This window comes from Lissotriton vulgaris, chromosome 2_1, assembly GCF_964263255.1.
Source record: "Lissotriton vulgaris chromosome 2_1, aLisVul1.2, whole genome shotgun sequence".
NCBI classification, from domain to species: Eukaryota; Metazoa; Chordata; class Amphibia; order Caudata; family Salamandridae; genus Lissotriton; species Lissotriton vulgaris.
In genome coordinates this window covers 684,627,799-684,699,887 of record NC_141687.1, presented here as the reverse complement: position 1 = coordinate 684,699,887, position 72,089 = coordinate 684,627,799, and the positions used below count along the sequence as shown (strand labels likewise).

Sequence of the window (72,089 nt, the reverse complement as noted above, 5' to 3'; positions counted from 1 at the left end):
CAGGCCAAGAACAACTATGTCTGCTGGCTCAGCGCCCACTACTGTCCTTGGCAGGAGGGCACGTGATGGTGGGGAGGGCCAGGATGGTGAGAGCGTGTTCTGTGGGCTGGAGGGCACGATGGTGAAGGTCCAACGGCAGCAGGCCAAATCGCTGCAAGCCATGCAGCGCCAGGTGCGCGGTTTGAGCGCAACAATGTCCAACATGGACAAGGGCATTACCCAAATGGCTAGTAGCATGGACCTGATTGCACAGGGGATCTCAGACATTTCAACCTACATGGGGGTCCTCTCGGACAAGCTTGATAGGGAACATCTCCAGCATGCAAGGGAACGGCAGTACATGCGCGACCAGACCAAGGCCATGAACAGGTTCGCTGCCAACACAGCTCTCCTCTGCAGACGCTCCATTTCAATGCAGGAGGCAATTGAGCACTGCTGCACTAAGTTAACCCGGGGCAGGGGCAGAGTTATTATTATTATATTCTTATATAGCGCCAGATTCGACCCCCGAAGGGGTATCTACGCGCTTGCCTTGGGAACCCGTCCTGGCTTTTCCCTGTGAGCTAGCCCCTACAGGGCATCCCCAAGGTGAAAGCCAGGCATCCCGCCGCGAGGGGGCCGTTGTGGAGATTAAGCAAGCTTAATGCCCAGAGTTGCAGAGTGTGAACCCATGATTAGGTCAGGCACCGAAGCGAGAATTATCGAGTCCATGGACATTTGAGCTCAAGACCCTGCCGCGTCGGGAATTGAACCCTGGTCCCGGGTCTGACCTCTGCTTCAGTGTCTGCCTGCTCTAACCAGTGAGCCACACTTCTCCACCTCTGCAATGGAGCAGATGTTGACCTCAAACCTAGGTCATGCTGGTGACACAGGTGTGGAGGAGACTGAGGGGTCAACCAGCAGGAGTGGCTCCAGTACACCTGTCCAGGAGGTGCGCAGGAGCGGCAGGCACAGCCATGGTGAGTCTGGCACCATCAGGGAACCTGAAGGACAGGCACCTAAGTCCCGCAATGTGGTGCGAGGGCGCAAGAACTGAACTATGCAGGGAACTGACTCTAATGCACACAGTGACAGCAACTGAGTATGTGCAGCCAGTGACATTCACGTACAGTCATGTGACCATCATGGAGTAGTGAAGAATAAACTACTCATGTCCTCAAGTATACCTGTGTGTGTGTCATACTTTACCTAGAAATAGCGTTGTGTAATTTCACTCCGTCTCATTCTCCCATCTACTGCGGCTGGCCCTGTTGCCTGGGGATCAGCATGTTCTTGGTCCTCATCTATGTTCTCACAATGTGTCAACTCCACCTCTGTGCCTTCCTTGGTCGCAAGATTGTGCAATATGGCGCAGGTCACTATTATTTTGCAACACAGGAGGGGGGTGTACTGTCGCGCACCTCCACTTTTGTGGAGGCAACGGAACCTGCTCTTCAGGAGTCCAAAGGTTCTCTCCACAACATTGCGGGCGGACCTGTGAGCAACATTGTATCGCCTTTCTGGTCTGTTGGTTGGGTTCAGGTACGGTGTCAGCACAAAGGAACGCAGGGCATATGCACTATCACCTGGGAGAGAACAAGAGGTACATGGGTGTCATACACATTCCACATGGAGCAGAAATACATTTCAGGGTGTGTGCTACATATTTATATAGCAGATAACCATCTCCAAAATCGCCATTCTGCAGCCGTGTATATATTCCACTGTTCTGGAATATGTAGGAGTCGTGCGTGCTCCCTGGAAATTTCGCTACTATGTCAGTGATGATGTTCCCTGCATTGCATATCACCTGCACGTTGATGGAGTGCGTAGACTTACGGTTTCTGTATATGTGTTCCGTGGCTGCAGGTGGGCATAGGGGAATGTGGGTGCCATCAATGCAGCCTATCACATGTGGGAAGTGAGCCAGTCCATAGAAGTCTGTTTTAGTATTGACAAGTTCCGCAGGTGTGTCAGGGAACTGTATGTAGTCTCCCATTCTCTGAGTCATGACATCCAGGAACTTCCTGAAGAAACGGGACAGACAGCTCTGGGATACTCCTCCTACTGCAGCTATCACACTCTGGTAGCTCCCAGAGGCAAGCAGGTGTATGCTGCACAGCACCTGGACATGGGGAGGTTTGGCGTGGGCCCTCGGTGTTGGATGATCCAGGTATGGGTGGAGGTCCCTTATTAAGTCCATGATGGTATTGGGGTGCAGCCTGTACCTCTGGAGTATCTCAGGCTCAGTCAATTGGAACAGAGTGATCCTCTGCCTGTACACCTGCTCCTCCCTTTGCCATACCCTCAGTCCTGCAGCCTGTAGCCTTCGCCTCCTCGCTATCACATAGAGTGCAGCCATGTTGACTGGAGGGTTGCATTTTGGGAGCCTTTTTATAGCATCCACATGGTTACCACCACCTTTCAGTCCATGGTAAAATCCGACTCAGAAATACCGAATTTGGATGAATTCGGTATTTTTTCCCTTTCCTACATCTCGATGGTCATGTTTTCCGATTCCTTATTTCCCGAATCGGTGTATACCGAGTCGGTATTTATCCGATCGGTGAATTCCGAATCGGTAAATATCGAATCGGTTATTTCCGAGTCGGAATTTTACCGCTTGATATTTACCGATTCGTTTTTTTTTTGGCACCTACATCTCATTCTCGCAATACCGCTCGGTAATGGCCGATTTTACCCATTTTGGGCCGTTACCGACTGGTATTGGGCGACCTACATCTGGCCCCAAGTGTTCACTCTGTTTGCAGCACTGTCACCATTCCAGTTACTAGTGGTATTCTTGTAAAATGATCTAGGCACCAGCACAAGTACACATAAAATAGTCTGTGCATAATCCCTACAAATCTCTAAGCAGATACATACTATTGGTCCACTCCATTAAATACTGAAGTAGTACCCATGCAGCGTAGGATACCTCCTGTCAGTCTCATGCAATTCTTCAATCATCCATCAAGCACTATGTTCTTATTGTATCAGTCTGCCAATACCTAAGCACTTATGGGGCAGATTTACAAGCACCCTGCACCAACAGTATGTCACTTTTTGTAACGTAGTGATGGCGCCAGGCACTCCTTCATATTTACAAGAAGAGGAAAAGCCAACCTGCATGATTTTTCCTCTGCTTGTAAATACGACCCCTTCATACACATAATTTTTCGCTGAAGGGGCGTTCCATAGGTGTTGCTGTGGGTGTTCTTACGCAACACCCATAGAAAAAGACACATATCCAGATTTAGGAGAAATCGAAAATCTGGAGATGTATGTGAATGCTGCGCCATCCTAGAGTTGGTGTAGCAAGGAGTAGCAAGGAGAATTGTTTTAATTTCTCCTCATTTTTTCCTCTTTCAATGCATGCTGCATTCCACAGCATATAGTGAAAGAGGAAAATTCCTTTACTGATTTTTTTGGTGCAGGAAGGTGAACCTTCCTGCACAAAAACAATCTCTGCATGACACAGACATCCTTGCAACATGGTGCAAGGGTGCCTATGTCACCGCATGGCTGCAGTTTGTGCAGCAGTGTAAAGGGAAGCACAGAGTTGCAACATATTTATGTACATATGTCACATACCTGTGCTTCGGAAGTGCCACAGTGCAGTGCAGCTAAAGAGCTTGCAGTGTCACGCTGCAGTATTACCTCGTAAATCATCACTTATAAATTCACCATACACTTCTAATGCATTCTTTCAGTCAATCATGCTGTATACATATATTCAACGAAACTTTCACACAGTACCTTGTAATTATTGTTTTTTCTTTAACCAGATAAGGTAGTTCTGATTTGTTTTGTATTTTCTTTTGAACAATTTTGTATTTTTTTGGTGTTTTTTCAAAAAATGAACAAAAAAAGAACGAATAAAACAGGAAACTTTTGGAATTACTTAAAAAAAAAGAATAACGATTGTTGCTGCATCCACCGACTGCTCACTGAAGCATATCATTTTTTACACTTCACACAGTGTTGCTCGAGAAATGAGACTTCTGGCCTAATGTCCATTGCAGGTGTTGCTGAGGATGCTCCAGACGTACTTGCCACAGCAGGTGAGGGGTTCAAAGCAATTGGCCTCAAATCCTCCCAAGCAGGATTGAGAAGATGTGTGATTCGGAGATGCTTGTACATAGAAGCAGTGCCACAAGAGTATTTTTTTTCACTGCCTCTTGACAGGACTCAGTCACACATTTTGCACGTCACCTTTCTTGCATTTACTTTCTTCTCTCCTGGTGGAAAAGTGAAGAATTTCCACACAACAGATTCCGGCCTCTGTGGACGTGGTGCCTCCTGCAAGAATTCTTCTTCAGAAGATATTTCCTCCTGCTGCTGTCCAGATGCCATTTTGTTTGATATTTTTTGAAAAACACCAAAAAAACATGCAAAAAGTGTTCTTGTAGGAAAAGAGATGTCTCTCTAAAGATGCTCCAACAAGAATGATTAAAATGGGTGGGGCCCTTCAATAGTTACAGTGGGAAATGTTATGAACCAATGAAATCTTTTTTTTTTTTAGGTCACATGGTGTCCATGCACTCTGCACTCACGAAGCACGCCCCCGACGGGGCTTCGTGAAAATATATTTAAAAATAGTATAAATTTATTATAAGTACAAATATATTATTTTTATGAATATCTTAAATAATCTCTTGCCCTAATATGTATATTAAAGACACATACATATAATTTTAGAACATACATTTTTGTTGCGGGAGTCGTGCACCCAGCGCGCATCAGCACGTATATGATATCACGTGGGACCCGACACCGCACAAGTGTTGTGTACCGTAATGCGCATGTGTCGTGAATGCGTGGAGGCAGGAGGCGCAGACTGGTCGCATACCAATCGCGCAAACATCACGTAATATTAAATGTATATGATGTAACTCTAAAATACGCAGTTGTCGCACACCGTACGTGGATCCTACATGACTTTTCTAAAATGGCTAGAATCCGCGCACCCACCGTGATGCATAAGTTTTGGTTGTGCGACTCCGAAAACAAATTGGGAAAAAATAAAATATTATAAATATAATAAAATAAAATTTAAAAAATTATCAACAATATTTCAGTTTGAATTTAAGAAAAAACAATTTGTGCAATTTTTAGAAAAATGTATAATGGCATTTAATTAATAAAATATTCATAAATAGTTTAAAAAAAAACCTGTAGAAAATCAGTACAAAAAATAGGTATGACTACTATTACACTTAAAAATTAGCATTTAAAAAACTTTGCAATTCACTGAAAAAAACCATAGGTTTCAGAGATGTTATAGTTAGAAATTAGCATTTAAAAATGCTTTCAAATTCACTGAAAAAACCATAGGTTTCAGAGACGTTATAGTTAGAAATTAGCATTTAAAAAACCTTAGAAATTCTCAGAAAAACCATAGGTTTCAGAGGTGTTATAGTTAGCTGGACATTTCTCTCGTACAAAACCATAGAAATTCCTCCGTTATAGTTAGTTCTTCTAACTATAACTCATGCACATGCAATGCACTGCTGATGATGTCACATATTACATCATTCATGACATGGTCAGTGACATCACTGATGACATCACTTATGACATCTCAAATGATGATGTATGCTGGTGGCATACACAGGGAGGGAGGAGAAGCAGTGAAAGATGGTTTCTTTGGCCAATGCTCGTATTTCAAAACTTCCCTCTAGTTGCCAATAGCGCCGGTTGCTGCGTTTTCAGTCTGTTCATCTGCAAGGACAAAGAGGCACAACGTGTGAGGGAGACAGTTCTCCCACCACAGGAGTAAGTCTTAGAGGTGGGTGCTAAAAACAAACACCCCAATGAAGGAGGGAGCAGTGACTCAGACCAGGTGCCTCTCATGTCTCCCCATATCTCTTTATGTGTGCTGTTCGGGAGTAGCTTGTGCTTATTTTGTACCTGCTTCAATATCTTGTAATGTTGTTTACCCCTTTGTGGCTGGTCAGTTTTTGTTTATTTCTAAGTGGCTACAACGGGTATGAACTTCACTGTTCGACTTGGGTTCTGTGACATTGATCACAAAGTGAATATTTTAGATCCATTTATTGATGAATCCTGACTTTGAGACAGGGCATAAGTAGGCCTCTGCGGGGCAGAGGAGGAACTTCCTTTAGGGTTTCCCCTTTCTGTCTAATACCTAACGATAGTGATGCGATGTCGAAAGGGGGCCCTCATCACTTTCTGTTGTGGGCATGATTGCACGTTATGGCACTGCTTTGAGAATTTTATAATGCGAGATGGGAGACTGCGCTTAAGCTCTCATATGTGCTTACAATTAGGTATGCCAATGTTTTCTTAGTTAATTTGGTCTCCGCATTTTATTATGTGTTGCGCCTGATCAGCGCTCTGTCCATGATTATTTATGTGTTTTAGCCATATTGTATAGTGTCGTACGCGTCTTTTTTGCAATCATCCGAGGCCATCACAGCCCATCACAAATAGTATCCATTGCTGCATACTGCAAAGAGGACAGGGCTGCAGCATTCTGCTGCATGCAGAACTCAGCGGAATTTCACAAAGTTTTTAAATAACTTCGTGGAATTTCGCGGAATAGATATCTGCGAATTCCACACACCTCTACCTCTGACGCAATGGAGCAAGATTGATGGCTGCACTGCGTTGCATAAAATATTTGTAAACCTACCCCAGAGTAATATATTTCACTTGTCATGTACTTGGTTAGCTAGCAGCCATAATCCCAATAGAATGTCAGTTAAGCTTTACGAGCTCTTTACATTAACGTCCAGTGGGTCATGAAGTAGAATCTGATTGTAATGTATATCATGTGATAGACCCCAGATGAAAATGCAAAGAGGAGGTGTAATTAATTGCTTATATGTAATATTGAAAAAGGTTCTTGTAGATATGTATTTTTGGCTACCAACTGATCTGTCCTTGGTGGGCTAGAAGGTCCTGCAAACTGTTAGTATCTCCTGAAACTTCTCTATGAATGTCAATGCATAAAAATCTCCCTTGGGCGATGGCATTAACATGATCTTGATTGAATGTAAGTATCACATTGTTTTTTAATTAATGAATTCTTTATTACTTGATTAACAAAAATCGTTGCTATTAAAACATTAAAAACTTGAATAAGAGAAAAACACTATTCCAAGTTTCTTTAAACAATGTGCTCCTGTACAAGAAGAATGTTATATGGCTACATGCCATACTAGAACATTGATACCACATATAAACATCTTTTATCACAAACGCACTGTAATCATAAAACTCTAGACATTATATTACCTTGTGCAAATATGCTATAAAGTGCCAATGTGCACAAACAGTAACAATATGGACAATTGTGCAAATAAGCAAAAAGGTATCTCTGTATGATTTGAGGCCTACTATCTGAAATTGCCTGAGGTCTAAAACTTTAGGCAATGAATTCCATTGTGCAAACGAGCAATGGAAGTGCATCAGTGATTTCATGTATTCTTTAGGGGCTAATTACCATAGTAGCTTAGAAACAAGATCAGTTAAGATGTCAGCAACCTAAAGACAACTACTATAATTTCAAATTTATTAAGAAAATCCATAGGTTGCAGAAACCAATAATTTTTCAGCATTAGCTAATTGATATTGCAATGTAATTAACCAGCCCAACATACATAAAATAAGGGCCCGATGGGCTGATGTTACCCCAGCCTCAAGGAATAGAACGTTTAAAAGTGTGCAGTGTATTTTAAGAAATTTAGGGCACACACATACTATCTGCAATAAGGTTTCATATGGCCACCCACACAATCTACGTTTAGTAGTTGGCCATTGTTGAATCCAAGATGGCGCACCCTCCTTGGTTGAATTTATGCCCAATCTTACTTTTAAGAATGTTTTTTTCATTTAGGCCGAGAAAGGTGCATTCAGATAAGGCTGGATTTGCAGAGACTGGTGTGAATCACAAAGCATGCATTGGTTTTTGCAGCTAAGGCTATTTTATCTTCATTAAATGAGTTGGTTTTGGTTTGCTTTTTTAGGATTTGTTTAAAACTTGACATTGTCAGTCCAGAGACCCCTATCTGCAGATCAAAACTCTGGAGGCATATTGAAATATGAGATCGGCAGGTATTTGTGTAGGAAGACCTAATTATTTCATACCAATAGATGTTAGCTAAAGAGTCAGGGTCCGATGAAGACAAAGAGTACATACATTTCAGAAATGTCCCTTGCAATACCATGGACTGTCTTTGGAGGCCAAACTCCAATCTTGTTTCTGCTGGGCCAATTGACCTAAGGATCCTAAAAATGTATTTAATAGGCCTTAATTATTGATAGGTCCAAATGTTTTGTATCTTTGCCCCTGGTAATATGAGGGCCATATGTAATAGTTGGCTGTAAATGTGCTCCCAAGAATTTGAGTAGATGTTTGTATGATGGGCATCCAATGATTTATGTAAGCATTTAAAAGCATAACTTAGGGTTGCAGTTTGTGCCCTTAGGTCTTTAAAATGACTTTTAAATAGGACTATATTGTCAAATAAAATACCCAGATATGTGTATGTCTTTACCAGTTCAATTGGCCCTCCTCTAGCCTTACATAAATCAGTCTTGAATTTCGTCAGACCGATTTTTATGATTTTCGGTTTTTTTAACATTCAGTTCCAGGCCATTCACTAGGGTATAATCATCAAATGCGTTAATCAATATTTTTAGGCATATTGGATTTTGGCTCAGCAAAATGGTATCGACTGCAAATTGTAAATAACTAAGATGCACTTCACCAATGTTTGAAGGATGGGATGGGCGTTAACAGGCTCAAGGTGCTGGAGTAAATCTGACAAAAATAGATTAAAAAGGCAGGGTGCTAGGACTCAGCCTTGCTTAAGACCATTATAGGTTTTAATTTTTTGGGATAGAGAACCACCTTCACCTAACTTGACCTGGACCCAAGTGTTGGTATAGAGAATTATAGCATCCAGCAATTTTCGTGGAATAGCCCACCCTACCAGTCTTTTTCCATAGTGAAGCTTGAGGGACTGAATCAAAAGCAGCTTTTAGGTCAATAAAAGAGATATATAGATTTTGCTTTTTTTAAACTGCCTGTTCAGCTAGTAAAGTGAGGACCAACAGATTGGTAATAGTAGATTGGCTCTTTCAAAAGCCTGTTTGGTTAATTGGGATTATATTTTGCTGAGCTGCCCAGTTTTCCAAATCGATCAATAGACGGCAGGTAAAAACCTTAGCATCCACATCCGTTAGGGCAATTAGCCGATAATAATCAGGGTTGTCAACTGGGCCACTTTTGACAATGGGCTGCCAATGCTACCCTGCCAGGATACAGGGGCAATATTTAATGCCAATACCTTATTGAACACTGGAGGTAGCACTTCAGCCCACATGTCAGAATTGGCATGGAATTAGGCATTGGAAAGCCTATTTGGGCCAGGAGCCCCATTTGATCAAAAACTGCATAGTAGAATGGCTATTTCAGTATTGCTTATACAATCCAAGTCATTTGCTGAATTATGGATGCTCACTTGCTCTATGTTTAGCTAACTAGATTTTAAAGTGCTGTTTGTGGAATCCTGGTCATTCGCTGGGTTGGATCCGCTCAGAATCTCTATATTTGGCATGCTGATTTTGTCACAATTGCAACACATGTCATCCTTATTCACATCTAAATCGCACACACCATACAAGGTGGTAATAAATTTCACCCATTCATCCTGTATTATAAGCATTATTGCCTCCCCTTTTGAGGTTGTTAATGATCTCCCAAAATGTTTTTACATTACTTAATTTAGAGGCATGGCAAGATGGCCGTCGAGCTGGAGCTCGCCAAAGATGCTCCGGGGCTAGGGATCACTATCTTGTGAATATCCCTGGAATATGCCCCCCATCCACCCTGCTACTCGACATACCCACATTGGGTAATTCGTATGTAACGTAACGATTAGTCTTATACCCCACATAGAAGAATACTTGACCAGATACATACCTGAATACCTTCACAGACGATGATGCTCCTCGATGCCTGTCTCCAACTCTAAGTTGATGCGGAGGTCAGGAGTGGCTGCTGGCCTGTTGGTCTTATCCATCCTGTGGCATTGTGTTGTCCCATTACACGGTGAGAGTGGAGTGCCCAGACACTGGGGATGCTGCTGTGAAAGCCCTGTTGCTACTGATGGAGACACTGCCTGTTACCGCCCTGGGAGTGAAGGCCCGTGCTGTAGTAGCTTGGCTACAGATGGTGAGACTGCCTTGTCACCACAATGGGACGGAACACCCGGGACTCATGAGGTCCTGGGCTCCGATCCTCACAAGGCCTGTCCCATTGGAGAAGACCTGTCAGGACGGGGATCAATAGGGGATTTACTGCGGTGCCTCCTTGCTAGCCGGCAAGAGGATCTAAGGCTTGTGACTCCTGTGGTGCTGCGGTTTGAATCTCCCGCGGCAGGTAAAGCCCGGGATCTTGAGGTTGGCCAGCGGATTCACCACGGTGCAACACTGCATGCCGCTCGAGCATGAGGAAGCTGCCAAATATTGTGTTTTTCCCTCCCCTATCGGGAGGTACGATGAGAATACAGCCTCCATAGCAGAGGTTCAAAAAGCATTGGCTCTAGAGCAGGTAATGGCAGGGCGGGCGATAGCTGCAGGGATATGAAAGGGGCGCATGGTGACATATTGAGCGGCTCATTCAGGTGATAGAGGCATCTGAGAGCACCGGAGGAGGGTCTCCTATGTATCTCCATGCCTGACCTAAACATTGCAGCTGCACTCGGTCCTTGAAACGAGCTCATACACACCGAAACCTAAAGACCAATACTTTTTTCTTTGAATAGATGTTGGGTATCCATTTTGTCATCCTACTGAGGATACTGAGGAGGGCCGCCCCCATTTGACCTCTCTGCCCTTTTAATCCACGGAATGAGTAATGAGCAGGCTCCACACTCTGCAGTCCTGGGAAGAGAAAAAATCCTGCCACACCCTTAACTTATGATGGCCATCTTGAATTGGGGATCTACTGCATGGTGACCAGCATAGATGTTATACTGCTAAGGCATTTCCCTCCCAATGAGGCTACTACATCATTGTATATTGTCCACTGGAAGATAGTGCATATACTGCCGGCCTGAACTAACTAGCACGTTGCTAGCAAGTGTGGCTCTACTTCACTTCCCATCTTATCCCCCAATAAACTCTCCGCCTAACATCTCACTGACCTAATTATGACCCTTACTGCCCTTCCTACACCCCCCTGGTTCGCAGACAAAACCTGTGTTGCAATGGATCCTGTCCCTCCGTACCGCATCTCTCCCAACCTGGAGCCTGCTGGCCAAAATACTTTCTGAATCTTATCGAAAAATGCTGCAAAAGACTTCAAATACAGATTTTTCAAAGCCCAACCAGAAACACTCATCTCGGGCCCCTTCTTCTCCATCAGAAGGGGTGATTCTATATGTGATCACATTTTTTACACTAAACGCCATTCTCAATTAGGGAAGGCCATATACTGCCTACTCAAGATCTCCACTTCTCTGAAAACTCCACATGGTCTTAGATTGATGGTTGCTCCCTCCCCGGCCTACAGAGTTAAAGCTACCATCTCCCTCTACAATAATGGAACCATCCTTATCCAAGCCACGGAACGCAATTTAGTGTTATTTGATAACATCTTCCCTACCATCATGAATACAGTGGATAACTTTAATTCCGTCCCCATTGATGGGCCTGGCCATGGCCCCCAAGTGAACACCCAGTTTTCGCAAAATCCAGCTCCTTCCTCTCCACCACCATCCTCTGACCCTATAGCTGCTAGAAAGGGCCCCCTCCTTGTTACCTTATTGCTCAATAATATTTACCCCTCATTGCCCGTTGTGACCGGGTCAAGACATCATGTTCAGCACCTTAGTCTACCTCCTCCCTCCTTCATTGTTAGCTAGCGCTAGCTCCCCTAGCCTCATGCTCACAGCAGTGCCTTGTCTCTCCCCAGTAGCCCTTTCCCCATCCAGATATGCTATCCTGACTGGCTCCCTCATGCCTCCAGGGACCTCTCTCCATCTGATCCTTCTCCCCCTATCCTACCCTCCCCTCTGTGCACACAGCTCCATTCCCCTGAACCCCTTCCTGAGGGACACAGTCATTCGACATCTGCCTGACTGTCCCCTGCCCCCTCCAGCTCCCTGCCGCTGCAGGGTCCCCCGAACAGGCCCTCCCATTCCCTTCTTCACACTTCATTAGAAGGTCGACTTGACGAGATAGCACTCTGCCAACAACAACTTAAGGCAGAGGTGTGTAGCCTATTACTTGTCACCGAGGAATTGTCAGCTAACTCCAGGTTAAGCTGCTCCGTGAGGACCAACCACCATCCCAGCTTGCTCCCAGGTAGGGGTCGCGCCGGGCTTCCCCCTTTATACTTGGCAGCCTACATCCCACATCACACATAGTTGGGCCTCTGCTCCTCACCCCAACAACCCTTCTCAACCCTCCAGATGTAGAACCTCCTTGTCTCTTTGTCTGTCTCCCTCGCACTCTTGTCTCATACAATCTGGCTCAACCCTACCCCATACCAAATGTGCAACAAATTGAACCCATCCCCACGGACCCCTTCAGAGAACCTAGGCCAAACACCATAACTCTAAATGAGAACAACCTCAGGAGGATCACCACCACTCTTACTGCACCAATGGACACCAACATAAGACTCAAATGCGTACTCCTAAACTGCTGATCGGTTGTTAAACATGCGGTGGACATTGCCAACATCATCCTTTCCCAGGATCTTAACCTTGTAATGTTGACGGAAACCTGGCTAAATGACTCAGCTGCTGTCTCCCTAGACCTTTCAATACCTCCCAACTATGATATCATTAGGTTGGACAGAGCTTGTGGTCAAGGTGAAGGCATAGCATGTTTGCACCACAGCAATTTAATAGTGATAGCTCTTCATGCCGATCTCCTGCCATCTTGTGAATATCTTTGCATTGAAGTGACTGGTGGCAACAATCTCTCATATAGACTACACAAATTCTACCACCCTCCACGTGAAAACCTTCCCTTCACAGAACAGGTCATGGACATTATCTCTGCTAACACTGACTTCCATGGTACTCGGATCTTCTTGGGTGATTTCAACCTCCACTGGAATGATGCAAATTATATGGTGGTTAATAGCCTTAAATCCTTCCTACTTGACCTCAACCTAGCCAAATTTGTGACAGCCCGACTCATATCAAAGGAGCTACCATAGATCTTGTCATTGGTAAGCCCAACTCCATCCTCATTGAGTCGATCTTCCCATGTGATTGGACAGACCACTATTGCATCACCTTCCTCAACTTTGATTGGGTAAGAGTAAATAGATCCCAGCCTAAGAACCCAAAACAGCTGAAAAAATGTTTATGGAACATTAACTCACAAGATCTTACTGCTCCCTGCGATAACATCCTACCCCCTCCATTGCACATTTCCGACGACCACAACCTCATGGCCCACTATAACTGCTCAATGTACTGGACTTGATTGCTCCGCTACAGCTTAAGAGTATATCTGTTAAGTCTCCAATCCATGGTTCAATAAGAGTCTCAATTCCGATAGAAGAAACTTAAAGCTTGCAGAAAGGTCATGGCGATCCAACCCCTCCCTTGAACATTTCCACCATTTGAGATCCCTACGAAGCCTATACAATAAACGCATCAGAGGCTCGAAGGCCACCTTTTTCAGATCTCAACTAGACCAAGCAAAAAACTGTCCCAAAAACTGTTCGAACTCATCAAGTCCCAAGCTAACAGCCAACCTAATCTCTTGTCACCGGGTCAAGGGTCTCTGCCGAACTGTGAAGAATTTGCAATCTTCTTCACGGATAAGACTATCAAGATTAAGACTGAATTACGCTCTGCCATTGATCACCTTTCAATCAGTCCTCTGATCACCCTCCATCCCCCAGGCCTTGATTTCACTGACCCTGAACAGCCCTAACTGCCCAAAAATAACGCATCCTGGAGCTTGTTCCAAACCCTGGATGAAGGCACTATTCTCAAAATGCTGGGGACGTTGAAAGCTTCCAATCACTACAAGAGCGAGAGCCCATAAGTATTCCTCCCCCTTATTATCGAGGTGCATTGCTCCTCGCTTTACTGCTGTGGCATTAGCCTACCTTATATTCAAGTCTGAGAAGAAACTCTCGCTATTGTTACAGAACAAGCCGGTACAATGGTACAGAGCGAATTGAAGGCGACTAAGAGCACGAATAACCAGCACTTCAGTTATACATGCGAAATAATAAGGTAAACTACGAAATAAACCCGGGGGTGGCGAGTAATTGTCAAGAGAATTGGAACAGCCCGAGTAAATTTGGTTCCTCCTTTTTAATAGCATATTGAGGACCATATACAATTGAAGACTGGGGAGACACTCGGGAAGTTTTTAACAAATATAAGCAAGAAGATAGATCGGAACGAGTCCAAGGGATTGTAATTTGAAGGTACTTATTTACCTCACTTATTTAAAATTCAGTGATTGTGCATGAATAATATGGAACCATAAATAATATTGAGGAAATGTATTCTTCTCTTTAGAGATCATAATCCTAAGGCATACGGAACAGGAAAATCGCTAAAACGATAGGATTGATATAATGGGAATATGTTATAACAGCCAGAACGGGTATTCTTAATCTGCCATATAAGAGGTGAGCAGGCATTTCAACATGACAAATATACTAGATAAATATGAGGCCCCATTGAAAGCAAGAGCAGGATTGGATCACACTTTAAACCATGATACAAGAAACAGGGCCGCTTTTGAGTATTTAATAAAAAAATAATAAGGGGAATCCCATGTCCATATCCAAGCTGAGTGAATGGTAGTAAGGAGCCATGAAATGTAATGGCCGAAAACACTATGGAATTCGGCGCTTAAAATGATGAGGGCCTTTCTTAATAAAATGGGTATGTCCCTGACAGGAGTTGGAGGGGGTAAAATTGAAGAGTTTGAATTATATAATGTTTGTATAAAGTAAACCATTAACATACATGTCATATACTGATGGATTGTACCTGCATCTATTTGTTCACAGGTAGCCAAATTCTTTGAAAAAAGATTGAGGACATCTAAAACTATTTTTTGTCTTGATAAAGGCGGCACCAAATTAACATAAGCCGCTGAAAGGCGTCGACGCTAAGGGGAGGCACAATTGAACACGAAGGCTAAGAAAAGGGTGCAAATATAAAATTGAAATATTGACCCAGGGCTTTCTTAATCAATGTGCAACTGAATTAGATAAGTTTTAGTCTTTCATGTGTTGTTGTTGTCTAGATTATGCAGGTCATAATTTGTGTATATGGAATGTGGATTTACTGATTATTTTGTTGTTTACATTTGAAATTTGAAACTGTGGAAATTGATTTTAAACTGTTTTGTATATGATATGGAAATATGTAAATGCACTTTTTTGAATAATTGTTGTATATATTCTGCTTTTTTTATAAAGAAAAAACGGTTTTAATTCTTTTAATCTAAAAAAAAGCCCAAGGCTTCTCAATACAGATATAAGTTTTTAAACAAAAAACGTTTTTTGTGCTAGAATATTGTATAGAGTGGTGACCATTGTGTAGAAACTTATAAGATTAGCCACAATAACCAGTATAGGTTGCATCTCAATCAAGGGAAACTTTCTCCTACTGTCCTTGATTCGCACAAGGATTTTTCTTTTAGCAAGATTAACCCAAGCTGGTGCAGATTGCTGCAGCACACATTTGTGATACCACTTCTCTTTCTAAATAAGAAGTTAAAAGCAACAAGATGTAAGTTAAATTCACCAGAAATGATCAAACCAGAATCTTGATGCCGAATTGCTAATGAGCTTCTGATATCTCATAAGATATACACCAAGAAGACCTTATTTTTCCTTGCACTTAAATAAACATTAAATATTATCATTTTATAGCAGTTGTACTGTAATAGAACGCAGTGCAACCATTCCAACTGCAAGTCAACTACTTCTACTGTTAGGTTTACTCAGTGGCAATATAACATGAAAGTCCGCCCTTATCACGGCCTAAATTTTTAGTGCATACAGCAGGGAGATTAAATTAATTGAAACCGAGCAATGGCGTTGCTTGTTTTTGCCATGTTTCTTAGAACATTAACATTTCAGAGGTCAGAGGTATTTAAAAATAAGAGAGCATGGGTCCCCCCCCCCCGGTCCAATGATTATGCTGCTTTGGTTTTTTCTCTCCCTTTTCTATTGCACTTATGTATACCGGTCCCGTCCTGGTTGTTGGTGTACGATCGCAGCAACTTCGGTCCTTAATTTTTGCTCAAGGGTCATGGAGTTAGTGACACTACTGATGGGTGAGGCTGATCTAATAGTAAGCCGCCCCATCCAGTTTTACTGTGGCAGTGTGTCGCTCACTGTTGACTTTAACGGGTAAACCATGGTGGAAAATGAGGATCAAAAAAATAAAAAATAAAAACTAATAAATAAGAGAGCATACGGATCGGCCAGCAAATGGGAGAGCCTGTGCACATTCCAAGAACATATTCTCAGTTGTATATCTTTACCATTTGCAGCAGGCAAAATTCAGTTCTCATCTCCTAAAGGTACATTTGCATGGGTTGCTAGGAGCCATGTCCAATCCTCTAATGGTGTTTTATTTTTGAGTAACAATTCACAGATACGCACACCTTTTAATACATTGGTAATTAGCAGACCTGTAGGGCAAAGTGATTTGTTCAATGGCCTGTAGCACCTCTGAGCAATTGGACTCACTTTTTACTTTCAACCTTATTTCTTTCTTTTTCCAATTTTGGAGCTGATGCCTCTAAAATAGAAGGGCATTTTAGGGGTACAATTCTTAACCTTGATGCCCTATTCGATAAAATAGGAACTTGAGTCTAGGATTTTATTCACTATTTCATTGGTGGTCCAAGTTGTTATAGTGGAGTCACAAGATGAGTCAGTAGATTTATTAAATGATAGATCAGGTATGCTTGAGATAAGTTTTAATATTGAGCACTGGTTAAGACCATCACGAATGCCCCTAGATTTGTATAAAGTGTGAAAACCTGATTTCACCATATTTAAAGTTTGTTTTTCTGGCATGACCCTTGAAGATATTATTGGACCTAGTTTGTTATCATTGGCTAAGTAGTTAATTTGATGTCCTCCGGAAGATGGTGATCTCTGGGTGGCACTGAACTTGTTCCCATCGGCTCAACAGGCCCCATGCCTCTGAATTGCATGATCTAGAGTCAAGAGATTAGCCTTATTGTTTACTATTGGTTCGGTCTTTCCTTGTGAATAACAGACTATTTCTCTATTAGTTTTACTGTAACTCTGCTTAGAGACTGTCCCGTTGTTGGTGCCCACTATATCTGTAACCACAATGTCTGAAACGTTCGCAGACTATTTTTTACTGCCCCTTGAAAGGTTCTCAAACTCTCTCTTCGAGTGGAAATTCAAATAATTTGACTTAGTGAAATCAAAGAGAGGTTCTGCACCCTCATGGGAATAATCAATCAATCAATCAATCAGTCAATCAATCAATCACTCACTTGTAGAGCACACTACTTACCCGTGAGGGTCTCAGGGCGCTGAGGGGAGGGGGTGCTGCTACTGCTCGAAGAGCCAGGTCTTGAGGAGACTTCTGAAGGTGAGCAGGTCTTGGATCTGCCGCAGCTGGATCAGGAGGGTGTTCCAGGTCTCGGCGGTGATGAAGGAGAAGGATCTGCCACCTGAGATCGTTAGTTGGATGTGCGGGACGGCAGCGAGGGCGAGGCTGGCGGAGCGGAGCTGGCAGGTGGGGGTGTAGAAGCTGAGTCTGCTGTTCGGGTAGGCTGGTCCGGTGTTGTGGAGAGCTTTGTGTGCGTGGGTGAGGAGCTTGAAGGTGATCCTCTTGTTGACGGGAAGTCAGTGCAAGTTTTTTAGGTGGGGCTGATGTGACTGCGACGAGGGATCAGGCGGGCGAAGGCGTTTTGGATGTGTTGTAGTCGTCGTAGGTGTTTGGTCAGGATTCCTGCGTAGAGTGCGTTGCCGTAGTCCTGCCTGCTGCTGAAGAGGGCTTGGGTCACCGTTGTTCTGGTTTCAGTTGGGATCCACTTGTAGATCCTGCGGAGCATGCAGAGGGTGTTGTAGCAGGAGGAAGAGATGGAGTTGACCTGTTTTGACATGGAGAGGGATGAGTTGAGGATGAATCCTAGGTTGCGTGCGTGGTCCGTGGGTGTCGGTGCTGTTCCCAGTGTGGTCGGCCACCAGGAGTCGTTCCAGGCAGAGGGGATGGGGCCGAGGATGAGGACTTCTGTCTTGTCCGAGTTCAGTTTCAGCTGGCTGCTCTTCATCCACTTGGCGACGGCCTTCATTCCCTCGTGGAGGTTGGTTTTGGTGGTGTGCGGGTCCTTGGTGAGGGAGAGGATGAGCTGGGTGTCGTTGGTGTAGGAGATGATGTTCAGGTCATGCTGGCGGGCTACTTGTGCGAGGGGGGCCATGTAGACGTTGAACAGGATCGGGCTGAGGGATGAGCCCTGGGGTACACCGCAGATGATGTCGGTGGCTTCGGATCGGAAGGGGGGGAGGCGGACTCTTTGGGTTCTGCCAGAGAGGAAGGACGTGGTCCAGTCCAGGGCCTTTTCCTGGATTCCGGCTTCTTGGAGGCGTGTCCTTGGTGTGCGGTGGCAGACCGTATCGAAGGCGGCTGATAGGTCCAGAAGAATGAGGGCTGATGTTTCGCCGTTGTCTAGTTTGCTCCTTGTGAGACTTGGCTGTCTCTAGTTGGCAGAGGTATACACTTCAGACAAATAGGGACTCACCTCCTCTAGTCAGGGCAAGGGGATCACACACCTAGATAACCCCTGCTCACCCCCTTGGTAGCTTGGCAAAGCAGACAGGCTTATCTCAGAGGCAGTGCGTTAAGCATTTATGACCACATACAGTAATAAAGTGAATACACTACAAATGGACACGACACAGTAGTATTATAAAAATAAGGATGTTTATATAAGGCTTAGCACAAGACCAAATAATGACAAAAATATACCACAATCTTATTAAATACTCTTGGAAGGAAAAATAAAAGTTCAAGTGTAGTTTCTTCTTAGCACAAAGTCTTTAGTAACAAAAGCAACTCTTCTTCTTTAAATCATAGTTCTTGGCAACAATGTAACCCCCACGGGAGTCACACAACGTCAATGCAAAGTTAATCCAAAGGTTCGGCATCGACAGCGAGGAGCGCTATGTTGAGCCCAGAGTCGCACAGACCCCCACAACACAGTACCTTGGAAAAGCGAAGCACACGATGATCAGCGGCGTCGAGATGACCGGTAGTCGCGTCTTCGGCGTCGATCCGGCCTCGGAGTCTGGGCGACCTGCAGCGGCGTCGACAGATGTCAGGCAGGAGCAGCGCTCACGAGGGGAAGCAGGATACGGCGCTGTCGTCGATGTCGATGATGATGTTTCAAGAGTGAGCAGCGCTCACGGCGTCGAGAGGGCTTGGGGTCGATGCGATCAGCGGTGGCGTCGACACGGGGTCACTTGGAGCTGGAGCCAAACTCGCTACTAGGCATGAGCGGATTTTGCGGATTGGCAATCCGCGAATTTGCGGATTTGCGAACTCGCAATCCGCAAAATCCGCGAATTCCCGCGAATTTGCGGATTTTTTTTTTTTTTGTGTTCGCCCGTGTTTCTGCCAGTTCGCGAGGGTTTTTACAATTTCGCAATTTGCGAACTTACCTGTCGGGTCGCAAGTTTTGCGAACTTGTTGTTTCTACGTGTCCAACCTGTTTGGGACACTCTTCTTCATCACTGCCACTCTCTGTCACCACTGCCACTCTCTGACTACTCATGCCACCCTCTGGCCCACCCATGCCACCCTCTGTTTCATCACCACACCCTCTGGTTGTCCAGTGTACATTATTTTCGGCAAAGCAAAGCACACCTTCCCTGCCTCAAGTGACCTGAATTAATTTGGGGCTGATTAATGTGTCACAGAATATTTTTTTAGCTGGCACCTGCTTCTTTAGTGCGCCCTGATTAGTGATCTTTTGCACTTGCTAAGTGCTTTCATTGTTGCAAAATTAGTTACAACACCTGCCCTGCCCCAACTGACAATAATGAATTAGGGGCTGATTAATGGATTTTAACTTCCAGCCTGGCTCCTGCTTGTCTCCCTTAGCTGTAATTCATGACCTTTGTGGCATATGTGTAACTATTCTGAGGTTCAGAGCAGGGTCACATAATAGTTTCAACTGGCAACTGAACTCTGGAGGGGCCCCTCAGGAAGCACTAAAGGAAATGGCTACTAATGATGTGCCTGAACTTTTGAACCTGGTAAGTAGTTACTTTCAGTTTTGCTTAGATCGTATTTCTGCAATTTCGCACTTATTCGCGGGGCGCGAACTCACGCGAACAGTGCGAGCAGTGCGAGCAAAATCCGCTGCTCGCGGATTTGCGGATTTTGCAGGAAATTCGCAAATCTCGCGGATTGCGGATTTCCCGAAAATCCGCAAAATCCGCGAGCGGAACGGATTTTCCGCCCATGCCTACTCGCTACTCACTGGCGTCGCTGCTGGCGTCGATCGTGACCGGCGGCCGGCATCGAGGAAGCGGGACACTTGAGCCGTTACTCACGATGTCGAGCTGGATTCGGCGGCGTCCGTCGGCGTCGAGATTTCTGGATTCTTCAGAGGTGCTGGATTTTCAGGTTCCAGCAACAAGCACTTTTAGCAAATAAATGAAGTCCTTTGACCCTGTGACTTCAACAGGAGGCTGGCACTCTTCCAACCCTTGGAGATTTTCTTTAGCAAAGTTTGAGAGTACACACACAGTTCCGCTCTCCTGGTTCCTTAGCAAAAATAAAGAAGCAACTGCAGGATTCCCCCCAGCAAACAGCACACTGGCAGAAGGGTAGGCAAGTCCTTGGATCAGCAGGCTTCTTGTCCTTGGTTCAGGTTTCCTTGTCTGAAGTGATCTAAAGTCTTGGTTCAGGGGTCCTTCTCTTATACCCCTTTTTATCTTTGATCCCTTTGTCCATGCAAGGGAATTCCCCTCATCCTGGGTTTGTTGTGGGTGTAGCCAGGCAGAGGCACCTGGCCTATTCACTGTGCAGGGCTGGGTCCTCAGACGCCCAGCAGGAGGTGGAGCCAGTATTGTCACTGGCAGGAGCAGAGTTATCAGTCGCCTGGCAGGAGGTTTAGCCAGCATTGTATCAGGCAGGGCAGGCTATCAGGAACTACTCTCCCCTACTCTCAATGCAAATGCACCACTCACCCCACACTGACTCATTCAGAACTCTGGAGCCACCCAGCCCCTGTCACACACACACCAAACCAGCAGAAACCAGAAATAGTTAGACAAGAAAATAGCCACTTTCTAAAAGTGCTATTTTCAAACCCAGAGTCCAAAAACCATCCACACCAACGGATGTGTTATTAAACCTCGAGTTCAGGGATACCAAACTCGACATTGCACCATGCTCCCCGAGCCAGCTAGGATTATAGCATTAATAACCCTGGCAGCCCATTCTAACTAATGGAGAGCAGGTAACCTCACAATAGTGAAAAACGAATATGGCTGTAATTCACTATTAGGACATGCCAACCTAGTCAGGCTTGTCCTACCTTATGCTTACAACGCACCCTGCCCATGGGCCTACCATAGGGGTGACTAACACGAAGCTAAGGGAAGGTTTAGGGACTGGCAAGTAGGTGTACTTGCGCAGTCTGCGTGACAGTACCAGACTGCACGTAGGTCTAGCAATGGCAGGCCTTTAGACATATTTTTACTAGGCCGCTCTTGTGGGTGGCACAACATGTGCTGCAAGCCCATGAGCAGCATTTGTATTCACAAGCCCTGGCACTCCTGGTGCACTAGACTAGGGACTGACAGTAAACCAAATAAGCCAAACATGGAATTCAATCAATATAGTAATTTTACATAGGGAGCACTTGCACTGTGGCACTGATCAGCAGTGGCACAGTGTCCAAAGAAATATACCAGCAAAAACATCGTAAACAGAGGAGGCAAACAGAAAAAAATGGAGGAGAGACTCAGGCCAATGATGTCAGGTCTAACACGTGTCCCCTCCAGCTGAAATGTGGGGAGAACTACCCTTGACCTAGGGAGTCCTCATCACTAAGGCGGAAGAATCTGGACAGACCATCAGCATTGGTGTGATCTGTACCAGGGCGGTGTTCCACCGTGAAGTCCATTCCCTGTAGGGAAATGGACCACCTCAACAGCTTTGGATTCTCACCCCTCATCTGCATCAACCATCTGAGGGGCCTGTGGTCTGTCTGAACCCGGAAGTGAGTCCCAAACAGGTAGGGTCTTAGCTTCTTCAGCGCCCAGACCACAGAAAATGCTTCTCGCTCTATCGCACTCCACCTCTGTTCCCTGGGAAGTAAACTCCTACTGATGAAGGCTACATGTAAGTCTCGGCCCTCTTCATTCACCTGAGCTAGAACAGCCCCCACGCCATGCTCTGAAGAGTCCGTCTGGACAACAAATTCTTTAGAAAAGTCGGGTGCCTGGAGTATAGGTGCTGTGCACATTGCAGTTTTCAGGGTGTCAAAGGCCGTCTGACAGGCGTCAGTCCAGATCACATTTCGTGGCTGCTTCCTGGAAGTTAGCGAAGTCAAGGGGTGCACAATGTTACCATAATCCTTGACAAACCTCCTGTAGTAACCCGTGAGACCTAAGAAGGCTCTCACCTGAGTTTGGGTTTTGGGCGGCGCCCAAGCCAGGATGGTATCTATCTTGGGTTGCAGGGGGGCCACCTTGCCGCTCCCTACTTGGTGCCCCAAGTACACCACTGAACCCTGCCCAATCTGGCACTTACTGGCTTTGATTGTGAGGCCTGCTCTGCGCAGGGCCAACAACACTTCCTGTAGGTGGCGCAAGTGTTCCTCCCAGCTGGCGCTGAACACTGCAATGTCGTCCAGGTAGGCGGCACTGAAATCCTCCAGTCCAGCCAATACCTGGTTGACCAACCTCTGGAAGGTGGCAGGGGCATTCTTCATCCCAAAGGGCATAACCCGGAACTGGTAGAGCCCATCTGGTGTGGAGAATGCTGACCTCTCTTTTGCCCCATCAATTAAGGCGATCTGCCAGTACCCAGACGTTAGATCAAACGTACTAAGGTACCGTGCAGCCCCTAAACGATCTTTGAGCTCATCAGCTCTGGGGATGGGGTGCGCGTCAGTCTTGGTGACTGAATTGAGTCCTCGGTAATCCACACAGAACTGAAGTTCTGATGAAGCACCAGGCGCTGCAGCCTTCGGGACCAAGACCAATGGGCTGGCCCAAGGACTGCTAGAGGACTCAACCACCCCTAAGGCAAACATTTTGGAGACCTCCTCCTTAATGTATGCTCTGACCTTGTTAGTCACTCTGTAAGCCTTGTGCTTCACAGGAGTGCTGTCCCCGGTGTCCACATCATGGACACACCACTGAGTGACACCAGGAATCAAGGAGAACAGATCAGGGAATTGTCCCAACAGTTGGCGACAATCTTGCTGCTGCTCAAGGGTCAGTGTGTCAGAGAGGACAACACCATCCACTGACCCATCTTGCTCCTTTGCGTATGGGAGGTCAGGAAGAGGCTCACTCTCCTCCTCCATTCCAGCATCTGTAGCTAGGAGCATGCCCACTTCGGACCTTTCTAAGTGGGGCTTTAAACGGTTGACATGCAGGACCCTCAAGGGGTTCCTGGGAGATTTCAAGTCCACCAAGTAGGTGACATCGCTCTTCTTCTCCACAACCTTGAATGGTCCAGTCCACCTGTCCTTGAGCGCACAAAGTTCCACAGGGGACATGACCCAAACCTCTTGACCAGGCTGAAGTTCGACCAGAGTGGCATTCTGGTCATACCACAGCTTCATCTCTTCCTGGCTGGCCTCCAGATTTGCCTGAGCAAGATCTCTAAAGCGCCGAGTCTGGTTCCTAAAGGCCAGCATGTAATTGTATACATCCTGGGGAGGTTTCCTGGGAGATTGCTCCCAGCCTTCCTCTTACCGGGTGTCCATACAAAAGCTCAAAGGGGCTGAATCCTAGAGACTTCTGTGGCACCTCACGGTAAGCAAACAGCAGGCATGGCAAGAGGACGTCCCATTTACGCCTCATTGGTTCTTCAAGACCCATGATCATGCCTTTAAGGGTCCGGTTGAATCTCTCAACCAGCCCATTACCTTGAGGGTTGTAAGGAGTGGTGAACTTGTAGGTTACCCCACACTCCTTCCACAGAGACTTCATATAATTGGAAATGAAGTTGGTTCCCCGGTCTGACACCACCTCTCTGGGGAACCCCATTCGGGAGAAAACACCCATCAGTGCCCGTCCCACCACGGGGGCCGTCACTGTTCTGAGAGGGATGGCTTCCGGGTACCGTGTGGCATGGTCCACCAAGACCAGGATGAACCTGTTGCCCAGGGCTGTCTTGGGGTCCAGGGGCCCAACAATGTCAATCCACACCCGGTCAAAGGGGGTACTGATGACTGGAAAAGTGTCCCTGACTGATCACCTGCGGTTTGGGCTGAGGCCTGCTGCCTCATACCCACAAGAGAAGGGCACACTTTCTGTTCTGCACAAAATTCTTCCCTGGAGGGACCACCATCCTGCTGCCAGTGGGTCAGCTCGGGCAGGTCTCCCAGTTCATCAACTTGTTCCTCTGTGGGCTCCAGGGCATCCCCCTCAGGGTCGGCCTCCTCCTGGACCACGGGAACTATGGGGGACGGTTTCCCGCGCCCCCTGCCTCTTCTCTTCACAGCTGGGTCCTGGGCCATACTTTCAGGCTCCGGGACCCCATCAACACCCTTACTTGCTGTCATCGATCGAGTGGTTGCACACACCCACTCTGGCACACCCAACATTTTCAAATGTGTCTCTCGCTCCACCTTAGCCCAAGGGGAGTTTTCCAAATCATTGCCCAGGAGACAATCAACAGGCATGGCGGGCCTCACAGCAACCTAAAGAGTACCTGAAACTCCCCCCCATTCAAAGGGAACCTGAGCTACCTCACACTCCTTCTGGGAGTTGTCAACAGCTATCACAGGGTAGAATGCGTGGGGAACCACCTGCTCTCTGGACACCAAGTGACACTTGACAGCTGTCACACTCGCTCCAGTGTCTCTGAGAGCTTCCACTCTATGGCCATCAATGCCTATATTTATTAGTGTTACTACGCAGAGGCGGTGGAGGGACCATTTCCATGTCTCCTAAAGAGACCAGGGACATCTCTGCGGGACCCCTCCCACCAGGGGCAACCATCACCTCCCCTCCCAGGGCTACACTCACCAACTGACGGGGGGTGCACGTGGTGGTGCATTCGAGTCCCTCATGGGACACTGGGGTTCATAAAAACGATGTCCCACCTGCTTACAAACATAGCAGGTCATTGGGCCCCTATGAACAGGTTTACCTGTCGGGGCCCCTGGCTTCTTCACAGGGGGAGGCTGGGAACCCTTCCCTTGGTTCCCTTGGGGATTACTTTGGGGCCCTTTCTGGAACTCCCTCTGTTTACCCTTGTCCCCCCCACTCTTCTGCTGGGGACCCTGCCCACCTTTTGGCTGAGTCTCCCACTGGACCCTTGTAGACCCTGGTACTGACCCAGCGGTCCGCCTCCTCAGCAAGTTTTCTAGGGTTAGATATCGTGCTATCAATAAGGTGCTGGGGCAGCTCTGGAAAACAGTTATTAGACAAGTGCTCCCAAGCAAACAAATCATAAAGAGCTTCATAACTTTCCACTTTGCTGCCCTTTACCCAACCATCCATGGCTCTGCAAAAAAATGACACATATTCAACCCACGTAGTACCAGGCAATTTCTTACATTCTCTAAAGGTTTGTCTGTACTTTTCTGGGGTTAGGCCATACCTTAACATTAAAGCATCTTTCATATGAGCATAAGACATCCTATCCTCAACAGGCATGTCCGACAGGGTATCTCTCCCCTCATTCACAAAGCGATCCCACAACCCCGCTCCCCAATTCTTCTCACGGACTTGGTGGGCCAACAATGCTAACTCATATGCTTTAAACCATTGACCAATATCCTCATTCTTCTGAAAATCTTTGATCACATCTTTGGGAAAATAAAACCTACTTTCTGCAGGCACAGATGGGACGCTGCCACCAGAGGGATTCAATTCTAAACTTTTAGCTTGGAGCTCTATCTCCCTCAACCTTGTGTCATGCTCCAAAGCTAACTTTTCTCTTTCAAACTCCAACCTTTTGACATCCATATCAGCTTCTCTCCTACCTCTTGCATTTTCTATCTCCAACTGCCCATTTATCTTACGTTTTGCCACTTCCATGTTGTATGCTCGCTCCTTTGCCCTTTCTTCTCTTTCTTCAGGGGAAAGACCTTTACAGGGAACACAGCTACCGGGAGGAGACACGGGCCCATTCACTGGCACCTCTTCCTCCCCTTCCCCTGGCGGTACCACCACCGCATCAGAGGGATTTCTGGACTCTAACCAGGCTTCAAAAGGCTTTCAGATATTCCCCTTTCTTGGAGAAGCCTGTGGTAGGAACTTTAAACAGCTTGCCAAAGGATTTCAGCTCATGTAACCTGTAGTCGTTTATCTTTGCTCTATCAAATTCCTCCACAACAACAACAGGGGTAGTGACTCCGGCATCACTCATGGTCAAAACTGGCAGTGTTAAAAAATCAAGCTTCAGAAAAGCGGAGAACGAAAATAGAATATCCTACCAAAATAGATTGTGGCTGCGCTATGGTCTGCTTTCACTATGTAGCGCACACTAATCACTGCACATGGGTCATAAATGCAAAGTTCAAATTCCCACCGCTGCCACCAATGTTAGACTTGGCTGTCTCTAGTTGGTAGAGGTATACACTTCTGACAAATAGGGACTCAACTCCTCTAGTCAGGGCAAGGGGATCACACACTTAGATAACCCCTGCTCACCCCCTTGGTAGCTTGGCAAAGCAGACAGGCTTATCTTAGAGGCAGTGCGTTAAGCATTTATGACCACATACAGTATAAAGTGAATACACTACAAATGGACACGATACAGTAGTATTATAAAATAAGGATATTTATATAAGGCTTAGCACAAGACCAAATAACAAAAAAAATATACCACAATCTTAAAAAATACTCTTGGAAGGAAAAATAATAGTTCAAGTGTAGTTTCTTCTTTGCACAAAGTCTTTAGTAACAAAAGCAACTCTTCTTCTTTAAATCACAGTTCTTGGCAACAATGTAACCCCCACGGGAGTCACACGACGTCGAGGCAAAGTTAATCCAAAGATTCGGCGTCGACCGCGAGGAGCGCTACGTCGAGCCCGGAGTCGCACAGACCCCCACAACACAGTACCTTGGAAAAGCGAAGCACACGATGATCAGCGGCGTCGAGATGTCTGGCGTCGCGTCTTCGGCGTCGATCCGGCCTCGGAGTCTGGGTGACCTGCAGCGGCGTCGACAGATGTCAGGCAGGATTAGCGCTCACGAGGGGAAGCAGGATACAGCGTCGTCGTCGATGTCGATGATGATGTTGCAAGAGTGAGCCGCGCTCATGGCGTCAAGAGGGCTCGGGGTCGATGCGATCAGTGGCGGCATCGACACGGGGTCACTTGGACCTGGAGCCGAACTCGCTACTCACTGGCATCGCTGCTGGCGTCGATCGGGCCCGGCGGCCGGCGTCGAGGAAGCGGGACACTGGAGCCGTTACTCACGATGTCGAGCTGCATTCGGCGGCGTCCGTCGGCGTCGAGATTGCTGGATTCTTCAGAGGTGCTGGATTTTCGGGTTCCAGCAACAAGCACTTTTAGCAAATAAATGAAGTCCTTTGACCCTGTGACTTCAACAGGAGGCTGCCACTCTTCCAACACTTGGAGATTTTCTTTAGCAAAGTTTGAGAGTACACACACAGTTCCTCTCTCCTGGTTCCTTTGCAAAAATAAAGAAGCAACTGCAGGATTCCCCCCAGCAAACAGCACACTGGCAGAAGGGGTAGGCAAGTCCTTGGATCAGCAGGCTTCTTGTCCTTGGTTCAGGTTTCCTTGTCAGAAGTGATCTAAAGTCTTGGTTCAGGAGTCCTTCTCTTATACCCCTTTTTGGCTTTGATCCCTTTGTCCATGCAGGGGAATTCCCCTCATCCTGGGTTTGTTGTGGGTGTAGCCAGGCAGAGGCACCTGGCCTATTCACTGTGCAGGGCTGGGTCCTAAGACGCCCAGCAGGAGGTGGAGCCAGTATTGTATCAGGCAGGGCAGGCTATCAGGAACTACTCTCCCCCTACTCTCAATGCAAATGCACCACTCACCCCACACTGACTCATTCAGAACTCTGGAGCCACCCAGCCCCTGTCACACACACACCAAACCAGCAGAAACCAGAAATAGTTAGACAAGAAAATAGCCACTTTCTAAAAGTGCTATTTTCAAACCCAGAGTCCAAAAACCATCCACACCAACGGATGTGCTATTAAACCCCGAGTTCAGGGATACCAAACTCGACATTGCACCATGCTCCCCGAGCCAGCTAGGATTATAGCATTAATAACCCCGGCAGCCCATTCTAATGGAGAGCAGGTAACCTCACAATAGTGAAAAACGAATATGGCTGTAATTCACTATTAGGACATGCCAACCTAGTCAGGCTTGTCCTACCGTATGCTTACAACGCACCCTGCCCGTGGGCCTACCATAGGGGTGACTAACACGAAGCTAAGGGAAGATTTAGGGACTGGCAAGTAGGTGTACTTGCGCAGTCTGCGTGACAGTACCAGACTGCACGTAGGTCTAGCAATGGCAGACCTTTAGACATATTTTTACTAGGCCGCTCTTGTGGGTGGCACAACATGTGCTGCAAGCCCACAAGCAACATTTGTATTTACAAGCCCTGGCACTCCTGGTGCACAAGACTAGGGACTGACAGTAAACCAAATAAGCCAAACATGGAATTCAATCAATATAGTAATTTTACATAGGGAGCACTTGCACTGTGGCCCTGATCAGCAGTGGCACAGTACCCAAAGCAATATACCAGCAAAAACATCGTAAACAGAGGAGGCAAACAGAAAAAAATGGAGGAGAGACTCAGGCCAATGATGTCAGGTCTAACACGCCTGATGTTGTCTGTGGCGGCGATGAGGGCTGTCTCAGTGCTGTGGTTTTGTCTGAATCCGGACTGGGACGAGTCTAAGATGTTGTTGTCCTCGAGGTGGCGGGCTAGTTGCATGTTGGCGATTTTTTCGATGACCTTCGCCGGGAAAGGGTGCTGGGAGATGGGCCAGAAGTTCTTGAGGTCCGTCTTGGGCTTCTTGAGGAGGGCATTGATTTCAGCGTGCTTCCAGCTTTCGGGGAATGTCGCTGTCTTGAAGGAGATGTTGATGATCTTCCGTGGTTGGGGTGCAATGGTTGTGTCTGCTTTGTTGAATACGTGGTATGGGCAGGGGTCTGACGGTGATCCTGAGTGGATGTAGTTCATGACCTTGTGTGTCTCGTTGTAGTTGACGTAGGACGAGGAGGTCAGGCGGTAGGTGCAAGTGGTGTTCGTGGGAGGCAGAGCCTGTCGTGGTCGGGGCATTGAAGCTGTCGTGGATGTCAGCGATCTTGCGATGGAAGAAGGTGGCCAGTGAGTCGCACAGATCTTGTGAGGGCGGGATGTCGTTGGTGTTGGCGCTGGGGTTGGAGAGTTCCTTCACTATGTAGAAAAGCTCTTTGCTGTTGTGTGCGTTGTTGTCCAGGCGGGCTTTGAAGGAGGATCTCTTGGCTGTTCTGATGAGTTGGTGATGTCTGCGGGTGGCGTCCTTGTGGGCTGCATGGCTGTCCGTTGTGCGATCGTGGAGCCGTTTCTTCTCCATTTTCCAGGATGTACGTTTGGAGGTCTGGAGCTCTTCGGTGAACCAGGTGGCTTTCTTGCTGGTGTGGTTGTAGGAGGGTTTCTTCAGCGGGCCAGGGTGTTCGCGCAGTCATCAATCCACTGTCTGAGGTTGCGGGCGGCAGAATCTGGATCAGTGGGGTCGGTGGGTGGGTTCTGGGCGAGGGTGGAGGTCAGCTGGTCTTCGGTGACTTTGTTCCAGCAGCGGTGATGCAGCTGTTGGGTGCGGTGGTGCATGGCTGATTTCTTGAAGGTGAAATGGAAGCACCGGTGATCAGTCAAGTGGAGTTCAGTGGTGTCGTTGAAGTCAATGTGGGTGCTTGTGGAGAAGACATGGTCAAGCTTGTGGCCGGCGGCGTGGGTGGGTTCGGTGACGAGTTGTTTGAGGCCGAGGTTGGCGAGGTTGTCGATCAGGGTGGCGGAGTAGTTGTCGGTGTTGTTCTCGAGGTGGAAGTTCAGGTCCCCGAGGAGGATGTAGTCTGTGGAGGCGAGTGCGTTGGTGCTGGTGAGGTCGGCGATGGAGTCGCTGAAAAGAGCCCAGGGTCCGGGGGGTCTGTAGATGAGTGTTCCTCTGAGGGTGGTGTTGGGGTCGGTGTGGATCCGGAAGTGTAGGTGTTCAGCGGTGTTGAGGGTGTCGTCAGCGTAGGTGTGGACCTGGAGGATGGACTTGTGGATGATGGCTAAGCCTCCTCGATTCCGTTGGTGCGATCTCTGGGGGTGATCCCGTAGCCGTCCTGGATAGCTATGGCAATGTCGGGAGCCAAGGAGTCGTTCCACTAGGTCTCGGTCAGGAAGGCAACGTCTGGGGTGGAGGTGTCGAGCACGTCCCAGAGCTCGACGGCGTGTTTGTGTGTGGAGCGGGTGTTGAGGAGTATGCAGCGAAGGTGGTTGGGTCTCGTCCTTGGAGTTTTGGCGGTTCTGTTGCAGGTGAAGTTGCAGGTGTTGCAGGAGAAGGGTCCGTGGGTGCGTTTCGGGGCAGCCTGGAAGCAGCGGTGGTCCCGGCCGGTGTTGAGAGCGTGGAGGGTGTTGGCGTCGTATCGGAGTCTGGCATTTTGGCATACGTGGGGTCCAGAGTTTCTGGTGCTGGGCGCGGTCCAGGCACGGACGGGAGCAGACGGGCTTGCCTTTGGCACGCCAGTGGCGTGGCCGCGCAGCAGCCGCCATTTAAGGCAGGCAGACAGGGTGGAGCATCTGGGAGGCGGGAGGCGGACCACGAGGGGGCAGGCCGCAGGGGGGCAGCGGCAGGAATAACGGGGTACAGAAGAGAAAAAGGGGGAAGGGGGAACGAACTGGGCAGAGAACAAAGGCAGTAACGCTACAAAATGCACAAAATACACAAAGTACAGGAAGATAAATACACAGTACTAAAAGCAGACCAAAGTGCGCAGCGCCATACAGAGGCGAGCAGGGGGCACAGCAGGAGCGAACTCACACTCGGAGCGGCAGCGGGGGCTGACACACAGGTGGAGCTGTGCGGCTGTAGGGGAGCGACCTGGCCTGCAAGCAGGATCAGGGGTCACGCCCACTGTTCGCAGCAGTCGCCATTTAAGGTGGGGAGCGAGGAAGGAGCAGCTGGGAGGCAGGAGCGGGGCGGCGAGGTGGGGGGCCGCAGGGAGGCAGCGGCAAGAATAACAGGGTACAGAAGAGAAAAAGGGGAGAGGAAGGGGAATGAGCTGGGCAGAGAACAAAGGCAGTAACGGTACAAAATGCACAAAATACACAAAGTACAGGAAAATAAATGCACAAAGCTGAAAGTACACCAAAGTGCGCAGGGGCAAACAGAGGCGAGCAGGGGGCACAGCAGGAGCGAACTCACGCTCGGAGCGACAGCAGGGGCTGACACACAGGTGGAGCTGTGCGGCAGTAGGGGAGTGACCTGGCCTGCAATGCTGCCTTTGTAATTTCCAACTGGCTAATTTAAAGATAGGATAGTAGTCCCTTGGTTTGGCCAGTGAGACCATGGTTTTCTTGGCTTTGTTCAAGGCCTTCCGTAGCCTTTTACTTGCCCTTTTTGCTAGCAGAGGATCCCCACTAATACTATCAACTAAGACAATGGAGTTTGCAACTTGACTTCTCTTTATATTAGTGTTTCCTTGTAAAGTAGGGCTTTCATGTGTTACAATATCGAGGCCCAAACCTACTTCTGGCTTCCCAGCTTCCCTGGCTATACCCCTGATTATGGTAACCGGAACATCTCGCTGAGCGTGTTGGGGCTTTGTACTCCCACTAGTTACTCCTAACCCTATACCAATATGGGGTGTGACAGATAATTCTGAGTTTGGTTGCACAGCTAGTTTCTCCAATAAGAGAGCCTACTATACTCGGGAGTTCAGACACATTATCTAAAATATGTGAACATACATCTGATTAGTTGATTATTGACATCAGACTGGGCTTTTACCACCAAGTTGGTTAGGTTGTGTCGCTTTGTATCTGTACCCGCCACATAAACTGTATTTAATAGTTACACCTGTATATCGAGCTTGTTAGAATGAAAATTTAACACTGTTGTTATTGCATCCATTGTACCCAACAGATTTCGCCACACTTTTTCTGAACTTTGGTGTTTGTGGTAACACTCTTCCACTAAAATGGGTACATCATATTTATCCAAAAACTAAATATTTGCAGAGTTCAAGGATTTATCTACTTGATCGGACTTCTTAAGCCCCTGGTCTCCCCCCAAAAGGTAAAAAAAAACAAATAAATATATATATTTTTACATTTTCCTTAGTAATTCTTCCCTTAGTTAGATTAATAATGCGTAGTTATGGCATGTTAGGTAAAAGCATATGTGTGCTAAAAAAGACGAGGTAAAGGCATGCAATGTTTTTACATGCATTGTTCCGTCATACAACCTTCCTGGCAGGCCTAAATGGATCTACTGTTGTTGATTTCTACACCACAAATGTAGAGATGTCCATCATAGTAAATCCCATGCAAGGGGTAAGAAGTGGGCATTTCAATGCATGATTTGCCATTTAAGTTTGTGGATTCACACATTTTTGGGCACTCACAAACTGGTCCCCAAATGATTAGATATGTACCCAAGTCAAGGGCTGGAGGCTCACTCCTTCCAGGATGGGAAGGAGAAAAGGATTACTCACAGATTTGGTGTGGGTGTAGAGAACGGGCTTTCTCTAAGTGTTTTACCAGCAGAGTAAAAAACTGTGCATTTTTACATTGACTCAAATTCCCATGTACTTAAATCAGTGCTATGAGGTTTCAGCACAGGACATAGGAACCTGTGGGAGAAACCTATGTCTGGTGCAGCTTTTCAGGCATGGAGTATAATGAATGACTACAATTGGTAGGTTTTATGAATGTGGACAAAGAATGTGGTGCTTGGAGGAGACAAACATTTTTTGTTTCCACTGTTTTGGCACAGAAAGGTTAAGGTATCTGAAAGCTGGTGGAATATTTGTCAGCTCTATAAAGTTCAGATGCAGCATTGCAAAGAATAGCTGGATAGAAAAAAATGAATAAAGCAACAAATAGAAGAAAGAATGATATTATATCCAAACACTTTATAACGTAAAGTTGAACAAGACATATAAGACATTTGAGCCTTCTACACTGAGATCAAATGGCAATTTTCACATAGTTGGTATTCAAATTAAACTGATACAAAATGCTCCTTGTTTTCTTTCTTTTTCTCTTGATTTATCCCCACCTATATTCACTTAAACACATAATTGATTGACGTATATGTAACAAAGAGATACATGATAGATTTTCTTGTGAAAGCTTGTGAATTGTAAAGAAACATGGAAGTATGCTAAAGCTGAGATGGAAATTTACTGCTGTAATTTCACACTTCTTTCATGATTCTGGCCCAATATAGTACCAGAGGTATTCACACTGCCCACCGTTAGTTATCACATGTGAGGTACTCACCCTCCATGTATAGCAGGTCAAGTAGTTACTGTAAGGCATAAAATGAATGCGCACCGGTAGACCTGTATGTTACTTTCCTTGCTTGGAGGAATCTTTTTTGTGAAATGGAGCAAAATAGGTTTATCCCGGTGTGATGCAGTTTCCATTGTGTAGAAGAGGAGTGCGGAAGCATGGCTTACTATGGAAGGAAATATGCAATTGATTTAAGGTATACATTAATTAAAGTATCTCAAATGCTTTTGATCTTGTTAGTGGGGGATACCCACAATTCCTTCAGAATTCAGATAGATAGAGATAGTATGTTCTCAGATAGGTCGATATCTATTTGGGAAGGTAGACATATAAAGAATATGAAGAATGCTGTTGGGAGTCTACTGTGTTCCCCAAGATGTGGTGTATACATAAAGAATAACATTTCTTTAAAATGTGATACAATTAAGCACATCCCCTCTGCCTATACTATTAACCATGCCATGACTATATTAAATTCTCTACATTGGAATGCAAAAGTAATTTACTAAAACATACATGAAGGATTTGTGGTTTGCCTTGTAAATTTGTATCCTAAATTTTATTTTATTGATTCCATTTTTTAATGTTGGTCAGTTATGGTATGTTAATGATCAACCTTCCAGATCAGAATGCATTTCATCATCCTTATTGTGTCCCTTGTTTTCCGCTCTCAGATGTGACTCTTTTTACTGGAGTAAATGTTCTGCTTCTGCTGAGAGTTGAAAATTGGTTCATCCCCAAAACCTTATTGCATCTTTGTATTTTTCTTGTGTTGTCGTAAATAGTAGTTTCATTATTCTCTATTGTCTGCATATTCTCTTAAAGGTTTCTGCTCGTGATGCCTAGAGGATCTAATCTGTGGTCTGTTTGTGTGTGCATGATTATTAAAATGGACTTTGTTATGTAATGAAATGAAAGAGATTTCGAATATTAGTGGGAGTTAGGTAAAAGTGGCTGTCTATGTGATGCTCTGCTGCCTCTTAGTGAATAAATCCTGTTTTACATTATTAGGGACTGAAAACAATGTAGACAATCTAGGTTGAACAAGAGTAAAATGAATAACTACAATTGGTAGGTTTTGCGAATATTGAAAGTGTCCACGTTGCACAACCAGCAATGTGGACAAAGATTGTGTTGCTTGGAGTAGAAGCTTTCTTTGTCGTCACTGTTTTGGCACAGTAGTCTTCAAAGGGCGAGGACCACTTGGAAGGTGATTGCTGGTGGAATATTTGTCAGCTCCATAGAGTTCACAAAAGAGCATATTTGCCAACACACTCGTCACTCAATACATTTTATATAAAAAAGTAGAGGTATATTTACAAGGTGGCAGTGCCACCAGAACGTCACTTTTTGCGACGTTCTGTTTGTGCTATGCCTTTCCCCATATTTACAAAGCAGCATTAAGCCACTTTTGTGGTGTAACGCTGCCTTGTTAATAAGGGCCCTTTACACGCATCACTTTGCATAAAAGGGGCGTACAATTGGTGTTGCTGTGGATGTCTTACCTCAACACCTATTGCTCTTTGACTCTGCCCCAGATTTACAAGGATGTATAAATCTGAGGCAGCAACAAACACGAATGCCATGCAATAGCAGAAGTTAGAATGGCAAAAACGAGGAGAAATACTTTTATTTCTTCTTGTTTTTGCTTTTTCTATGTGTGCTATATTCTGCTGTTTGCAGTGCACAAAGAAAAAGTAAAACACCATTAATGATTGTTTATGCACAGAAAGCTGTCCTTTCCTGCACATAAAGAGTAATTAAATAATGACGATTTGTTACTTGAATGTGTGCTGCAAAAGAGCACACATAGAAGTAACAATTCACCATTATTGATTAGTTTTGTGCAGGAAGGGGCACCTACCTGCACATAAACTATCATTCCCTGAAACACAGGCACCCTTGCACAACAGTGCAAGGGTGCCTGCGTTGGTGCTAGGCAGCTAATTTTAGGGGCACACTACGGAAAACACAGGGGTGTGCTGCATTCTTGTAAATACGGCATATCCTTGCGTTTTGGAAATGTCAGAGCACAGTGCTGCCAAATTTGGTGCAGCTCAACGCTCCGACATTTCCTCGTAAATATGCCCCTCAGACTTGATATCTAAGTGTGTATCTGAAGGAAGGAAAACATTTATTGCACTTCCTTAAAATAAGGCTGTTTATGCTTCCGCTATTAATGTTCAATTTTTCTTTTTAGGTCAACACTATAAATAATTTGATAGCCATCATCCCATGAATACAGTTGCTTTTCTCTTGGATTGTAGTGCATGATAGAGTGGCTGCTGTAACGTTTCGGGAAATATATAGTCGAAGTTTCAAACCTATTTATAATATCTAATGTGTCATAAACACACTCTATGTGAGACCTGCCCCCACTTGGAGAGTTGTAAACAACATATAATGTGCCACATATTAAAAATGCCGCTTCAGCATTTGTGCTGCTGCAAGATGTGTTCCAAACATGTTCAATTGACAAATTTTCATAATCAATCTTAGTAATGACAATGTTCTCATCCATACTGGGCACAGCGTGGATCGCCCAAATGCCTTGCTCGTCCGCAGCCAGATCAATTTTGTTGAAGGGGGATAATTGATAGACTGGGACCTCTCCAGCACCAGGCAGCAGCATCCGACCTGTCACATTGCTCTTCTGTATGTCATATTTAATGATCTCGTTTCTGGTCCCCTCCATGTGAAAATAAAGAAAGCCCTTGTGAAGGATCTGGCCAGCACCCTGCCAGGCGAATGGCAGGGTGACATTCCGAGCTTTCTGCGTGTAGTTACTGTCTGTAAAATCATCAATAGTTGAACATTCCAGAAGGACGTTGTTGTGAGGCCCATTTAGAAAATAAATGTCATGCGAATCATTGCCTGAATCCTTCATCCACGAGCCGTGCGTATCACCTGCTTTTTTGACCATCTTGACAGACTTAATACCAGTGAGCATATTGCTACAACCTGCAACGGAAACATGAAATTGGTATGCATTAAAATTCCACTGGTGCTTGGTTAATGTCAGAATCAATTTGTTATCATTAATTCATGCATATACCCAATATCCAAGTCATTACTGCTGAAATCCGATCTATTTCATTGTTAAGGTGACATAACACTCGCTTATAAACTGGTTGGTGATATTTTTAAATAGCTGTGTTAAATTTCTGGTTAACATAAATCTAATAAGACACAGCGGTGGGATCAATATATGGGATATGGTCAAAATGAAGTAAACAGATGGTTATGATTATCTAGTTTTCACAGACACATGTAGGACTTCTCTAATGCCTAACTCAGTTAGTTTACCCAGTCTTCTAGGGTATAAGTCCCCAGAGAACTGAAATAAATAAAACCAAGGACGCCAGCTAAAATTGGAAATGGAAACCTCGATTTTTAAACAGGTGAAGAGCAAAATATATGAACAGTAATAAGCGTTATCAAAACTATGAAACATTCAAAAGTAGCTTATTATGCATGGTTGGATCAGTGTAGGCTGCGAGGCTTGTGATATTTGAAGCATTTCTTATTGAAACATGGGGGAATTTTCTAAGACTAACAAATTATACAAATGTAAATCTGAAAATTTGTTGCAGAAATTTGTATCCTTGTGACTCCTGTTGTATGTGTTTCTTTCATGATTTGTCACCAGTTCTATAATTTTTGTTCTTTTACTTGTAGAGTCCCACTTTTACCCAAATGATTAAATAACAAATCTAAAATGGTGCATATGTTAACCCGTTCGCTGCTTCTGTCGGCCAACGTACGTCGCGAGCACTACCTCCATAGTGCTGCGCACGTCCGTTGGCCGACGAAGCCCCGCCCACTCTTCAAAGCCGCCGCACTGCAGCGGATTTTTGGCCGCGGTAAGTGGGTTAAACAGGAGAAAAGTGAGAAAAGGTTCACCAGAAAAGTAAAGATATTAACAGAAATGTAGGTTTTTAAGCTTTACTTTTGGAATTATTTGGATTTGCTAGAAAGTAAAAGTTAATTGGATTGGAATTAGCAAACAAGTACAAATATTGGAGAGAAAAGAAAAATGCCTGAGATTTCCTGTCTTCTGGAATAGCAAGAGTTGGATATTTTAGTTGTGCAAAAGATAGTAGGTTTATCAGTCTAATTGCTTTATTTGATGTTAGAACCCTTTCAGAGAGCCATGAAGAACACAGGGGATTCTAGGCCCAACCATGGTGGTTGATGCCTTTTACTCCTGATGTCCCAGGGCCTGACCTACTATGGATCCGGCTCAGTTAGGGTAAGTACCCCTTCTGCACTTGACTCTCATGGGTGTGTGTGGTTGAGAGTCAAGGCTCCCTTGGGGACGGATGTAGATACAGGCCACGACTCAGAACTAAAAGTGCAAATAGTTCGAATAATAAATCAATGTCCAACTTTTATAAGCATAGTATTATTTTATTTCGAACTCAACACATGCAATCAAGTACAACATTCAGAAGCAACACAACACAATCCCCCTAGACATTGGGGCACTAGTAGTTATCAGGCAAATCTCTGTCTCACCCTCCTTCGTGTAACATGTTCGAAGCTATGCCTGCTCCTTACTCCTACGTGTAACATGTTTGGGGTTATTCCCCATTCACTGGCGGCCACATCCAGAGAATGCAAACTATTAGGCCGTACTCAAGTGTTCTCCCTTTGACTCTTAGGAATTAGTCAAAAGTGCCTATGATGTTGCATCACCGTTAGGAGCAAGTCCCCCAGGCCTCCAAAGGCCCAGCTTCAGTCTTACTGGCTCCAGAGTATGGCAGTGCTCAGTAGTACAGCGAGTGCCCTCTCCTCTGGCGTGCCCCAGTCCACTCCCAATGGTCGCTGCAGCACTTGCCTGCACAGGCTCTACCTGTCGAGCAACACCGCCATTCGGTTTCCAGTGGTCGGAGCTGCTCTCACTTGCAGGATACAAAAGGTAAGTTGCTCTTTTCCTAATAAAGGGGGGTATTCTACGGCTTCTGACTGGAGCTCAGGGGAGGGTGCGACACCCTCAGTGGCATCCTGTGATCCTCGCTAATCATGGCAGTAATCCTTTCATCCGGGCCACGATCCAAATATGTGGCCACAGTGATGCTGGCATATAGGGTTACTGCATTGTTCACTATCTGTCACCGACTTTTCAGAGTGACTACCCTCAATAGGGAAGACAAACGTCTCATGCTACAGCCCAAATAAGTTCACTGGTGGCCCCTTCTGCCTTATGGGGGTCACCGCAATGGTGCGTTACTGGCCTGGTGCTTCCCACGCAGCACACTTCACGTAGCTAGGATCACGGTGGTCCTCTCTTGACATATGGGGGTTGTCAGACTGTTGCTGCAGACAGGCAATGACCCATTTGGTGTGCAGCTGCTCTCCTCACATCTTGCTCAAGGATTCCTCTCAGTAGGGCTAATCACTGGACCTCGCACCCTCCAACTCACTCTTCTTCTTCACAGAGCACACTGGTCTCAGCAAGTAGGCAGGGGATGTTGTTCCAGGCTGCAGTGCAGGGGATCTTTGTTTCCCTGGGTAATGTCCCCTAACCCAGCAGGAAGACTACTAACACACCTTGGCCCTCAGTCGTGGTCACAGACAGAAGTCTTGCAGTGCTTCCCATCCTCACACAGCCCGTCTGGCCGTTTGGCAGATGATACGTTTTTGGGGACTCAACCTCCCCTTCTTACTGTCCTTTTCCAGACACCAAATGTGAGTTAGGGTCTGGGTCTTAGAAGTTTTATGTTGTGGTTCTGCTTTTCTTTAAGTGGGCACTTCTCCTTTTCATTTACCTTCATGAAAGATGTCTGTCACAGCAGGTATGACCACGAACTGATTGTCCACAACACAATTCATGGAAGTGACCAGAGTTCGCACCTGGATGTCAGCCATAGTTAGAGGTGCATCAGAATGTTAATCCCATACCCCCAGCACTACTCTTTATGGTCTTCTTATAAGCCCCATTTCCCTTTCCTGAGATGTGTCCAGGCCCCTTCCTTGTGATCTATCACTGAATCAATTAACAATATTTTGAAATGTAAAGGGAGACTTTTCCTTTTCCCTTAAGAGTGTCCCCTCTCTGCTCACTGGAATGCAGCAATACGAAAATCTGTCTAGGGGGATTCCTCTTCTCCTCATGTTTTTACCAGGCAGACCTAGCCTACCCAACATTTTAGCCAGGATCCTCCATACAATATAGTGCAGGTGCACTCATTCAGTGTACTTTCACAGCACAATTTCAGTCTAGCACTGTTTCTTCATGTATTGTACCCTTACATGTACCCATGAATCCAGCACATGCACTCAGTCTTCAAGCACTGTTCAGCACTGAATCTTTTCTATATTTAACCAGGGTGTGCTCTTTTCAAATACACACCCTGCCAATACACACACTCACCCTTCATATTGTACTTTATGCAAGCACACATACACTCACCACATGATTTATCCACACATGCACAGCACAACACTACACATCTTTGTACTAACCATAGATGCATTGCAGAGTACTGCTCCATCCTTGTACTGTACCCTTCCCAGGCACACATGCAACTAACACAGAGTCACTACTTCTGCCTTGTACAGCACTCCTCACATTTAACTGATGTAGGCCAAGGGTGATTTAAGCACACAGCAGCTGAACTTTTTAGAAAGTGATTGAGCCTGTAGGCCACTCTCCAGTGACACAGGGTGCAAAGGCCCTGTTCACTTCCACTGATCACAACATGGTATGCTGTCACCACTGGGCTTGTGCTGCTTAACTCATGTTGATAGTGGTAGCCTTCCACCACTATGAGGGCAACACTTTGGGCTCACCTCCTGGACCATGAGAAAGGCCTACGACATGGCGCACAAGCATGATCCGGGTTCGCCTATGAAACAAAATCAGCAGTAGGGATCCAGACAACAGTAGAGTTGGGCACACCAGGCAGGGGTACAACCTTTTATCATCAGGGGACTACTCCACCACAACATTTGACATTTAGCTCAGCTTGAAATATATTCGTACCTTCAACGGAAGTCAATTCATGACAGCCACCAAAGGAGTAACAAAAGGAGTAACATGATCCTCCCACAATAATACATGCTGCTACAAGGAGTTATAAATGAAACATGTGTAGTTCTGGTAAGATACAAGAGTGATACCGGATCTAATTTTACTGTGAACTATAAATATATACAACAATAGATGGTAACTGTGAATAACAGGGATGTGTTTCACCAAGGGGTTCCAAATGCCATCACATAGACAACACAAGTAAAGCGCCAGTTGGCTTTGATATCACTCAGAACCGAAAGTGAAAAGCATCCCATTTACTCAGAGCTATCCATGTACAATTTTACGTTATATATGGGCATCCATACACTCGTCCTATGTGAAGATAAGCAGTGCAGGATTAGAGGAGTTATGGCGGCGCCATGCACAACATGGTCCCTTCCTACATTACCTCAAGTTATTTGATCAGATATCAAACAGAAAACCGTGCCACGCACCTCAACAACCCTATAGTTATATATCCCTTTCTACACCCGAACTGTGAAAAATACCTGGTATCCTGCCCCCTAACCCCACCAATATCTGCATTAACCTGTTCTCCCTCACAGATATTTCAGTACCAGCTGTATTACCAATCAGCACTACACTCTCCTCACACAGCCAAATATAAAAGTTTACTTGGTGACCTGCCAGTCTATCCATCATTTTCAGAGCATTCCCTTCCCGACCCAGAGAGGTGTTCTCACATATATGCTCTGAAAAGAGAGATGATAGTTGGGCGGTGCGAGAGCACAATAATCATTCCATTGCTTGCTTAGGTCTCTGTAGACCCAGGGGAGGTGGCAGATCAAAATATATTAAAGCCTGGACGCTGGGGCCTGGTGTTTTTTTTGCTCTGACATCCAATGGCAACCAGTAAGTACAACTTAGAGTGGCCGGTGGGCCCACACTCACATGTACACTCAGTTACAACCATGCATTCACACGCAGACATGCACACACACCCACTCACAACACTCACTCATAAATACACATACATTCATACATAACGCAGGCACCAAACAATCAGTAAAAACAACACAAATCTGCTGCAGCTCTCGGGGAGGGAAGCCTCGAGGCTGCCAGACAGGTAGGGACTGCTGCCTCCCCTCATTGGCTGATCTTATGTTAGCCAATGAGGGGAGGTAGCAGTCCCTACCGTATTACAGAGCAGGTTGGGGTCAGAGGGTCTGCTGACCCCACCCACTCTTTGACAAGGTGTCAGTGGCAGACACTCGACCCTTGGCACTATATGGTTTAAAACTGAAGTGCCCAGATACGAGGCTATCACTGATGCTCTCCCTCATTACGAGGAGGACGGCCTCGAGGACCTTTGTTCAAGCTGAGGAGGTCAAGTCACAGGAGCTGTGACATCCTCAGCCCAGCAAAGTGAATCTCAGGCATCCAGGGACCTGCACATTTAGTGCATGTCTAGCTCCTGGTGCATGCCCTGATAAGAAAGAGTGTCACTCTTTATGTCCAAAAGGTGCAGGTGTGTGGCCCCTCCGCCTTAGGGATGGACCACTGCTGCTGAAGCCAGAGCAGTGAAAAACGGGGCAGGATCAAACAGCGTTGCACTTTTTTTCTGTGCCTCTGGGCTAATTTTTTTGCTCAGGTGTGCTGAATTGTTTTTGAGTTTGTGAGCTTGTATGTTATCTGAATCACTGAAGAAGCAATGATTTAGATTATTTTCGATATGGCCCGTTATTCCATGCTTACTTTCGGATCCTTGCCCCATTTTAGGTCTCGTGTAAGGCAACGCATGCGCTGCATGCTTCAGAGAGGTGAGGTTCTAATTACAGCACACCAAAAATGATTTTAAATTATTTCAGTCTTTATGTGCGTATTGCACAAATGAAAGCTTGAACTGCTGTCACCAGTAAAGTTTACAAGACAACACAAGATTCACACAGCATAAGGGTAAATAATGGTCCAATGTACAGTCAAAAAGAGGTCCTCTTCAGATAGCGTTATTTTTGTTATTCTTCTTTATTCAAATTTCATAAAAAACAGGTTCTCCCAGCATAAACATCGCCAACACGTGTTTCGTCTCCCACAGAGACTTCATCAAGGCTGGAATAATTAAATAATACATATATACTACAATCCAAACATCAACAAATATTATATACAAACAGTACAAAAGCATTATATACACAACATACAGGGAAACAGAAAAACTGTTTCATTGCAAGTCAATGCATACATAATATCAACCTATAACATGTATAAAAGACAATACATATATATACAACATCCTAATATAGGGAGATAACATTTAATAAGATCGTATACTCCTGACAAAATACATAAGACACGGGTAAGTCACACATCCATTAAAGGGTCCTATGTAATGCAGTATAACTAAAAGTAAGTAGATGATTGTCGTACATATAAATCAAAACACCCACCATAGATAATAATAGGAAGGTGTTTAGTAATCTGCTCATGAAGTGAGGACACAGCGTTATATGTTAATAGTGGGATACCTAGAGGGACAAGAAATGGGAGTCAATATCACAAATTGGTATCAGACAAAAAAATCTATAACAAGATTTTGAAGGCGAGGAGACTGTCAACAATGAGATGCCGTTTATGCCAAATAAAAAATAGTACACAATTGAAGGATGTTCCACAATATGGGATGAAACAGAAAAAGTCGAATGAAACGATGTATTAGCACGGGCACTCAGTTATTATGCACGGGTCTAAGGAAGAGGGAACTGCAAGACCACAGGTATATATAAACCAAGCCGATAGTTACACAAAATGGTAGTGGGACAGAGTAACTCACCCCAGAAATAGAGAATAGGGTAAAACACAAGACTGAATTCACTTCGACATGAGGGTCAGCATATTTTTCTTGGCAAACGTATCATCATTCATTATTGAGAAAATGTATCTGAGTAGAAAAAACAGAAAGAATATAAACATTCTATTATTTGTTACTGCTAAACTATCAGCCTAGGGCCTGAAAGAAAATTGAAGGTGACATAATACAATGTCATAAAATATGTGAAAACACACATTCCATATATGATATAAAAACCTGTGTATTAGGACAATATTTATATAGCAGAGAGCAGTAATAAGTATTACCCAGATTAGAACAAATGTAGATATAAATAACATCGGAGACCCACGCTCTGTGTGGTATAGGAGCTTAAAGAACAAATCCTAGTAAGGAATTATGTAAAGTGAGAACAATTTAGTCCAAATTAATTATGAATAGTACAAAAATTCATATAAGCATTTAGTTGTCAGCAAATAAGAAAAGCAGCTTATTATCAGGACTAGGAAATTTAGGCACATTCGACTGTCACCCCTGGATAAATATCCATATGCAACTAAAATAAATACAAGGTAGGAATCAGTTTCCCAATTAAATTACTGATGTAGAATGTAGTAACATTGACATGGCTGCCGATTCAAGAAAGAACAATTTAATATAAGTGCCGCATGACAGATAGAACAATAGATGGCCCTAAACACCTCATTATGAATAAATAGTGAAGTAATGGCTCACCATAGGCGAAAATGGATATGAATTGAGGCTGTCAGAATCTAGAGTTATAGGAAGGATCCCATAACATGAGTCACACAGTTTCCAAGGTGAGCAAGTAAGTTTAGACGAACTCCCTGAAGGGTTAAAGAAGTCCGCGTTCGCAACCCTGATAAGTTGCAGTCTGAAGACGAAAAAGTATACATGAGAGGCATGTTTAGGAGTCAAGAAGATCGGAAATGTTGCCAGAGAAAAGGACAAATAACCTAAGTGTTCCCACACTAAGTACTCGGTGGAACACAAATGCAATGTAATAGACTACTGGCACCCCCTGTCCGTTACACGATGATCATCCAACTGCTTACTCACCCGCCTAGTGGCAGCAGCGCTCGTATCCCGCTTCGTTGCCCACAATAACAAAAGACGCTTCATGGTAGAGAGCATTTTATATGCCGTGAAGTAAATAGTGCGGGAAAAGTTAAACAGAGTTCAGGTGTAAACAATCTGCACAGCGTAGGAGTCATAGAGGTCGATGACAGACTAAAGGACTGTAACTAGCGCTGAACAAGACAAAATCGGCGGCCATTTTGAAATGTAGTTAGTCTAAGCAAATAGTAAACAGAAACATCAGGAGCTAATCCAAAGAATACAAAGTGGATCCCCCCACTACCAAGGATTAACTAAGGGGCAAAGTCGGCAGCCAACCTGGACGCTCTTCGATAAAGACACGAGTTTAAATATATTGAGAATGAGTCTTAGCGAACATGTTCTAAACAACATAAGTGACAGACCACCAGGCACAATAACCTCAGCTCAATGCATGAACGACGGCCATATGAAAGAGTCCCAGTGAAAACATAAGTTTAAGGATAAGTTCCAACAAAAAATGATTGTATTAAATAGTGACAATCTGTCCCTAAATAAAGGACAGACAATCCAATCTTTACAGTTCACAAAACAAAACATAAACGGCGACCATCTCCAGTAATGACAACGAGAAAAATAGAGTCTATGTGAAGCCAATTTACAAAACGATGAAGGGCATGGATACCCACCGTATCAACTGATATTGTACATATTTGGAGGTGCATTACTCACAACAAGATATTAAACTGATGCACATAGCATTGGTAATCAGGATATAATCCAATATGCAGATCCATGAATATCTGTTAAACCAGTGATATTGAAAAATATATTTATTCATAAATAGTAGTAACCAAAAAATAAATGTACGAAAATATATATTGTAGGCAAGATCATAAAGCCCACAATAATAAAAGACTGTGATGGGTGACTAGATTGTAGTGTCTCAAAATTGCTTGGTAATTTCATTCCTTAAGAAACACATGTAATTCACGATCAGTATTTAGTCACCTGTCAACTGCTCTCAATGTGATCAACCACTGTGATTCCAATGTTCTCAATGCAGCCACTCTGCCCCCTCCTGTGGGATTAGCTTTCACCTCAGCAATACCATGGAACTTGATTGCCAATATTTCAGATTCTGTCTGGACTGCATTATAATGGACAGCCAAAGGGTAGCTTTTGTTGCAGTTACGAATAGCTCGTATGTGCTCCTGTATCCTCTCTTTGAGGGGTCTTGTGGTGCTGCCAACGTAAATTTGACCACATTTGCAAATTATACAGTAAACAGTAAACTTGGTATTGCAGTTAATAAACTGGTTAATGTGGTGGGTTTGTTGGGTATTATATTAAAGGTCTTCTTTTTATCATCAGCAAATTGGCATACACAGCAATGAGTACATTTAAAAAACCCCTTTGGTTTATTTGGAAGCCACATGTTAGTAGTACTGGTTGTAGCAACATTGCTAACTATAGAGGGGCTTATGATGTTTCTAAGTGTTCTTCCCCTTCAATAGGTAATCTTAGGTTTGTTAGTCAAATATGGATCCAGATCCGGATCCAGTTTGAGGATCTTCCAATGCTTATTTATAGTCCTATAGACTTGATTGCTGTGCAAGTTGAATTGGGTGATCAGAGATATCTTGTCTTCTTTATTGGTATGTCTTTTTTTACGTTTGAGTGTTTCTGATCTATGAATCTTGTTGATACGATTGTGGGCTTTATTAAGTATCATCTTATCATAGCCTCTTTTTTCAAAACGTTCCTTGAGTTTAGTTATCTCACATTGAAAATCATTATCAGAGCTACAGTTACGGCGTAGCGCTGTCTCAGCGAGACCTAAAGTAATCTCTTTGTTGGATTAACCTCCATGTAATTTGTTTTTCCTCTTGCGATTGGTTTACCTGTGGCATTGCTTTTGTTATCTTGCTTTCTGTTGGCTGTTGATCCATTGCTAATATCCGTGTAGTCCCGAAGCAGCGGTGCCTAACTACAGTTCTCCTCCACTCTTCTGGCACTTCTTTTAATTGCCTGCAGTGTGCTTATTTATTTTGGAGATAACCCCCTGCATCTGCTAACTGGAGACTCTCCTTTGTGGTATTAGCCTCTGTAACTAGAGCTGCAGCGCCGCGCTTTATGGTTGGCATAAATCACCTCATCTCCCCGGGGCATCCCACACCACCTCCAGCAAGTTGCAGCTGCTCCGACAGAAGAATGCTTAACAAGATGATTTTAGAGGGACGGTGAAAGCATTTGTGTGCCATGACTCTAGCTATAAAACACATACAACATTCAAAACCTTTAGTCAAACATGGTTGTCCTTTTAGAAATGCTTCCAGTACATTTTCTTTCCTGGGTGAAACTGCAGTTTCTAAACACAGCTATTAGATGCCCCATTTGTTACACATAATAGCCTTACAGTGAGCCATTTTAAGTTTGATTATCCCATAGCACGTATAAAACAGAGAAGCGATTTACAAAAAAGTAAAACAAATTACATCTATACTGTTAACGCTTTATTTTTGTTTGTTTTTTAAGTTGGGCTCTTGCGTCAAGACCTAGTCAAACATGTGTCCAGCCTGCAGAGCCCGGGCTCACCTGGGATATTGACCTCGCCCCGCTCCTCGTTGGGCAGCTCGCTCCACTTCCTCCTGCTGGTGGACGCCGAGGATTTCAAGGACTGGCCCTTTTACTTCGGTTGTTACACGGTATGTCTTTTTTTGTCTGTAAGAACTATTTTCTTTAATGAGTCTCTCCGACATGCTTTCCTGCAACATTCAGTGCATTATGCACGCTTTCACTTTCTGAGCACCCCGGGACAATGGCAGACGCTTCTTTGAATAGGTCTCGCATTTACATGAGTTTGAGGTGTTGGCATTGTAAAGAACAATGCCTTTTATTTATGTGTTAATTAGCAAAACAGATAAATAAAAGGCATTGTCATTTACAATGCCAATAGCTTAAACTCTCCCAAATGCAAGACCTATTGCATTGCAAATGCTTGTTTATTACTGTTTCTATAGCTTGTGACTTATTGTTAAGGAAATACTCATCTTCTGATTCCTAATTAATTTACTACTTGCTTGAGCTATGTCCTAAACCTTACTTTACTGGCCTCCCTCTTGTCTAACAGGTTTTATCACCTTTTCCTCTTGACATGCTGATTTTTGGCACAAGGCAGAGAGATGAGAAACATGTCCGATGCCTGATTGATGCATGCACAATGCAACTCTGGACTTCGGTGGGCTTTATTACATTTCCTTTCACCTCGACCCCAAAATTAGGCATATAAATTAAATTAGTAACATTTCTGCAAAAGGCTAATTCTGGTCCATCTAAGTTAATGCCATGATTACTTCCAGTCCAGGTCTTCCTTGTTACAGTCTTTATACTCTGATGGTGTCTCACCCTGGAGACAGACACACTACTCCAGAAAAGAAAGCTGACATCTTGGTGTCTGAAGGAGCAGTCCTCTCTACTAGATTACTACTCCTGTAGTTACAAAATGGCACCACAGTGATTCCTTTTCTATCAAACACCAAAATCAAGTCAGGCAAAGCATGGTCCGATTACATGTAGACAGGCCCAGGGAGTGTTGTTAAAATGATGAGGAAAACTTGCATTTGGGATAAGATATCTTATTGGAAAGTAAATGCTTCATTACCTTCCGATCCATCTTTCGTATTACAGTACTTACACCAGTAGGAACCCTAGTCCTCTGCCATGCCACCAAAACAAAGAAAAGCAGCCAAAGAAGGGATGCTGTGATGCAACAAGGAGGAACTGTGCCCAGCCAATATATGTGAGGAAACCCCATTGACGACACAAACTGCAGCAAGGTGGACTCTAAGGAAGGACGACTTAGGAGCCCAACTTAGGAAAAAACCCTCAGTAATGACCAGGAGAATGTACACTCAAACCTATCGTAAAATTGCAAACCAGAGAACCCTGACCTTATAAGTTAAAACTGCTCAAAAGTTTAAAAAAACAACAACAAAAAAAGAAGGGGCATTTGCGGCAAGAGGCTTCTGAATCAATGTCACATAGTACAGCGCAAGGATCGTTTGGAAACAGTTTGGAAGCACAGAATGACAAAAAAACAGCGATAGTCAGTCCCTGAAAAGTGTCGCTCACTTATAACTTGGGAACAAAGAAGAAGAACAGGGCAATGAGAAACTGCGCTGCTTTCGAGAGTGCCATAGAAAGAAATACTTCTCAATGTACAGCAACTGGTACAAAATCCCCCCAGAGATACAGTAGAATCTCCCAAATTAAGGAACGAAAATCACAAAAATCCGATTTTCAATAGGAGGAATACAGGCGCAAAGAACAAAGCTATGACCCCTTGAAACCACAAAGTAAACCAGCATACAGCCACCACAAAACAGGAAAAGGACTGCTGCAAAGCAAAGGATGCCTCGAAGGCCCAGGTAAGACACCCACTTAATGTCATGAGGTGCAAGGAAACCCAGCAAGGAAAATAAAGATGACATCTTGATGATGTACTCATTTCCTAATCAGCAAAAGTACCACCATGCCAGACCCAAAGAGACATGAGCTAATGCAGAGATGAGCCAATAGGTACCTGAGATGCAGAGGCCATAAACCTTAACAAGCACAGCTGCCTGACTGAACCCTGCAGCAATACTGCCATGGCCAGGAGATGAACAATAAGACTCTCAAAGCATAGACCAGAACAAGCTTCCTGAGTCTGTCCGAACCAAGTGACCTTGCTATCAAGAGCTAAGCTGATCAAAGAAATCTAGCAGCATACCCATTTGTAGAAACAAAATTTGCCTTGATCCTGATGTGAGTGGGAGCTGAACGTTCACAAATATAGACTGTATAGTATAGTGCATAGCAGGTCACTGTGGAGACTTTCGGCTCAGTTTTGGTAGCTTGGCACATGTGGTATAAAAAGAAGAAACAAACAGTTTTGTTTACTTAATTAATAAATAAACTTAATAGAACCCCCAAACTAATTTAATTAAAAAGAAAATACCTGGGGGGCGTGGCTTAGCGCCCGGCGTGGACGGCAGCTCCGATGTGAGCGCTCCGTGCCGACCGGAGGATTAACCCTCTTCTATCTGTTGCCGACATCTTCCAGAAGAAGAATTTTTAACCGGAGCATGAGGGGAGTGCTGTGGCACTACACCGAGGCATTTCTCGGTCATTTTAATCGTTTTTCCGACGAGACATCAAGCGGCCGCGGCTTCCTGATGGCCGCAACCGCCATCTTGTCTCTGTTTCGCGCGTCTAACGCGCTGCCCGTTCCTGACCATGCTGGCCTCCTGCGATGCCCCGGATCTCTGAAGCTGCTCATGGTGAGCTAATTTCTCTCTATCTACGCTGCTGCTGCCCTTAGCCTACCTGCCTCAGCTTTTGCGAGTGTAACTCGCGAATATCGTGACTTCGGCGGCCATTTTACTCTCATTGAGCACTCCCCTCACATAGATCACCTGTGGAAATAATTTGTGTCTGCTCTCTGCCAAAGTCCATTTACCTCTTCTGCATTCTCTCATTTTTGGATTTTCTCCATGTCTACAGTCCTTCACGCTACCTGCACATTTTCTTGATTGCGCATTTACCTCAGGCTGCCCTTCATTATCACGATGCTGTGACTCTCCTACTGGATACTTCCTTCTCTACAAATGCCAACTTGTTGCTTTTTATCTTAATGGACATCCTGCGCTTCGCTTTCATGCGCGAGGGCTTCATGACTTAAGTGTCTGGATATTGCTTTGCGACCCTATGTGAATTGTTGGCGCTCCTAGGTGGCTATGAGGTGGCTTTTTTGCTCCTATGTGCTTTTGTTGACTGTGTCGCTCTTCTGCCCATGTACTGACTCTCGCAGATACGCAATATTCCAGGTGCTAGTTTTCCTTTTGTTTTCTCTCTGGAGGCAGCTTTCATCATATGGAGAGAGGTGCAACTGGTCGTGTTTCTGAAACTCCACGACGTATCTTTATCAAAAATTCAAAAGTCTTTTCTGCATTGGCACATCTGGAAGCCTCTCAGGCACTTGCTGCCCAAATGTCGCAGTCCAACGCGGAACGTCCTGTTCAACCCTCAGGGAAGGCCACAACGAAACGCCTCAAAAAGGATCCTCCATCACCGACGGGCTCTACCTCAGTTGTATCTATGGAGCTGCTGTTGGAGGAGATACGTGCTCTTCGGCCTTTCATGGAGGAAACTAACTCCAAGTTGCAGGTCTTAACTGATAATTGGTCACAGATGGATGTGAGAGTGACGACGGTTGAACGCACCATATCTTCTCTCCAGGAGTCATCCTCCAAGGTGACGCACATGCAGTCGCAGATTTCTTCTCTCCAGAAGCAGGTTGAAGAGCTTGAGAACCGTAATCGACGCAACAACCTCCGAATTTACGGCCTGGTGGAGAACTGTGAGGGGAACGACCCCATTGCTTTCTTCAAATCCTTCCTACCTAAGCTCCTACATTTACTCGAAGGTACTGCGCTTAACATCCAGCGAGCACATAGGCTTGGTCGCATCTCTTCACCTTCTTCTGCCTCTTCAAGACCAAGAGGTGTTATCATGTTTTTCCTGGAATATACTGATCTTCTTAAAGTTCTCTCAGCAGCTCGTGCTTCTCCTCGCCTCACATGGTCAGGATCTACCCTCTTCTTCACGCAAGATTAGGCCAGAGCTACAGCCAGCCGCCGTAAAGCTTTCTTGGATATGCGACCAGAGCTCCGTTCCATTGGCGCCAGATATGGCCTTTTTCATCCTTGTCTTTTCAGAGTCACTCATAACAACAAAACGATGACCTATGAAGATCCTGTTCGCCTTCGGAGCTTCCTAAATTCCTGTCAAACATCCGATATGGACCTCTCCAGCTCCTCATCAGCTTTCCCTCCATGACTTTCATGAGTTGTTGTTGTTCATTAATTCGTCTGCACAGTTGGTGCTGACTTTATCTTTGTCCGTACTTGTCATGCTGATTTACCCTTTTCCTATATGATCCTTCTTGTATTTTTATTTGTTCCCTTATGGTTCTATAACTTGTTCATATGCTTCCCATTTTTGTTTGGTACCACGTTCTTATTGTTGAGTCTCTCAATGTTTTCTTCTCCTCATGTCTTTTGTTTTTTTTTCTCTCTTTTCTCCCACAGGATCCACAGTCTATTGTGTGTTTCCTCCCCGGTCTGGTGGTTCGTTTACATCGGTTGTTTTGCCTCCTCCAGTTGGCGCTCCCCCCCTCAGTTTTTTCTTCTCGTCTCTTCTCCCTCTTGATCGTCCTTCCCCAGTTCCACCCTTCGTAAGTATGTTCTCCTTCCTCCCCTTGCTGTTCGCTATTTCCTTTTTATCCTTAATCCTGTTTTTTTCCTAGTTTTCCTCTGTTCAAAGGTGTCTCCTTTTCCTTGTTCTCATCAACTCCTTTGTCTTTACCTTCTTCATATCTTTTTCTCTCTCACTTGCATTCTTCTCCCTTGTTCCCTCATTCAACTGGTTTTCACTATCACTTCTTTATTCCGCATTTTTCTTCTCTTTTCACACTCTTTCCTTTCTTTTTTATCTCTCCTTTTTTCTTCTGATCTTTTGCTTATTGCTTTTCATTCATTCTGGACCTTGCTCTTTTTTCTCCTGAATCTTCTCTCTTCATTTTTTCTCACACTTCCATTACTTATTTTGCTAACTCATCTGCATTTCCTCCTCACTAGCTCTAGATCTCATATCACATTCATCCTTCTTGCCTTTCTAGCATATTCTTCTCTCTTTTGCTTATTCTTTCCTCTGGGCTCTTATTTTGCTTCTTTTTTTATTGATATTTTCTCTTCATCTTTTATATTATGTCGTTAAAAATAGTTACATGGAATGTTAAGGGCATTAATTCTCCAATCAAACGACAGAGAATTCTATCGCACCTTGCTCGTTTAAATGTTGATGTTGCTTTTCTGCAAGAAACTCATTTGTCTGCTGATGAATCTGTTAAATTGAAAAGAGGTTGGGTGGGTGATGTTTACTACTCTCAGGGGGATGGTAAACGTAATGGAGTAGCTATTTTATGTCACAAAAATCTGTCTCATTCGTTGCTTGCTCAGGAATCAGACGATGGCAGTCGCTGGACATATGTTAAACTGTCTATTAAGAATGTTCCAATTTCCTTTCTAAATGTTTATGGCCCCACTGCTGGTGATCCTACTTTCTGGCATACATTTTCCCATCATATCACCAGATTTATTGATGACAACTTTATCCTAGTGGGAGATTGCAATCAGCCCCTTGACCCCTTCCTGGATAGACATTGTAAGGCTCATTTTGTCCCGACTAAGTCCCATAAACTCTTTTCCCAAGCTATCTCCCAAAATAAGCTCACTGATGCCTGGCGCCTGTGTAATCCAGAGGTGCAAGAATTCACTTTTTATTCTCCTTGTCATCATTCCCAATCCCGGATTGACTACATTTTTGTCACTCATAACATTGCCCAAACCCTTACTCATGCCGAGATTGGTCCGATTTTACTCTCAGATCATGCCCTCACCTTAGTTCAGCTTGACATCCTTCCTAAATCAGCTGGACCCAAACGTTGGGGCTTTAATAATGCCCTTCACTTGGATCCCAAGTTCACTGCTTCTTTCACTGAATTTTCAGATTAATTTTTTTTGCTTAATGATACCCCCTCCATTCCCAAGCATACCATTTGGGATGCTTTCAAGGCTGCGGCAAGAGATTTTATAACTGGCTTTGTGGCGAAGAAACGGAAAACTGCTCGTAACTTCACAGCTGCTCTCCTTCTTGATATTAAGAAATTGGAGCACTCTTATTTCACTTCCCATTCGCAAGACAGTTTAACAGCCCTGATCAATGCTAAAATTAAATTTAACAAGAAGTCTACAGAAGATGCGTCTTTATATTTACTGAAATCGAGTGCAAAGTTTTATGGGGGCAAAAATAAGGCTGGGAAGGTTTTAGCTAATTATCTGAAAGTAAAGCATAACAAATTAAATATTGAATCAATCTATGATACACACTCTGTTCTCAAACATAAGGATGCAGACATTCTTGCTGAATTTTCTACTTTTTGCAAAACTTTATACTCTTCCGAAACCCAACCCTCCTCTCAGTCCTTAGACCGCTTTTTATCCAACATACAGAAGCCAGCCCACTTCCCTCTTGATCTTTCTCACTTAGAGCTTAATATCTCTCAACAAGAGTTACTCACAGCACTTCAGAATCTCAAAAATGATAAGGCCCCTGGGCCGGATGGCTTTACTGTTGAATTTTTCCTTCACTTTTCGAAACTTCTCATCCCAAAATTACATTCCCTCATTGACACTTTCCTCACTTTAGGTGCCTCCTCAGGGTCATTTTCTGATGCGCACATCTGTCTGATACCAAAGGAAGGGAAAGATGCTCAATATTGTAAAAATTATAGGCCAATCTCTTTGGTTAATATTGATTATAAAATATTTGCAAAGTCTCTTGCAGCACGTCTTGACCTTCTTCTTCCAGACCTTCTGGGTGAGGAACAATCAGGCTTCGTCAAGGGTCGTTTCATCACTGACAACACTAGACTTTTATTTAATGTCTTATCTAAGTCCCGTCATTTACCCCTTTCTCTTGCGGCCATTGCCCTGAATGCTGAAAAAGCATTTGATAGGGTTGAATGGACCTATCTTTTTCGCACCCTTCAATGGTTTGGTATTGGCTCTAAATTCATTTCTCTGATTTCCTTACTTTACTCTAATCCGCGTGCAGCAGTCTGTGCTAATGGCCAAATTTCTTCCTTTTTTGATTTGGAAAGAGGTGTCCGTCAAGGCTGCCCCTTATCTCCTTTTCTTTTTAATTTAGCCTTAATAACTTTTTATCTAAACTTCGTCAGAACCCTAATATTCAGGGCTTTCAAATATCAGATTCCCAAGTTAAACTGGCCGCTTATGCTGACGACATCCTTCTTTTTATTTCTAATCCCACTGATTCAGTTCCCGCCTTCCTTGCTGAAGTGAATGATTATTCCCAAATATCTGGTTATGAACTTAACAATGATAAGTGTGAGATCCTACCCTTGACGAAATTCACATTTAAACCTGATTTCGATGCCTCTAACTTTACATGGAACTCTTCCCATATTAAATACCTTGGTCTACATGTTACTCCTTCTATCCCAGATACTGTTTCCCTTTGTTTGTCCAAATGTACTCAAAAATTGGTAGATTTAACGTCCAGATGGCATCCTCTTTACTTATCCTGGTGGGGCCGTCTTGACACTATTAAAATGATGTTGTCTCCCATAGTCCTCTATACTATTTCTAATATTCCGGTATCCATTCCTTCTAAATTTTTTAAAAAGATTAACTCCATTCTGATGTCCTTTCTTTGGAATAAGAAAAGACCTAGAATGTCCCTTGCCCGATTGATTTGCCCTAAGGCGGAGGGCGGAGTCAATTCCCCAGATTTCCCTGCTTACCATAAGGCGTTTTTATTAGGACAAGCTTCCTTCTGATTGCAAGACCCTAGTACTCCTTGTCCTTTATGGGCTAAATTTGAGCGCCTTCTTCTTTCTCCTTTTTCTTTCGCTGAATATCTCTCTTTCTCCCGTAAACCCTCTTCCATTTCTACTCCCATTCACAAATTGACTACTAAACTGCTCCTATCTTCTTCTCACTCCCTCCCTACGACTATTGCTGATTTTCTTTCTTCTACCATTTGGCATAATACCGCCCTACTTATCCGTAACAAACCCTTTTTTTGGAAGGCATGGCGTCACAGGGGGCTGATATGGATTTCTCAACTCTTTTCTCAATCTTCTTTCTTACCTTTTACCACTCTTCGTTCCCTTTATGGTTTACCTGCCTCCTTTACCCGTAACTACCATTTACTTAGAGAGGCCGTAATGACAACTTACACTCGGCTCTCTCAGTTACATTCCTCTCCTATTTCTCCCACTCCCATCTCCTCGCTCCACTCCTTTTTGTGCAACACCCCTAAGGCTTCCTCCATTTACAAATACCTTCATACTACTGACTCTGTTAGGCCTAAATCTAAAGTGGAGGAATGCTGGGAACATGATCTCTACACGTCCTGGCCAACTTCGCTATGGGACAAGATATGGAATAAGATCCGCAAATCCTCGAGAGCGGCAACTTTAACACAGTCCTTGTTCTTTATTTATAACAGACTTCTCTATACACCCTTTGACCTCCATAAGCGCTTTCCAAACACTTCTCATACATGCCTATCTTGCTCATCCCCACAAGCAACTTTGTTTCACATGTTATTTTTATGTACATCTGTTCATGACTTTTGGTTACAGGTTTGGGCTCAAATCAATGTGATTTTTCATACATGTATTCCTTTTTCTCATACTAATATTTTTTTGGGTAGCCTTTCCCCTTGTTGGGACAATGTTGAACTTAAACCTCAGATTATTGATTTATTGTTGGCTGCTGCATTCCAGCAGATAACGGTTAATTGGAAAGACTTCTCCAATATCTCCTTTAAGGCGTGGTGGTTTAAATTTGCCACAACCACAGACTTGACACTGCTTTTGTTTTTCCGGCTCACATGACTGCAAAACGTATGGACTTATGGCTCCCTATCACGCTTTACTTGGACACTTGTGCTAATCGTTTGTTTCATCCACCACCTTCGCAACAGGAAGTCCTTAAACCTCCTTAAATGCTCATTACATTCCATTTTTTCTTCATTATATTATTTTTATACTCCTCCCAGGTATTTCCATGCTTTTATGATTAATGTTTCTCATTCCTTTTCTTTTTTTTTTATTCCATTGTCCAGATTTTCCTTCTGTTACTATTTATAACTTTTATGCTTGTTCTAGTTACCACAGTTTTCAATATTTTATACTTTTACTGTATTTTGTATTGACACCTTGTTTTTCCTTTTTAATATCAAATAAAATGTTCTTGAACTGAAAAAAAAGAAAATACCTTAAGGATTAACGTGGCACATAAATGTGGCGCATAGATGAGATAATGTATGGATAAGGAGATGTTCAAACAGAAACTTAGATGTTTCTTGCATTCAATGCACTTTTGATGCATGGCATTCGGTACAACAGTGTCATAACTGGCCACTAGGAGCCCAGAGCACAAATATCTTTAGCACTTAGTCAAAGCAATGCCTCCTCCAAGAATGGTTTATGCAACAGTTCCTCATTTTAACAACATGCTTAGTCAAAAAACACTGTCATTCACGTTCAGCAAATGATCTGGTTTCAAATATCAGTGTAGAACAAACATGCCCAAAACTTTAGAACATACAGCAAAAGTTCTGGACTTCAGTGCTGGTGCTCCAAATGACTTTACATCTTTGGTGACTCTTCTTGGAGTAAAAGGCTTCAAATGGAAACAGACTTTTCAACAATCTTTTCAAGACTACTGCAAAATATCAAGTTCTTTCAGGCCTTCTTGGTAGTAGATCAACAGTAGAGACCCTTGTGTGTAAGTCAATGGTCCCCTTCTCCTTGAGGGACCAGCTAGTTGTATGCTTTACTGTCCCTGATAATAGCCTTCAGATCATGTTTTTTTCCTTTATTGAACAATTTACCAGCATCCAAAAATGGAACAATACAAGGATGGGGAAGAAACATAATCGTGGTAAAAGAAAAAACTCACAAATGTGTCACATGGATCGAGACGACAGGCACTGCGCAGCTCTGGGTTATGCCACTGGGTGTGGGTCACGCTGGCGGCAGGTTATTCTAGATCAGTGTTTCCTGTGGCCACAATCCAAGGATCTCCCAGGGCTGAAGGCGTCTCAAAGGTATCTAAAATCACATGGATGGGGACTCAACTTTAGGGCAGGTTTCCTCCGGATCTGCCAAGTCTGTTGTTGGGAGGCGAGCCTTCTCTGCATTGCATTGTGTAAGATAGGTGGTCAGAGGTCCCCAATATATTTGGGTCATGATAGTGAAGGCATGAGTTCCCAATAAGCTGCATATTGCTCCTGGCAGTGTGATGCATCCTGCAGCCAGACTTTGGTCTGGGGGTCTGGAGTCTGTCTCAGTGCATGGCTACTCTGCGCCTGTCTAAAAAAGCAGCATTGCAGTCATTTGTCTAGTCTCAGGGGGTACCTCCTTGACATTTCCCAGTAGGGAAACCAGGAGCGACTTTTGCTGGCTTGGTCCCGCATTTAAAGTTATAGCTGCAAATACATCCGACCAGAATCCTGCTGTGGCAGTTCCAGGTGAGGAGTAAGAATGTAGCCATGTAGAGAAGCACACTGCAGGCGACGCACCTCATCTAGGTGGCCCAGTCCCTGCAGTGGAGCCGATGTGTGACATTTTTGGAGAAGAAAGTTAAAATTGATTCCTTTAAGTCTATCATTGGGGGAGAGGGCTTTGGATGTCGCCATTGTTCCGCCCTGAGAAGAGGGGGCATGTCAATCCCCCAGGAGCACTGAGCTCTTAGAACAGTCTTCAGGGCCTGCTCTTTCAATATGGCATAAAGGCAGGTGACAACCCTACGGGATAATAATGGCGTGAGGATCATGTCCAGTGCAGACAATGTGATTAGGAGGCTTTGGGAAGGATCTGTGGAAGGTACGCAGTGATGTGTGGAGTTGGTGACTGTACAATATCCAATGATGAAGAACTCACCCGAATATTAGTCTCCAAATCTCTTGAGAATTAGGTGGGGGGCAAAGCGGGATGCCTTTCCAGCGGGATGCCTTTCCAACTTGCAGAAATTGAAGAGAGTATAGCCTGCCATTGGGATGCTTTGGGGATAGAGGACCCCACAGGATGCATGCTTCCATGTCCGTAACAGCAGGTGGAGGTCTAGCAGGTAAATAGAGATCAGCAGCTAATGAGCAGTGGGCCACAGTGTCTCGCTCTACAGCAGTATGTGGCTGGAAGACCATGGGATAAAGCCAAAAATGGGGGAATTAGGCCTGTGAACCTCAGAAATATAATTCCTTATTTGAGGGCACCCAAGCCACTCTGCGACTTTGGAGGGTCTGTGTTTCTCACGCATCTCTAGACCGCCTGCCTGCCGACACCAGAGCCAATGAATTTGATTGAAGTTGCCTGAGGAAATGTCTAGTGAGGGGAATGGGGAGATTTATAAACTGATGTAGGAATTTGGGGAGGACGACCATCTTCGCAATGGCAATCCTGCCGCTACTGATTAATGGAGCTGGGAACAGATTGGGATCTGCTCCTCCAGCCAGTCTACCATTTTGCCATAGTTTGCCCTCCAGAGTTTGTCCAGATCCATGCTAAGTCAGACCCCCAAATAGAAGACTGGCCCAGGCACCCATTGGAATGGGAACTCTCATTCAAATCGGTCTGTCTCTGAGGTGAGTGGGAAGATTACTGATTTGGACTAGTTGACTGAGATGCCTGAGTAGCAGCTGAAGCAAATCACTTCTCGGCTATTTGGGGGACTATTTATCTGTGGATCACGAATGTAAAGTGTCACGTCGTCCACATACAGCGACACCAAAATCCTCGTAGCTGTGAAGGAAATGCCCCTATGTAAGTGGTGTTGGCGCAGCTATGCCACCAGCAATTAGAAGTGGCGACAGAGGGCTTCCCTCTCTGATGCCCTAGATACCAGTAGAGGAGGGGTAATTGCTCCAATGATATTCAATTGCGCAGTGGGGGAAGAGTAGAGTAGTTTGATCAGATTTATATTTCGAGGGCTGAGGCAAATATGGACAAGGAGATGGAATAGATACAGCCATTCCAGGGAATCCAACACCAGGGATGTGGTTTGTAGCTGGGGGGGCCTATGGTATACATGACAGCAAACATGGTACGGAGATTATGTGCTGTGGAGTGCCCAGTGATAAAGACTGACTGGTCCGCTCTGATCATATCTAGCAGGAGGAGAAGCATGCGATTTGTTATGAGGTTCACCAATATTTTATAAGTGTTATTCATCAATAGCAGTTGTTAAGAACCTGACTGTTGGCTCGATTGTTGGGTTTCAATACAGAGATAATGGCCACTTCACGTAATAAGTGGGTAATGTGCAAAGCGACATGGTGTCTTTGTACATTCTCAACAGATGAGGGGCAAGATGCAAGGCGTATTCGATCTTCAAACTACAGGGGCAACTATCTGCAATGCTGGGCCTGCTCTTCGAACTACAGGAAAAATCATCCTCAGTGCTCTCCCCGCTGCCTCCTCCACTGCAAAAAGACGGCAGAGTAAATGAAAATCTCAAAGGAATGGATGGATGGATGGATGGATGGATGGATGGATGGATGGATGGATGGATGGATGGAAGAGTTGCAGAGTACATGAAAATCTGAGGATGGATTGATGGGTGAAAGGATAGCTGAGTAAATGGACATCTGAGGATGAATGGATGGATGGGTGGGTGGGTAGATTAATTGAACGGATGGCAAAGTAAATGGGGGTCTGAAAGGATGGATGGATGTATAGCAGAGTAAATGGAAATCTGTAAGAATGAAAGGATAGGAAAAAGGATGACAGAAAAAATTGAAATCCTAGAGAATGGGTGGATGTGTGCGTGAAATGATGGCAGAGTAACTGGAAATTTGAGAGGATGGATGAATGGCATAGTCAATAGAAATCTGAAAGGATGGATAGCAAAGTAAATGGAAATTATAGAGGATGGATGATGTACGGATGAATGGATGGGCAAAATAAGCAATTCATGTATGAAATCCTTTATAAATGGATGGATAAGTCAATGATGGATGTGTAGTTAGATGAATGTATAGATGAGTGCAAGCATAGATGATTGATGTCTATACAGATGGATGGAAGGAACGGCCAATAGATGGATGGAATGGTGAAAAAGTGAACAAATGAGAAAATGCAAAGGTGAAATGGTTAATATCAGTGGGTGGATGGAAAGGTGAAAGGATGAACAGATTGATTCTTGTGCCAGTGGTGCCATCAGAGCTTAGGTTCAAAGTGGGGGGTATTTTCGTTTTCTTGCTACTCCATTTTACTTAATTACTGAACACTCTCACCCCGAGTTTGATATCAACTTACAATAACGATCCCAACATGAGACAACAGGTTCTTATCATCTCTGTCAACTACAACTCATCGTACAACGAATTCTAGATTCACTTACAAATAAATATTATCTGGTCATCCGAACTTTGTTACACTGACTAAATATAGGCAACTCAATGTAAATGTATGTTATCAAGGCATACCTGAAATCTTTGTACTGCTTCCATAAAAATCATTAAAATCTCTCCGATATCAAATATTGTTTATCCTTAGTATTCATTAATGGATACAGTTTACTCATATACCGTGTAATAATTAGATTGATTTGATAGAGGACCCTTAAATTACTTACTTGAATTCAATTTACGTTCAATGTTTCTTTTTTCCTCTGCTTCCTCTTTTAGCCGCTCCTCTACTAATGTGTGATGCATTTCTAAGCATGGCTTAGAAGAACTTGCTGATTCTACATAGTCGATGTCCCATTCTGCTCTCTCCACCCTTGCAGATAAATTTTCCAGCTCACTCGTGTGAGTTGCAGAAGAAATGCTCAGGTCCCTCCAGTGAGACATCATCTTCCTTGAAAGAGTTCGAAACTCTTGTACAAACTGCCTTAAGTCTTCATCACATTTTTCTATGCGGCCCTTGGTTCAGAATACAAAAGAAAATACTTAATTGATTAGCATTCGTGAGAACAACGTTTTTCCCATAATAATGATATTGCTATTAAACTGATGTTTACATGGCACTTTAACAGCAACATTGTTTGTGATGTAGTTACTGGAGATAGGGCCAGATGTACTAAATTGCGTGTTTGCGATTTCCTAATAGTGAATTTTAATGATTCGCTATTAGGAAATGGCAAAATGCGATGTACAACAGTGTGTTTGTCAGTGGGTCGCAAATGGACCTGCCACATCAATATTCATGCAGTAGGTCACAGTTTGCGACCCATTGCTTTTTAAATAAAGAAATATTTTTTTAATGCTGCTACCACATTTACTAAGTGGAAGGGATCCATTAGGTACCCCTTTCCAATTTGCAAATGGGTTACCATCAACTTGAAGTTAGTGGTAACTGCGAATGTTTTACGACTGCATTCCTGGTTGCAAACTATTCATACATGCAAGTTCTATTCAGTATTAAGAAGGGATGCCCTAAACATGCCCCTTCCTAATACTGAATTGCAAAATGTCATTCAGTAACAAGTTACAGAGTCGCATTTTACCTTCTGTACATGGCAATATGCATCTTACTGGTGGGTCGTTTGCGACCAGTAAAATGCCTCATACATCTGCCCCATAGTTTGGAACTTTAAACTGACAGTAAGAAACTTATGATTGAATACTGATGTTTTAATGAAGTCTTCAAATAATTTGAAAATATGGAGACTTTGAAAACCTTAATTATATTATGATAAGGATTGTCAGCTGCTCTGCGTTCTCATTTTCGTAAATGTGAACAAGTGGTTAACTACATAGAAGCAGAAGTACGTCAGTCAACAAACATTAATAATAGAGTGTATAAGAATTAGGGAAACTCTCCGAAGGTCATGTTTTCTGGAATCCGAGTGTAGATTGACCACTTCTGTTTCTTTACCTCACTTATATTTTTCAAGTTCTCTCTCTCTATATATATATTGTTTAATATCTTTATTTAGTGTGTTATTCACTCGAAAATACAGCATATAGAGGCAAACCCTGCCTCCTACATCAGAAGAACAATGTCGGAATGAAGTCCATAACAACTGCAGTCCCAATGCTCATGATTACATGTCCATTTGAGGTTGTCACAAGGCAGTGCCCATTTCTCCGCCCTCATCCTCCGGGTCCCCCGAACCATGTTCATCCAAGGGGAGAGGGAGGGGCTTTTCTGATGGCTGCCTTTGCTCCTTAACTAACTCTTCTCAGCGAGAGAACTCTTGTAGAATCACCCTACATCATTCAAAGTCATCCCATCAGGAGAGGGATATAGCCCCCATCGGATCTCCGTTACATCGACCCCTCTCCTTAGGGCAGCTCATCTCCTTCTGGGTCTATCAGGCTGCAAAGCAGGTCAGACCATATCACACTATCCTCCTCTCATCAGTCCTCATCTCCCTCATTCTATGCTCCTCCACCACTGCCCATTCCTCAATGTTTCTCATCCATGATAACACTGTAGGCCATGTGTTCACCATCCAATGGATGGCAATCCGCCTTTTGGCCAGTAGGTGCGCACATTGCCTCTGCATCTTACCATCCTTAGGGGAGGGAACAAGCCCCAATAAACCCATCTGGTTCGAGTCGGATCCTTATCACTTCTCGTAGTTTACCTACAATCTCATCCCAATAATGCACCACCTTGGGGCACATCCATACCATATGCAGGAAATCAGATTGTTCCCGTTTGCCTGTTAGAAACTTGCCTGGGTGTTGGGAGTAAATGCTGCGAACCTCATGTGTATGAGTTTTGTGCAATGAAGGATCTGGAAATGCACCAGTTTAAACCTAGCTTTGCCAGATACCTCCCTCAACTGGATGTATGCCTGACCCCATTCTCTGTCTGTCAATGGTTTCTGTATGTCTGCCTTCCAACCATGTCGCATTTTCATTACGAGGTGCGGCCTGTCTTGTTGTAACACCACATATAACCTGGAGACAGTCCTTGCCTGGGATCTCCATTCTAGTAAGGCTGTCAGCGTCTGTGCCACTACTGGAGCTGCAAGGAACCAAGTCCATATATTTCCTGAATAGTCCTGGTAAATATAGCAAACTGCAACAACTGTCCCATTTCCACCCGTATGACCCCTCCACCCCCGGAAATGTTATACAGGTGTTTCCTGGGAAAAAAAAGAACCCAGCGTGGTGCACCCCCTCTCTTTCCATCTTCTCAAGGACATGCCGTGACCAATGTGAATAACAGCTATAGCCATCCCAAGGGATTCCCATGTCTTGGTCACTTGACGTATTATGTAAGGACATGTGGTCGGTTGAAGCAGACTGGCAGGTTCTCTGCCCACTCAGTCACTGCTAACAATCTCTTTTCCCAATTTTTCCAATGCAACCACTATTGCTCTGCGTGCTGGAGCTGAGTTGCCATTTAATATAGTTACAGGTCTGGTAAACCCAACTCCCCTTTCTCAGGATCTAGCTTGAGTACCATCCGTCTTACCTCACTAATTTTTCCCGCTCACAACAATGAAACCGGTAGGCTGTCCAACTCCTGAAACACAGTACTTGGTACTGGACTTAGGGAGTTCCGCAGTACATATAGACATCGTAAAAGGAACACCATTTTAGCAACCACTACTCCACCAATTTTAGACAAGGGTAGGGTATTTCAAAAGTGCATAGAAGCCCGGAGTCCCTCCTCTCAACTATGCACTATATAAGCCACTGCCGCTGGAGCTTGTCCGCCACCTAGATTCCCCAAAAAAGCAGAACTTATCCATCTCCCACTGAATTTCCACTTGCGGAAGCACCACCACCGAAACAGGGGACAGCCTTTGAAAGGGGAACAATAATGACTTACCCTGGTTAACACAGCCAGACACCTTCCAAAATGTCTGAAGTTCTTCAAGTAGCTTTGGGATTGAATGTTGAGGATGCGTTAAATAAAGAAGGATATCATTGGCATATAGTGACATCATATGCATAGTGCTCCCTAACCTCATGCTCCACAATGGCCAGTGGCTCCACTGCCACCGTTAACAGTAGTGAGGAGAGCAGGAACTCCTGTCTGGTCCCCCACTCAACCCCCCTAACTGCTTGAGACATACCCATACACACTTGTGCGGTAGGGTGTGAATATAACAGTGCTACCCACTGCAGGAACTTGGCTCCAATTCCTAACCTCCTATGGACCTCCATCATAGAGTCCCAATCCAACATATCATTTTTGTTTGCTAGGATGTCTTTTACGCACTATCTCCTCCCATTGTACAGCTACAGAGGTTGCCTGTGAAGGGAGAGTCCAGTTTGCCCTTATTCCCAAACCAGGTTCCCACAGCTATGGGGCCAGCCATGCCGACTGGTGAGAGAAACTGTGTGTAGGTCTCACTCTGCCCTCACAGTAGGCTGTACATCCTCTCCAGGCCTCATTATCCATGTCCGGCGTGTTCAGATCTGGTGGATCGATGAGGGGCTCGCATGAATCTCCCCACGAATAATTAGGCAGGGCTAACTCTCCAGGTCAATCAAGCCCTGTTTAGGGGATCCAAAGCAGAGATTTGCTGCTCCTGTCCGGTCAATCCAGAAGCGACGCTCTGAAAGTCTTAGGGCCCCATTCCTACTCTAGTGCTGCCTGGCTGCAATTTTAAGAGAGCCATTCCTGATTCAGCAAAAATCCCACAGTAATCTCGCTTTGGAAAATCTAAGAAATGTGGGACCATTACCTCTGATTACTGTTAACCTGGTTTCAGCTTAAGGTCGATAGATCTTTGCCACCGTTTATGACCAGGAAGCTCCTACATAAACATGAGCAATTACAAATGCAAATAAACATTTTTGTCAATAAAGAGAGTTTTGAGTAGTTTAACCCCTTCGCTGCGGCGGGAATTCCGCCGCAGCGCTAAGGGGGTGGGGCGGCCGAGCGGCGCTCGCATGCTCGTGACGGAGCCGCTCCGTCACGAGCCGCGGTTGAGCTGTGCTCGTGATGGAGCGGTTCCGTCATGGCCCGCCCCGCTCAATGGAACGTCCAGCGCAGGCCATGACGGAACCGCTCCGTCATGAGCACAGCTCAACCGAGGCTCATGACGGAGCGGCTCCGTCATGAGCATAGAACGGGTTAAAAGGGATTTATTTTCCAATCAAAATTTAAGGTTCTCTGACTCTTCATTCATTAGTCAGATATCAATCAGGTTACAGAATTGAAAATAGAAAATGTAAGTTAGTACAAGCATAATAATTTCCACACAAGCGTTCCATAAAGAAGCATTCCCTGTCTAAGACAGTGAGGCACAAATGATGTCATAACTCAAGAAGAGTTAAAGAAATACAGTGCAAGAGTGAGTGATAGCATAAAGCTAGGTCAATCATTAATAATTGCAGAATCTCCCATAAAGAGAAATCAAGGACATTTAAGCATAAAACAAATAAGCCTTGACAAAGCCAATCATTCACGGCTTAAAGCTAGGTATCTTAATAAAAGTCAGAATGGAACTAAAACTACATCTAATCTGCCTACGTCTGCTCTCAGTTGGCTCTCCATCAAGGTCTGTCCTCTCCTTCACTGCATCTGCAAATCACTTCTGCCCTCTTCCCTTCATTTCTGTGTTGGAGTCTGAAACTCCTCTGCAGCCCTCTCATCTCTAAAGCTTCTGCCTCTCACAAAGGTCTCTGCAAGAAGTCTGCAAGTGCTTTGAAACTCCTAAACTAGGAACATGTTCTGCATATGCCATCTTATCAGATAGGCAGGCGAAAGTCCTTTCCACAGCACATTCTGCATTTTATTTAATATAATGTAATCTACTAACCTTCTAATAAAAACACATTATTTTTAACTAAACACATACATGAGCTGCAAAAGTACCTTTTAATTAAAAAAGAAACCTTAAAAGTAACATTAATGCATTTATTAAATAAGGTATGTTTTTTAGTCTCACTATAGCAAAGAATTAAATTTAAAAAAAGGCTTTGTTTAAACCTTCCAGCAACTACAGAGATACAGCTCAGACAAGGTCACAACTATAAATTATGCAGCTGTTCTCTTCACAGGGAGAGAAATTCCTTTGCTTATCTTAAGGTCCACAGAAACTTTCCAAGAGCAAAAACTAATTTAAAGTGGTTTCTGTTTTCTCTACATTATAAAATGTTGTGCTAGTTCTAATACAAATTATTTTCTACTAATGCACATTTAACAGTTTTCACACATTCAAGTCACATTTTCATAGTGATAACAAATCTAAATAAACACATCTAAATCAAGCTAGGAATTACATGTACATGGGTTTACACAAATTACTAAATAAAAGTGTCACAAAATTTGGTGTCACTTTTCAAATGCAGTGTTTCATTTCTGAAGCGAAGGCAGGTTTTGCCTCAGTGATGCTACATTTTAAAGCACATGTTCTAGGCGCTATCATGCTAGTCAAGGCTCAACAGGCCTCGTCCATCTAAGGAAGCGCAAATTGCTCGAGATAACTCTGGTGGGGGGGCCTCTGCCTCCTTGAGCCCCTGACATACAAACAGGGCCGGACTGGGAACCACAACCGCCTCTGACAAAGTGCTTGGCTACCCCTACCCCCCCCAGGGGTGGGGTGGGGGGGATGGGGTTGGGGTTGGAGGTGCCGCCAAGCTCTTAGCCCGGGCCGGTTTTCGGCTGATTTTGGTGCAGGGCCGATTGGTCCTGTAACAAAAACGGCCCTCACCCGTGCGGCGCACCAGGGGATTGTCCGGTGCCGCTATGGCCAGTCTGGCCCTGCATACAAAGAAGATTCGCTACAGAGGTAGGGAGCTACACTATGTAGAAGCGTGGCTCAATGGTTAGAGCAGCAGACCCTGATGCAGAGGTCTGGCCCAGGACCAGGGTTCAATTCCCGCCTCGGCAGCTCTTGGACTCAATCTCCCTGGACCTGATAATTCTTGCCTCGGTGCCTAGTCTAATCATGGGTCCCACTCTGTGACTCTGGGCAATAGCTTGCTTAATCTCCACAACAGCCCCAGCAGTGCCGTGGATTCCTGGCTTCAACTTGGGGGTGCCCAGGAGTGGACATTTCACAGGAAAGCCAGGATGGGTTCCACAGCGGTATGAATACAGCGCTACGAGGCCTCCGGTAGAAGTGCGCTATATAAATACTTTACATTTGCATTTATGCCTCAGGAATACACAGGGGGTCCGGAGCCTCAGTTGAAGACTTGTTGTCAATCATTCAATCAATCATGGTTTATGTAGCGCAACTACTCACCCGCGAGGGTCTCAAGGCACGGTGTTCAGCCATCTTATGCTCTTTCTATTTTTAAAAAGGGTTCTTTTTGACTTATGAAGAATGAGTAGATCACTTGCACATGTGCTAATCTAAAGGCAACATCTTTTTTTTTATAAATTACAGTGATAATTTTCCTGATGTGATTTAACATTCATATTACATATTGCCAGAGACACTGTTTACGAGACTAAGCTGAGAATTTCCTTTTCATATGTGACAGGATTTGGCGTATTACATAATCACTCAAATGCTTCCCAAATGAACAGGCAGGTAATTATTAATTGGACTTTACTGTTCACTGTACTGTCTCTTAAACTTTTGCTTCATTCTTATTCAATAACCCATCATTGCAATTACGTAGCAATTAAGTATTATTTGAAGCCAATCCATACAGATTCATTTAGTGTATCATGATATAACAAAAGCAGCATAAAACGCTCATTATAGGACATTTTCAAAGTGTTGATTGTTAACTGTGGAGATACATTCCGCAAATCAGGTCGAAATCTAGTCAGTGCTGCTTTGATATTTTACTACAGTTCATTAAGAATAACCTACTTCTATGTTTGGTGGGATATTTTAAATCGGATCCTTTGCTAGTAATATGGTACTTTATTACAAAAACATTTTCATGAACACAGGCTTCTGATTGAACAGTGATACACATTATGCAACGTCTTCTATACACATCTTAAAGTTCTTATGGCGATTACCGTATTTCTCCTATGTTGAGCACACGGAGCAGGTCTAGAAAGGCACATTGCATGCATCGTACTGTAGTCAATATCAGAGAGAGCAGAACTTACCTCCAAAGTCAGAAAGCGCCTTTCAATGTAGTGAATCATGTCCTCGTCTTGCGCCGCACAGAGGTTGTGTGCGATGATAGTCATGATGAAAACAGCAAGAAAAGCTGAACGGAGACTTTCCATCGTTCCTTGAGGTTTCTCCAAGATACATCTAAGTAACAACGTTTGTGAAGCACAAGGTCACCCTCGAGATAGAACTACATAAAAATCAGCCTTGCCTTGCCACGTCGAAGTTAAAATAGCAAGTGTTTTTTAAAGTGTCTCATGACCAAATCCTGCCGGTATCAAAGTGTTTTGAAAGCTCTTGAAATCCCCAAGTAAGATGTGCTTTGTTCCTTAGGCAGAAAACCTCCCTCCAGTGTGTATGGGAGTGATTACTTCCAGATGTGTTAGCCGTGAGCAACCAGACGTCAGCCACATGTGCACAAATACCGCCAGGTTGATCACAGGCTCTACTGTACGGGTCCTTCTTCGACTGACAACGTTCTTTTGTGTGGAAACTGAAAGTAAGGACAGAAGCCAGCGAGGGAAGATGGCCAAGTCTTCGAGTAGTAAACATGTCATAGGAGCGCAATGCTAACATTATTTAAAGATGTTATTTCTAAAAGTGAAATGGACGCACAATTTCATTGAAAAATGCTCTATCAGAAACACCTTTTTAAGCGTTTTATTCGAGTCCAGTGAAGCAGCAATTCATGTATCAGTATATGTTTTTAAAGGAGAATATTGCCTCTAGCTGCACTTCATTCTGACTTGCATCACCAGAGTAATGCCCGGTTACTCACCGGTAATATCCATTACTCCGAGTCCTGGTCCCCCCACCACCACCCCCCCCGTCCCATTCCTTACAAGTGAGCAGCTAGTCTGCTCCACAGAAACCTTTAGCCTAACTGAGCAGTTTGCACTTCCCCCAAGGTCGCGTCACTATCACGTGACAATAAAGGGGGAAGTGCAGCCTCAGAACCTCCTGAGAATGCCAAAGAAAACCAGAACGAAACAGACAATCACCCAAAGAAAACCCAAACCAGGGAGGGAGGGAAGGGCTCGGGAATGGGACGAGGAGACCAGGACTCGGAGTAATGGATATTACCGGTGAGTAACTGGGCATTACCTCCTCGTCCTGTCTCCCCGTCCCATTCCTTACAAGTGAGCCCATACCCAAGCACACAGTGATTGTAAGAAAAAAACAGACCAAAAAGTGCGAGGAAAACAGGTCCATTTTAATCAAACAGAAAAAGAGTACACATCACAAATCATGTACCGCAGACAGGGCATGAGTCCCAAAGGCAGCAGAGGCCGCCATCCCCAACTGAAGCCGATAATGGGAAATTAAAGTATGGGGAGAAGCCCATGTGGCAGCATTGCAAATGTCCCTCAAGGAGGCCCCTTTGAACATGGCCCAGGAGGACGAAACGCTCCTAGTCGACCGACCTTAACAGAAGAAGGCAGAGGACAGTGGGCAGAATCGTAAGCAGAAACCACAGTGCCCCTGACCCAACAAGACAAGGTGGACAAAGAAGGCCTGAGCCCCAGCCCCGAGAGGCCATAGGTGACAAATAAGGAATCAACCTTACGGAAACCAGCCGTACGCTCCAAGTAGATGCAGAGAGCCCTCAGCACATCCAACGAATGGAGGAGCCCCTCCTCAGGAGAGGCAGGAGCTGGAAAAAACACCGGGAGAATAATATCCTCCCGACAGTGAAAAGAAGACACCACCTTAGGAAGAAAGAACTGACTCAGACAGAGAATGAACTTGTCAGCGCAAAAGCGCAAAAAGGGGGGAGGAACCATCAGAGCCCCAATTTTACCAACCCTCCGCCCAGAATTAATGGCCATGAGGAAAATAACCTTAGCAGAAAGGAATTTCAGGGCCACGGAGTCCAAAGGTTCCAAAGGAGGAACAGTCAAAGCCCGCAGAACCAAGGGAAGATCCCAAGGAGGCACAGGAGAACGAGAGACAGGACGCTGAATCAAGAAACTCCTCAGAAGGCGAGCCACCAATGGGGAGACAGAGGAAACAGATGAACCCCGAAAAGCAAGAAAGGCAGCCTATTGCGCCCGCAGTGAAGAAACCACAAGCCCCAAGACGAAACCATCCCGCAAAAAGTCCAACACCCTCACTGCCTCACAGGAGGCAGAAGACAGACCCCTCCCAAGACACCAGGAGGAGAAATTCTTCCAGTGACGGGCATACGACTTCAAGGTGGAAGGACGCCGAGAAAGCTGGAGACATTGGGCAACCTCCACCGAGCAACCCAGACCCAGCAAACTCAACCTCTGAAGTGCCAAGCCCCCAGCCGGAGGCGTCGCAGGGAGGCAATCCCGAGAAGAGGAGCCCGCAGGGGAGAGGGAGACAGGGGAAACCTCCAATGAGGGCAAACAGAAAAGGTCAGCAGAAGGGGGAAGACTGCTGAGACCATTCCGGAACCACCAGGAGAACCTCCGCCCGATCCAACCGAATCTTCTGGAGGACCTTCGGAATTAAGGCAAATGGAGGGAAGGCAAATCGCAGACCACTCAACCATGGATTCGACAACGCATCAGTGGCCAACGCCAACGGAGAGGGAATGATGCTGCAAAACAGAGGAAGAAGGGCGGAATCCTCCGAGGCAAAAAGATCCAGCCAAGGAAGGCAGAACCTGAGGACAATCAGACCGAACAGATCCGGGGACAGACAGAGGGACACCGAGGAGGGGAACACCCTGCTCAAAGAATCCGCAGGCCCATTCTCCTTCCCCGGAAGATAGACCACCGTCAGAGACAAGAGATTCGACTCGGCCCAAAGGCAGGAGAAACAGAGCGCGACACATGCCCCCTTGGTGATTCACATAAGCACAAACCACCTGATTGTCGGTCTGCACAGAGACCGTCTGACCCCGAAGTAGAGGAGCGAACCAAAGAAGAGCCAACCAAACCGCCCTCAACTCCTTCCAGTTCGAGGACTGGAGGGACTCGAAACTGGACCACCGACCCTGAGCCTTGGAGGCACCCAGAACGGCACCCCACCCCAAAGCACTGGCATCCGTGGACAAGACGACCACAGACTGAGGAGGAAGGAGATAGAACCCCCGGGAAAGAGACAGAGGGGACAACCACCACTGGAGATCTGCCCGAATTACTGGAGTGACAGGGATCAGAGTCTCGTAGTCCAAAGAGGCAGGATCCCAGCACAACAGGACATGATGTAACAGGGGGTACAGACGCAACCTGGCCCAAGGAAGGAGATGCAAAGTGGACGCCATCTCCCTCTGACTCCGCAACCAGAGATGGGCAGACATCCGAGACTGGGACAGAAGCCAGGAAAGGTGATGAAACAAAGTCAACTGGCACTCCTGGGAGAGGAACACCATGCCCAGGTCCATGCGGAAGAGAGCCCCCAGGAACTTCAGGGACTAGGAGGGCACCAGCCAGAACTTCCTGTGGTTGATGAGGAACCCAAAGGAACCCAGGAGAAGACACACCTGGTCCACATCCGACAGAGCCTGAGAAAAAGAAGGAGAGACAATTAACCAGTCATCCAGATATGGAAAAACCTGCAGCCCCTTGGAATGAAGAATACCCACCAGAGGGGCCAAGAGCTTGGTGAACACTCTGGGCGCCGATGAAAGGCCAAACGGGAGCACCCGGAATTGATAGTGAACGGCCCCCACAGCAAACCAGAGAAAAAGTTGGTCTGCCGGATGGACAGGAACGTGCAGATACGCATCCATCAGATCCAGGGACGCCAGGAAGCCTCCCGGAAGGACCAGAGGCAGGATGGACTGGAGAGTCACCATCTTGAATGGACGATGGCGGACGAATCGATTGACCCGCTTCAGATCCAAAACAGGACGAAGATCCGAAGTGTCTTTCTTGAATAGCAACCCTCGCCCATTCCAGAGGAGGAACCGCCACA

At 44.8% G+C, this 72,089-nt stretch overlaps 1 protein-coding gene across 1 annotated transcript; it reads right to left on the bottom strand.

The window, feature by feature from the left end:
* Positions 1 to 33,277: 33,277 nt before the first annotated feature.
* OLFML1 (olfactomedin like 1) lies at positions 33,278 to 68,655 on the bottom strand. The gene is made up of 3 exons (XM_086955880.1): positions 68,195 to 68,655; positions 60,837 to 61,125; positions 33,278 to 36,640 (listed from the first exon to the last, which is right to left on the bottom strand). The coding sequence occupies exons 1-3, from the start codon at positions 68,315 to 68,317 to the stop codon at positions 35,856 to 35,858; spliced, it is 1,197 nt and encodes a 398-aa protein (XP_086812006.1). The 5' UTR covers positions 68,318 to 68,655; the 3' UTR covers positions 33,278 to 35,855.
* Between the last annotated feature and the right edge of the window lie 3,434 nt (positions 68,656 to 72,089).

Coding starts and splice junctions, on each gene's coding strand:
- OLFML1 (XM_086955880.1), bottom strand. CDS start 68,317: ATGGAAAGTCTCCGTTCAGCTTTTCTTGCTGTTTTCATCATGACTATC. Junction 61,126..68,194: donor GGCGCTTTCTGACTTTGGAG/GTAAGTTCTGCT, acceptor TTCTGAACCAAG/GGCCGCATAGAAAAATGTGA. Junction 36,641..60,836: donor TGAACGTAAATTGAATTCAA/GTAAGTAATTTA, acceptor TTTCCGTTGCAG/GTTGTAGCAATATGCTCACT.